Source organism: Trifolium pratense, linkage group LG5 (assembly GCF_020283565.1).
Source record: "Trifolium pratense cultivar HEN17-A07 linkage group LG5, ARS_RC_1.1, whole genome shotgun sequence".
In the NCBI taxonomy this organism is placed as follows: domain Eukaryota; kingdom Viridiplantae; phylum Streptophyta; class Magnoliopsida; order Fabales; family Fabaceae; genus Trifolium; species Trifolium pratense.
In genome coordinates this window covers 20,506,638-20,578,726 of record NC_060063.1, presented here as the reverse complement: position 1 = coordinate 20,578,726, position 72,089 = coordinate 20,506,638, and the positions used below count along the sequence as shown (strand labels likewise).

Genomic DNA, 72,089 nt, shown 5'->3' with positions numbered 1-72,089 from the left:
ACGAAACTGAATCTCCAGATGAAACATGACGGCTCATAGAGCAGGACCGATTGAACCCATCCCCGCCCCTGCGCCGATGAACCTTCTTCTATAAGGCCTTTAACACCTCACAGCGATCTTTGCTTGGCATTCTAGCCACTTTTTTAAGACTATGGAATGGATGACGCAGCACACCTCCTGCTTTCTTTCTCCTCGGATCCAGATCCACTTTCCGCTTAAGGCTCGGTCCGTTAAGAATCTGCTTTCTACTTTCCTTACTTGCTGAGAAGATCACTCCCGCATCCCCATAATTCTGATCCTGTAACCACTCCAAACTCCAAGGCCCAGATATAGTGGAACGCCTCGCCTCCGGGGGACAAGAACTAGTGCGCTTACTAAGAAGCGGCCGACAAATAGAAGAAGCCGTTGCATCCCCCGATGGGGGGACACATCTTTCCGACCAACTGGTTCTCCCACCACTTCCTGAGAGTCCATTCTTAAAACTGAATTGGTCCCAACTCCCGCCGAACCAGGATTAGCTTCAAGCTTATCTAGAAACTTTTCATCCTGCATGCCTTGAGGTTTATTATGATCCTCCACTTCAATCCCTTCCTTAAACTGATTAACTAACAAATCAACATTGCGATTAACCTCATGATCATCTAGACCCTCGCCACAAGAAGATTCTGCCTCACTCTCCTCTTCAAAGAGACAAGAATCCTCTCCCAAAGCATACCCCCACTCCTCCACAACCTTAATCTCTACTTGAATGCCATCTACCAAGACAGTCACACTTCTTTTGATTATGTCAAGTTCAGGTGTAGCGATCAAAACCCGTGCGAAGTCGAGACGATTCTTTTCAGCAGAACAACAATCAGTTCGAAGAAACCCTCCACAATCAAAAACACACAACTGAAAGAATTGCTCGTTCCAAGCATGAATGGGAACACCATACAAGCACACCCAAGCCCCTCTCCGATAGGGTGAAGTCTCATTTTCCCACCTCGTCCAGCTCGAAAAAACAAGTTTGAAAAAATCCTTAGCACTGTCGAACGTGGCATTAGTGTCAGTATTCTCTATATTACGAACAAAAACCTTATCAGCGCCCATTGGTATGAGAACCAAATCATTAAAGCCTGCATCCCTTATCCTGTTCTGCAGCACAGGAATCGCCTCACCATTGACAACTGAAGCCACTACACCATTAAGGGCCCACTTAGAATCATCGGGTTTTGAATGATAACTTCGCAGGAAGACTTGACGCTCCTTAACTGCATTATCTGGCTGCTCGTTTGGGGTCCTCGTCACCATCTTTGTTGAGTCAGCCTTTTTAAGTAACTCCTCCTTCCTAGCCCCTAACTTGATAACTATGTCCCCCACCTGCACTCCTTCCGGGGCTTCACTACCTTTCTTTTCCGCCCTTAAATCTAAAACTTCAGCACAGTTGGAATTTTGTCTCGGCATCTTGAAGCTGTCAACGCTTCCTATGGGTGCTACCTGCCTCATCGAACTTTGTCTCCCTGCTTTCGACGGCTGCACTTTGACACCTGTTTCCATTCCATCCTTTTGCCTCTCCGGGTTCCTTCCCAATTCAAAAGCATTACGGTCAAACATGGCTACGCTAGCTTTAACACGGAAGTAACCAAACCAGACATTGTTAAGGGCCTTCATCAATTTTGTCACATTCTTAACATTGAAAAATTTGACAAATCCATAGGGTTGACCGTATCTATTTTTTTTTTTTTGCGACGAACACATCCTCCAGCACACCACAAACTTCGAAACCCTTTCTCAGATAAAAATTCGACATTTGTGCTGGAAAATTTGTAAAATAAAAAGAAACGTACCGTTTAAGGGCAGACCCCGAAGCACCTCCCACACCATTGTTATTCTCAACATTCATAACATCACCTTTCCTCTGATGTGAGGCCTCTTTCACAACACCTTCACCGTCAACTCTCTCTTCCTTATCCATTCCATTAACAGTAGCAGTTGCAGGTCTTGATTCCTTCAACGCCACGTCCTTCCTCCTCCTCCCACCGCCATCACCTTCACCGCCAACCCTGTTATTCACTTGCTTCGCTAATCCTTGTACCGTTCCCTTTTCGATTGCCACATCGCGTCCTTCCTTCTCCTCCCAGCCGTTCTTACTCCGGTCTGTACCTGCAAACGAAACGCCGTCCTTCTCCATATCCTTTGAACGCCCACGCCGATCAATCATCTCAAGCCGCCGCCGTGCTCCTTTTGAAGCGGATCGAGAACGATGATGGGTTGATGATGATCGCGTATGTTTCCTTTTGCCTGATCGATGGATTGTGTTCATCCCTCTGTTGTAAAGCGATCTACTTCTTCCTGAACGGTTGCGATCGTCCACTTGGTGATTGGGATCAAGACATCTATCGAGAGAGCAATCCTGTCCAGGCTTTGATTGCATTTTGTTTTGAAATCCTCTGTTCTGTCTCACTCTGTCCAGCCCCTCTTCGTCGTGTCGTAGCGCTTTCCAACGTCGCCGTCTTACCTCGGTCCATTCTCCGCTATTTGCTGAAGACCCACCCCTTTTCTGCCTTGCTTTCGGTAAAGGCGGTGACCGGAACGGCCGCTCTAGGCTTGCCCTAGATGCAGCGTTGCTCCTTCTCTCTCTACCCCTCTCTCTCTCATAATTTTATTTCTAGTATTTGCACACAGGAATGTAAATTTGTTGCCTGTTCAACTTCTTTATTTTTAGGACGACATTGTAAAAAAAAAAAAAAAAAAAAAGACATGTCTTGGTCTCTATAAATTTTGAGTACGATGAAGCAACGTGTCATGATGTGGAATGACAAGCAAAACGTGTCAAGCCATTGTAAAGGATTCTTTGTTTGACATGGCATAACAATACACATTTTGTTGCACTTCTATGTTGCAACAAAATATAAAATAAATAAAAAATTGTAATTCATTGCTACATCCATATATCGATTCGTAACAGTTGGTTAAGAGTGGTTTCATACACATAACATTTCTGAATTTGGATTGTGGAAGCCAAAGGTTTTCTTGTTAAATATAGGTCGGTTTTGTCTTGTTTTTATTCGTTGATCTACTTTTTATGTGTTGATTGATTCTTTAATCGTGTTTTGTGTAACACAAGTTATAATGTTCTATTTATAACATAGATAATATGCATATTCCTTTGTAAATTTATGTAATGTGAAATTTTATTTTTATGATTGTTATCCTAGTAATAAACAACATGCTAGAAAACGTAGACACATCTCACACATGTGAATCCTTAATATTAATAAAGTCACTTTAGAGATTCAAGCACAAAAGTGTGTGTGATAAATGAGTTTGGATGAAAAATGGGCAAGTTGATCAATTTTGGATAATCCTATTTTGCATTTTCAAAGATTGATTGAATCTATTATAGGTTGTTTTGGTACTATCTATTAATCACGGACACAAACACTGATACTAGATATGGTGCAAACACTGGTAGCTGACATGTTGACATCATGTAATAATTTGAGAAAATGAATCATTTGTATGCAATTCAATGTGACATGCATGTTGTACCGTGTTAAGAAGTCTTACATCAGTTGTGAGATAGCCGGTAGAGACAATTCTCAACTTACAAACCGGTTTTGTAGGTTGAGTTAGGCCAAACTTTCCGGTCTAAAAAATCCACCTTTAATCAAAAGTGTCTCAGGTTTATAGAGTTTGGTATACTAAAACGGGATACTCTATTAAATGTTGCTATGAACTCAAGCTTAATTTATTGTTGCATTTTTCATGTTTTGCTGATCATGAATCACAACAATAGGAGAAGCTTTCATAAATATTCAATTTACCTGCGAAAATTTTGTAGTACTTGAAGATAAAGATGCTTGAGGTGAGGAATGGCATCAAATCATTTCTCAAACTCTGAAGGAATATATAACATTTTTCATCAACCTGCTCTCATCATTGCCGGATGTTCGGTGTTTGTAGCTCTTGTGCTCTCCATTTTTCTCATTTTTCAACATCTTCGATCGTATACCAATCCTTCGGTACATTTTTTTTCCTCTCTCGTAGCTATGTTGTTTTATATATTTTTTTTGTTTGCTTTTTGTATGACATGAATTGTAGGTAAGTTCTATGAAGCTTGGTCATATATAGTGTTTTAAAATGTATTTACTAGCAATATCGACTCTTAAATGATCATAATGTGAAATGCATTTAGTTAGTTAAAGCCTGCGAAACACAAACACCTACATGTTGACAACAACAATAATTTAAGAAAATGAAGTGATTGAATGTAACTATATGTGTCAGTGCCATATTGATGTCGGTCACTGATGTGTCCCGACACACCTTTAATCTGAAGTGTCGTTGCTACATAGATTAAAACTCATGCATGTCTGAAAAAAGAGAGAAAGTAACAAATTATGTGTGCTTTTGCTTATTCTAGTTGCAACATTTTATTTTGAAAATGAGTTTTACAATTTAGATTGGTTCACATTCAGGAACAAAAATGGATTGTTGCTATCATTTCTATGGTCCCAGTCTATGCTACCGAGTCTGTAAGATTCTAATACTCTTGAGAAACATATTTCTGATTTCATTTTAGCAGAATGTTAGGCTCATCTTTAACTTTTCAGAACTGTTTTTGAATTGGTTTATTTGAGCTTTTATATTGACATAAGCACTTGTGATACTGTTTGAAAGAGCTTATGGAAACAACTTATCACATGTCCATAAGCTGTTTTCAGCTTGTTTCAGTAAGCTGTTCAGGACAGCTTATGGAAAGAGCTTATATCTTATATGAAAACAGGGACTGTGTGTCTAAAGCTATGAGACAACGAGATTGCAGGCTATTCATCGATGATAACTCGGCTTTTATATATTCTTCTCTATCATTTCAGATAATTTCTTTGTGGAATCCAAACTTATCTTTAGCATGTGACATTTTAAGAAACTACTATGAAGCCTTTGCTCTATATTCTTTTGGCAGATATCTCATCGCATGTCTTGGTAAGTTGCCTACTGTTAATTCAATAGCATAGGAATATAGCTAATGTGATGCTAAATGTCGGAACTTCGAAAATATTTTGCATAGTTCTTTTCTTTAAATGAAAACTGTTAGGTGGTGAAGGAAAGGTTGTAGAACTACTTGAAGATGAATCTGAAGAAAACATCAAAAAGCCCTTATTGCACGACTCCGATGAGAATAATGGCACAGAACAAAGATCATTTTGCAACTTCTTTTGGCATCCATGCAGGCTTGGAAAAGATCTTCTTGCTATCGAAAAATTTGGTCTTGTCCAATATGTAGGTGATAAAATTTTCCTTAGCAAGGGTCCATTAATGCTTTAAAGTGACTATAAATAAGCGTAATTTCACTTAGATACAGTGCAGATGATCCTAAAGACTGTTTGTGCATTCTTAGCAATGATACTGGAACTTTTTGGTGTTTATGGTGACGGGGAATTCAAATGGTATTACGGGTATGTTTCTTATACAAAACTAGATTAGTGTAATTTCGATACACTGTCAATCAATCACAATCAACCGTAATGCAAATTTTAAAATAGTTATAATTAGAGCTAAACGGTTTCGGGGCTGGAACCACTTGATGCCAGAAGTGACCCCCAAACCAGATTAGGCAGTCTAGTGGGCCGGATACTGGTGGTGAAAACCAAAAAAAAAAAAGTTAAACATTTTCAATGATCCGAAGCTTATAGTGTAAAAAATCTTTATACTGACACATCTCATAAGGTTTATCGTAGCGTCTTGCATTATTTTGCAGGTATCCATATATGGCTGTAGTATTGAACTTCAGCCAGATGTGGGCATTATATTGCCTTGTGCAGTTCTATAATGTTACTCATGAGAGACTTCAACCGATAAAGCCACTTGCAAAGTTCGTCAGCTTCAAGGCTATAGTATTTGCTACTTGGTGGCAAGGTCTCGGTATTGCGCTATTGTGTACGTTTAGAGTGCTACCAAATGACGGAAAATTACAAACCGGACTGCAGGACTTCTTAATCTGTATAGAGGTGGTTCCCTCTTTGTCAGAACTGCACACAATCTTTCGATTCTTTTTCGTGCAAAGACTAATTAGAACTTGTGTTCATGATGATGCAGATGGCCATTGCAGCTGTTGCTCATGTATTTGTATTTTCCGCAAAACCGTATCATTTTCTTCCCGCTTCTCCTGGAAAAGTCAAGAAGGAAACTATAGAAGCGAAATTGGATATAGATGAAGGGGGAGAGCATAAACCAGCTGTGCTTAAAGAGACGACGACTCAAGTGGAGGCTCCAAGAACAAGTGTCAAAGAGAGCGTCCAGGATATAGTTGTTGGCGGTGGACAACGAGTAAGTTACTTGCATAACAAATAAACATAAGTTGTATTAATCGTCATTTTTAAGACTTAGTCCCATCGTATTCATTGGTTTAATTTAATTTTCTTGTATATATCATCACTCAACAACGAACAGGTTGTCAAGGATGTTGTACTGACGATAAATCAAGCAATAGGGCCGGTTGAAAAGGGAGTGACTAAAATTCAGCAGACTTTACATCACAAAAAAGTGGTTTCATCAGATGAAGAGGAAGAAGAAACAGATATGGAAATTGAGACTAATGTCACAAAATCTCAGTGAACAAAGGGAATGATATGGCAATAGTGTAATTATATGGATTAAAGAGAAACTGAGTTTTCCTTTGTTTTTCAGATTAAAGATTACAGACTATATGTGAAATGTTGTAGCCGTTTTACATTGGAAATTTCATGCAAATGCTGATGCAGCTTCATATAACAATTTTCATCCAATATGACTAGTGCTAGAATAGATTGTATTTATATAATTTCTCATATACTAACCAAAATGAATCAATGATAAAATGATTAAGAGGTCCTTTAAATATTTTGTAGTTTTAAACAATAAGCATCCTTATTTTTTTGTTGAGAATAATGCTTAAATTTTTTTTTGAAGATTTTATATTTAAATATATTTAAAATAGATATTATTAGGATTTAAGATTTATATTTCTAAATTTTAAAAATATCTTTAGAATATTTAAGATTAGTTCTTTATTTTAATTAAAAGATATGACGTAGAATTTTGTTTGTTTTATTTGTAGTTATATATGTAGTCATAAATTATTTCTAAACCGGAATCTTAGGATACCACCACTAATAGAAGGACAAGGACAGGAGATTTGAACACCAGCCAGCCATAGCTATGATGAATATATGCGAGTAGTATTCTCTATATAACAATATATTTCACGGGAGTTTCTCATATAAAAATATATTCCACTAAATTCCACAATATAAAATACAAAAATATAAAATAAGCAAAGATCATTGCAAAAAGAAAATGATGTTTCTTTTTTACTTCCTATTGAAAATTTAATATGCTGGCCTAAAACTCTTGGAAAATCTAATACATTTCCATGATTCTGGAGATAAGAAAAAAACTGAACTATAAAATGAAACAGATGAATTAAGGATATACATTTTCATGATTTCATCCTCAAAAACAATTATTTCTATTGATACAACAAATTTTTTATATTTCATGTGTCATCTCCAGAACAGCATATATCTGAACAACAGCTGAGGCAACTGTAACATCCTAAACCAATACAAAGCTGAGAAAATACAGTTGCACATTGGTTGTTTATTTTGATACAGCATTTTATGCAACACATGCAACAGCAAAGGTTGAGGCACCTGCTACAACAATCTGAGGCAGCCTTAGCAAACATTTCAGCACTATCAGGCAATGTTTCTACAGCTCCTGGTGGAATGTTCTCAACAGTTGCAGCCAAGTTGCCAAATCCTATACCTGTTTTTGGAAGCAAAAGCAGTCTCTCTCCTTGGACATCTTCACCTTTTTTCTTTTTTGATACCTTTTTGCAATGATTTTCAAAGAATGATCAGAAAAGTTTGTTATGAGTACAAGTTTATATGTTATATCACAATATATACTATGAAGCACGGACACAGATAGTGGCGGAGCCATGATTATTAGAGTCTGGGCAAAATTTCACATGTGATATAATATATAAATAGTCCAACAAAAAATCTCAGTTTTGCCATAAACTAACCCCTAAAAATCTCAGTTTTACCAAAAACTAACCCCTAAATATACCAATAATTTTGGCCATAGCCCAGGCAACTGCCCAGGCTTGCTGGGCCTTAGAAACTCCCCTGGACACAGACACATATATCGGGCATGACAAAAACACTGACACGTCAACATCGATAAAAATTTGAGAAAATGATATAATTCAACATAATCATAAGTCCCAGTTTCGCACATTGACGTGTGTCCAACACCGGGACATGCCTACTCCAAGGAGTGTCTATGCTTCATAGATTATGAGGATTGAATTACCAATTGGCTAGTTTAGTGATAACCCTTTACATTGTATATTAAGGATTTAGGATTTATGGTGTATTTCATTACGTGTTTTTCGTATGATTCTTCACATAAAATTCACATTTTTTGGTTATAACAAACTTTTGAGAAAAATGTGGATTTGAGAAATCATTGATAGTTATGAGTATTTTATGTGAAAACCAACACAAAAAGCATCTAATGAAATGCACCTAAACTTTGTCCTAATAATTGATGTAAAAAACTTTTACAAATTTTTAAGTTATATTGCACCATGTGGATATTTATACAAGTATTTTAGAAAGTAATATTGCAACACAACGTGATGGTGAGACATGATTGGACTAGAGTGTAAAGTTATTTTACATTGTCAGTATATAGTTATTAAACTTTATACAACAATATTCTTTTATTACGAAAAAAAAGGAAACATGCATTGTTAGTGTAAATAAGTTGTACACTGACGTCAAATGAGAATTCAGTATTTTGCGGTTATAACGTAGGAATATCATGATTCATGAGTTCTCGCTTGATGTCTATATAAAATTATTTTGCAGTGACAATGCATCTCCATTAAACTCATATGGAATACATACCTTTTTTCCATCTGATTGCTTGGCTGATTGCTTGGCTTTCACTACACGGTCAATCTCAAGAACTGCCATACGTGTATACTCGGACAAAAAGCCGGTTTGTAAGCTCAATTTTGAAACCTGCCAATTAAAATGATGTGATACAAGAAAAAGTATTAAAATGATGTGAATACGTCGAGTGATGATGCAGAAAGTAATTACAAACCTTCTGTTCTATTTCTTTACTTGAAGTAAGCCATGCTTGAGCAGTAAGATACTCTATTTGTTCTCTTGCAAAAACCTGTTAAGGAAAAATGTGCGCAACAGAATTTCAATTTATATTCAATAATGAAAAACGATTAGATTCTCTCAAGAAATTGTCGGTATAAATAATTCTTTATAACAAAGAAACTTAAATTTTAAATATGCTATATAGTTTAGAACATTACCCTTTCTACAGGCATGTCCTTAGCACTTTGTAACTCCAAATTTATTTCGAAGTTACTGAAATCGGCCAAGATACCTTTTACTTTAAGAACTTCTGGAAAGTTTCCCTTGTATTTTCCAGATAAAGTCAATGGACCATCTGACGAAAGATCGGGAATATGTGAAGGGTACACCTATACAAACATTGAAAATAATGGCATCAGAGAGATACAGGATCAGGGAAAGCTAGATAAAAATGCAACACATACAACCGAAAAAAGTTTACCTCAAATTCATCAAGATCATCCAATACGTCTATTGTAATATTTGCAAGAACAAGAGACGAAGCTTTGCCAAAAAGTTTTCGCATTTGAGGCTCGACCAAATCTGGCAATAAATAAATAATTGAAATACATCATAGTCACATTGAAGATACACTTCTAGTCTTCAACAACTAACGATTTTAAAAGCGTGAAAAACATGCTAACTCGCAGACACACCTAATAGTAATGGTAAATCAGAATTTTTATCTACTTTTGTTTCAAATAGTTATGCATCTCTTGCAATTAAGAGACGAGAGGCGTTATTTTTTTGCAAGAGAGCTTTTGGATAAGCTTCATGAAACTTGTATGTAAAGTGTCAACTCAGTGTCATAGAACACGATCAGGTTTTCCGATTAGGATGCATAGATTATGCAACCAACCTCTTGTTATGCATATGTTTATTGACATTGATAATAAAAAATTCTCTAGAACCCAACAATGTCACTAAGCTTATAAAAAAAGAACGATAAACAATGAAAATGATATTTACTTTTTGAAGTTAAAATTCAGAACTTGCCTACATCTAATGCGGCAACATGTTGACCCTTACTAATCATAGCAAGCATCTTCAAGAAATATTGATTGCAGAATGAACCTGAGATTGAATGAAGTTTTATGATTAGTATAAGAATAATAAAATTTCAACTCGAAAATAATGTGATACAAAATTAGAATTTTGATTTAGTCTATATATATGATACCTATGCCAAAAGTATAAATTCGGGGGAACATTGATTCTCCTGTGATCCTATTCTTTATCATATCACAAGTTTGTCTCTCATCTTCAACAGTTCCATCTGTAACTAGGAAAATAATTGGAACTGAACTTCGGGCATTCGATAGCATCTCTATTGCCTGAAAAGAAACAGCAAGATAAATATATATTACATCTACTGATAGAACCAGCAATTCTAAGGTAAACTTCAAGCTCTTACAATGGTGGAAACAGAAAATAGAATGCATAAACCAGAGTTCTATGAAACATAACATTTTGGTTCTATATGCATCAAGTTGAGTCTACATTGATTTGTTAGTTCAGTTCTTGACATTTCGGTTCAGTAAGCAACCAATTCTATGTAGAGGAGTGCTAGCAACACACTCTTTAACAAACACACTCTAACACACTTTCTTCTATTGGTTAAAATTTATATAGGTCCCATAAAAATTATATGGGTCCATATTTTTTTATGGGACCCATGTGAATTTCAACCAATAAAAGAGAGTGTGTTAGAGTGTGTTTGTTAAAGAGTGTGTTGCTAGCATTATTCTTCTATGTAAATTAAATGGACGATGAAGATTAAAACCAAGAATCCAGTGTTGTCAATTGAAGATCACGGAAAATAGTCAAATTCTGCTATGCTACAGTGCTATAGGAAAATAATCCCTCGAGCCTTGTGGAAACCAAATGGGAGGCAAACTCTCCCTAAGAGTTTTAACACTACTGCATGCCCAAGTCATGGATCGAACCCAGGATCTTGGCTAAGCTAGAAGAGACTCGTGCCATCTCATCTATAGCGTCGTTATAATCTCTATTTGATGACACTTTATACTACATAGCATATTGCAGAACTATAGCAATTTATTCAAATTCCACTATTTGACAACACTGTATCAACCAGAAACTAAATAATGGACGCAAGAGAAAAAAAGGAAAAAGTGTATGAACATCAAAGTTACCATGTTCAATGGACGCAAAAGATTTGTATCACCTCCAGCAACAAAGTTTATGTTGATCCATTCAATGGCCCTATCAACAGCATCCGTCGAAGCCATTTCCATTGAAGTTGAAAACTGATATATCTCTCCATTAAATGCTATGATACTAAATGAATCACCAGGATCAAGCTTATAGAGAGCAGCTGATAATGCTTTCTTTATGTCTTCGATTAACTTTCCTCGCATGCTTCCACTTATGTCAATAACGAACACAATGTCTTTTCTGAATACCTAGACAAATTAAATAAACTTCACAACAAATACTTGTGAAAAAAATTAAAAGTATCTTGCAATAACTGCATAAACAAATTTATTTTGTCGCACTTTATCTCAATTGAAAAGCTCCTCCGGCAATGAGAACAAAAGTTTAGAGACTTTACCAACCTTCGTATTCTGAAGATTTCCAGAAGAAAGGTACATGCAAAACGTCTCTCTCTGGTCAACATCATCCACAGATGCAGATTCCAAGAAAAAACCACCATTTATTTGACTTGAAGATACCTGTATTTATTAACATAATATGCCAATAAGCGCAGATTTCAACTGAAGCTGCAAATAACAACGATATTAAAATCGACCATCGAGTCTTACAGCATATGAGAAATTAATATCAAATTTTGACCACGAGAGAACATCAGTTTCATTCGAGAAACTTTTGCTTCCAGCATTGCGCTTTACTTCCTGTGAAGTTACGAAATAGAACCACGTTATCACACATGTGGTTAATTTGTCATACATAAAATTTCAACTGCAATCTAACAAAAATTTAAACAAATATTAACCTTCATTGGATGACTTGATGTCTTGCATGTAACCTCACTACCGGTAGCAGCATTCACGTTTATCAGTATCTTTTCTTTTTTAGACATTCTTTTCCCAGCAGGGTTGACGAAATCGGGAAAGTTAAATGGCACATTTAAGGAGAACACATCATTGCCGCATATTATCTTTTGAGACCAATTAAGTTTAATTGATAAATTTGAACCTCCATCTATCTGTTACAAACAAAAATCAGAAGATAACATAACCAACCAAATGGGTCTCGATATCCATAACCTTCAAATATACGAGGAACCGACACACGTACTAAGACATGGACACCAGAAACGACACTGCCTGTCTGACACTTAAACATCAATAATAGTTCAAGTGTCAAACTGTCAAAGTGATAAAATGTAACCACATATGTTGTGTTGTATCAGACACCAGATACTTTTTTAATCTGAAGTGTCGGTACTACATAGTTCAAAATACATAAACTATATATTACCTGTGGTATAGTCAAAGTAAACATATTCGGCTTGAGAAAGCCTCCTTCTTGAGTCGGCACATTCTCCTTGCCACCAGTTTTGTATTCCATATCAACCAGTTGAGTAGAATATGATTTCCTATGAACACTGACCTCCACACCTAGAATTGAACCCTGTTAGCCAAATGGTATCAGAACACAAAATCTGATACACCTTTAAAACATTACTATTCAAATGTAACTAGTTTTCAAAACAATTATTCATAGCTAATTTCACAATGAATGTCAAAGAATTTACTATTTCTTATGTGTATTTTTATTTTTGACAACAAGACATTATCTATAAACCTGTATTTTATTTAACCAAACGAATTGGCTCAAGTGGTTAATGAGCTACCCATAAAGAAAAATTGTTTTGGAGAATTGGCCAAATTTCGGATTACCAAAACCTCATTCCCCGATAACCAAAGAGTTAACACAAAAAAAAAAATATTATTTAACCAAGTGAATTAGCTCAAGTGTTAATGAGCTCCTAAAGGACAAATCGTTCCATAGAACCAACCCAACTCCGAATTACCAAGTGCAGATTTAATGACTTTAGCGTCGTCAACGTTGCAGATCCGGATGCATGACTATTCCGGACATTTGAATTTTGTCATATCAACTGTAGCCTTTGTCAAAGACATTAGGCCGTTTTATGCTATTACCTTGGATGTTGTGAGCTTGTTCGCAGATTCATCCTTATTAGTTTTTAGCGAAATTGAATATGTAATGATTTTGATTAATGTATTTTCTATGAATTTTAACGAATGAATGAACGAACATCGTTGTTTTTGAGTAAAGAAAAAAAGGACGAATCGTTCCATAGAACCAAGAACCTCATTCCTTGGAACGAGAGAGTTAATAAATAAAATAAATTATTTGGGTCGGTGGATAGAATTTCACCCCTTAAGGTGAATAAATGGAGAATCACAAGTTCAAAATTCGGCCCTGTATTTTGCAATATCATACCAATTGAGCTATACTCATTTCTTTTTTGGGTATTAATCCTCTAGTTCTAGGAAAGGAGGACTTGCTAATTCAGAGTTTGGCCGCAAAAATTATTCCCACCAGAAATCAAATTCATTTTCCTCAACGATTAGTTATATAGATCATTAACCACGAGCTTAAAAAGGTAAAAAAATATTTTTTTTAAAAAAAGTGTATTTTGTTAAATTTTACATTAATATCATATTAATCTAGACGAATAAATAAGTAAAATATTTCTAATTTCCGTTTCTGCAAAAATAAATAAAACGAAAATAACATTGAGAAAAAGACACAAACCTGAGAACCCATAGGAACAGCAACAACACAATCACAAGACCTACTCCCAGAAACACAATGAAGCCTCCAAGAACCAACAACCTCAACAAAAGCACTATCCAAATAACAATCAACCTTACAATCAACAACATTAATCATTTGTAACGGAATAAGCGCAGGAGGATCACACCTTCCATGGACGTGCGGTTGATAGCTAGGTATATCAGGATTATCAACAATAGAAGGATCATGAATAACCGCATAAACCATAGGTGATGTTGGTAAAAAACCAGTATTCGATTTCACCATTGTTGTTGGTGGTTTTGGTGGTGAAACTGCTCTGTCATTTCCGAAATATATTCTTTTTGATAATTTGATTCCTTCTTCAACCGCTTTTGAAAATTCTTCAGCCATTGTTGACGGAAGGAGATGCAAATTGGGAATGGTGGTTCCTTCTTTGTTTCTCCTTAGGCCACCATTGGCATTGGCAATGAGGTTTGGATTTTCATTTTTTTTCTTTCTTGTTGAAATTTGTTTAGTTTTTGGTTTTTTTGTGGAGTTGATAAAAATAGATTGTTTTTAAACAGAATTAGGAAAGGGAAGTTGGTGAGGTGGCACATTGGAAATGGATTCAGCGTGTCCTTTGTCATGTGACTCCCATTGAACTTTTGTTTCGCCTTTGTTTGTTCCATAAAATGATTGTAGCCATGTAGGTAAGTTTGTCTTGTGGAATTGGACGTGTTTTTTCTTGAGTAGACAAGTCTTGTGGAATTCTCCGTCTAAGAACACCTACAACTGAGGTCTCCTAAGTTCTACACAGCCTGGCGAGGGAAGGAGGCAACAACATGGATCCTCCACCGTACATTACAAATCGGATGGTCCATATGCAATACAGCGCGCGTCAAAATGCACATCAGTAAATAAGTTCATTTTGTTTTTATTGGTAACTTTTTAATGGTCATCCATCTAAAGTGTCATTTAGAGCCTCTTTGTTTCGCATTTAAAAAAATAGATTTTTCTTTGAATTTTTTAAAATAGATTTTTTAAATGGCTTAAATGCAATTTTACTCCTTATATTTTAAAAAATGCAGAATTTTACCCCCTCCTATTTTAAAATGCGGAATTTTACCCCCCCTATTTTATAATTTGTTGGATTTTGCCCCCACCAAAATTCTGCACAAAATCTGTTTCTGAGCCTCAAGTTCAAAGCTTCTCACATAACTCAATTTGGATCAATAATTCACAAAACTGATACCGAAACGACCGTAATCGATTTAGCTTTCCACAGAATCAAACCCCACTAAATTTGGAGTTACAGAGAGAAATTAATTATCGTTTTAGTGCAGCAGGTTTTGTGCAAAATTTTGGTGGGGGGCAAAATCCAACAAATTATAAAATAGGGGGGTAAAATTCCGCATTTTTCAAAATAGGGGGTAAAACTGCATTTAAGCCTTTTCTAAAACTGTTTTTTAAAATATTACAAGTTTTTTTATATTCGTTTTTTCTAAATTGAAACACTAATTTTGACATCATATAACATAAACACACATTATTGAAAACCAAAACATAGTCAAAATCACAATTTTTTCAAAAAGTTGTATTTCAAAAATGATTTTTATGAAAATCTATTTGAAATAGCTTCAAAATTAAATGATTTTTCGAAATTTTGATATCCAAAAAAATTTCAATAAAATTATCAAATACCTAAAATAACATTTTAAGAATAATTATTCAAACCAAATTTTCATTTGAAGCTTTTGTAAAAAATTTCTTTGTAAATTTTTTTACACAAAATTATTTAACACTATAAGAATCTATTTTAGAAAAATCTATAACAAACAAACCCTTAAAGTGGTGACCACTGTAACAACCCAAATTTATTATTCACTATTTAAGTGTTTAATTATTTGGTGATGTGGTTTTTAAGTAAGATAGTAACTTTAAGTTATTTATCGAGAGTTTTAGTTAACGCGCGAGTTAGTGAGAGTTAACGCGAGTTGGGCCAAGTTAGTGGGCTTGAGGCCCAATGGGCCTTGTGTGTGTGTGGAGCGCCCATATGGGCATAGTGAGGGAAGAGAGAATTCATTATTCTCTTTTGTTCTTGTGTTCTTGAGAGAAGAGGAGAGCTTGTAGAGCTAGGGCAAGGGGAGAGCTAGAGGTTCAAGATCAATCTTCGAGTTTTTCTTCGAATCCAGGTAAGAGAGTAGATTTCATATTCGTGGGTGACTCGAGGAAGGGGAGAATGTCGATTTCTCCTCACCCGAACTTCCTCCACCCCATTTTCGTTTTAGCTTAGGACGGATTTTCTTGATGGAAATCGTTCCTAAGATGCTTAATATGTTTAACATGATTTTAACATGATTAATGAACGAAAATAATGGTTAAAAACGAGTTTATGAAAGATTAAACTCAAGAACTTTGTGTTCTTGAGAGTTTTGATGAAAAAGTGTTCAATCTTTACTTTTTCGATGTTTATGATGTAGATCTGAGAAATGAACTGTCCTTTTGTGTTCATCCATGTTTGTTATGCTTGAATACAAACTCTTTTGGGATTTATAACATGAAAAATGGGATTTTTGGGTGATTTGGTGTAGAAAACGCAAGTTTTGAACTGTCCTGACAGGAGACACTCGCTAGGCCTTCGCTCAGCGAACGTGTGGCGAACAGCTCGCCACAGCTCGCTGCAGCTCGCCATGAGCAGGTGATCCCCTGGTGAGGTTCGCTTAGGCTCGCTAAGCCTTCGCTCAGCAAATAGTTCGCTGAAGCTCGCCAATGCTCGCCATGAGCAGGTGACTTCTGTTGAGGCAAAATCCACTTTTGATGTTTTAAAGATTACAAACATCTTTAATTATATTTTAAATGATTCTGATCATTTTGTTATCTAACAAGTGCTTTTGAGTGGCATAAGATTAAATAGATTCTAACAAACCACTTGCAAAGTAAAAATCCTGCAAAGCTGTTTCAAGACCATTCTAAGAACATTCTTAGCAGACAGACTGCAGTTTTGACAAATAAGCACGTTTTGGAATAAGTGCTTTCTGGTTTTTCAAGTCAACTAAGAACAAAACAAATAAGCACTTTACAATGGATTTATGGACCAAATCACTACAGGAGATAATCTCTTTTGGGATCAACAACATGTGATGGAATTTAAGTATATGCTTTCCTAGTCACATATCATGAAGAAAACCATGAGCTTGATCAATTGTGGTATTGGCCAACCAATAAATACATCTGATATAATATCATGGACCAATCACAAAGGAACAACCAGATTTTAACTATGAGTTGTATTGTACTTATGCAAAGTACACAAATGGAACATTCTTCCATGGCTTGTCATAGAAGTACAATTTTGTCTCATATGCTATTGTACTATTCCAGCTGGTTTTATTCTCTTGCTAAGGCTACTACTGATCAGTCCTTAGAGCTATCTAACAGCTGCACACCACAAGGAAGGAAGGATGAAGGTTCATCTTATTTGCTGGTGCAGTCAAGACTGTTTCAAGACCAATGCAAGACTGATCCTGCACACAGTTTTTCAAAACCATCTCCAACTGTCATGAGTCCTTTTCTGAGCATCCAAACGGCTATATCTGATACATGACAGTGGAAAGATGTAAGAAACAACTCATATACACTTGGCAACAGCTCATACTTATTTGGATCTTATGGATCAAAGCCAAAAGGAAATCAAGACTGTTCCAAGACTGAACAGAGAATCTGCACATTATGCAGAAGTTGTCTGCTGCATATAGAGCACTGAGTAACAGCTCTATTTTACTCTCTAACTGATATACTTGAAGGCCAAGCTTCAATCTCAAGCAAGCATCTATAAAAGGCAATCAAGTCCAAGGGAAAGAGCAAGAGTTTTCAAGCAATTCAAGTGATATAAATCCCATTCAATCTCTTTAGCTCAAAGTCCTTTTTAAGTCACTCTTTTGTATCATAATCTGAGTTCCAATCTCTTTAGAGTGCTTTCATCTAAGCTTCTCTTTTATAGTGAGTCTGAAATCAAGCTTAGAAACAAATCATCTATATTGTAATTGCTCAAGTCAATACGTGACTATTGATTGAGTGTTGATTGGTCAAGTTGACTAGGAAAGTTCAAAGCTCTAGGAGCTTTGGTAAGTTGTTGATCTTAGGTCAAGATCAAGGTGAATTTGTAAGTATTGGATCTGTAACTTTTAAGTGATTCTAGTGGACAAACTCACAGGAGGTGGGGACTGGACGTAACCCAAAGATTAGGGGTGAACCAGGATAACTCTTTGTGTTTATCTTCTTTCCCTTAAACTTTTATTTTCTGCAACTATTTTTACACAGCACAGATCATTCTTAGAACGATCTCACTGAGCACAAATAATTTTATCACTAACTATTTATTTTGTGACTTGAGTTTAAATTTTAAAAGGGTCACAATTCAAACCCCCCCTTTCTTGTGAAAAACTTTGCTACTTCAATTGGCATCAGAGCTCTGCCTCTAAAGGTTGAGCATCTAACAAGTGCTTAGAGGAAAAGATTCAGGAAGGAAGTATGTCAAAACCTGCAAAGTTTATTTCAGAAGGTGGATCATCAACTAGGCCACCACTATTTGAAGGAAATGACTACTACTACTGGAAAGATAAAATGGAGCTATTCCTAAGATCACAAGATAACTACATGTGGTCAGTGATTGAAAATGGAGAATACACACCATTGGCAAAAGATTCTACCACTCCAAAGCCTCAAGCTGAATGGACAACCACTGAAGCAGACAGAGTACTTTTAAATACTAAAGCTCAATTATTTATTAAAAGTGCTTTGTGCAGGGAAGAATATGACAGGATCATGCAATGCAAAAATGCTAAAGAAATGTGGGATACTCTCAAAACTCATCATGAAGGAACCAGTCGTGTCAAAGAAACAAGAATTGATATTGGTGTAAGAAAGTTTGAGTTATTTGAGATGAAGGAAGATGAATCCATTGATCAGATGTATGGAAGATTCACTATCATCATAAATGAACTCAACTCTCTTGGAAAAACATACACCACACATGAAAGAGTAAGAAAGATACTAAGATGTCTACCTAAAGAATGGAGGCATATAGTAACAGCCATCACAGAGTCAAAAACTCTCTCTGAAGTTAAAATGGAGGACTTAATTGGTTCTCTTAAAGCTCATGAAGCAATACTTCAAGAGGATAAATCTCCAAAGAAAAAGATGATTGCTCTGGACTCTCAAACAAAAGAGTGTCTTCAGCAGAAAGAAATTCTTTTCAGCAAAGACTTGCTTGATGAAGATAATGAAGAAGAATTTGCTCTACTCTCAAGGAGAATTCAAAGACTCATGATGAGAAGAAATCAAATGAGAAGAACATTTCCAAATAAAAGAAGTAGTGCAAAATCTGAAGTTGACATGAGCAAAATTCAATGCTATGAATGCAATCAATTTGGACACTACAAAAGTGATTGTCCAAAACTCAAAAAACCTTTTGCAAAGAAATCAATGATGGCAACCTGGGATGAATTAGATGAACTCCCAGAAGAAGAAGAGGAACAAGAAGCAAATGTATGCCTTATGACAAGATCAGAAACACACGAGGTAAATGCTGAAACTTGTTCTTCTTGTCAAAAAACTGAACATTTGTTTGATAACTTATTTTATGATAGCTTAACTCTAAATAAAAAATATGATCAGCTTCAGGAAGAAGTAACCAAAATTTCCAAAGAAAAGGATGAATATAAAACTGAAAATGAGACATTAAAAGAAATAATCAAAAACATGGAAATTGCTCATAATAGAAAATTAGAAGAACTTAGAGAAAATCATAAGGAACAAATCAAACCTAACATACAAATAGAAAATAGAAAACTAAAGGAAAATATTTCAAAGCTTGAAAATGACATAAACAAATTTGTAAAGTCTACTAAAACCTTTGAAAATATTCTAGGATCCCAAAAATGCAGTTCTAGCAAAACAGGCCTAGGTTTTGAAAATTACAACAATCAAAAATTATACAAGAAACTTTTTGTTCCAAATAAACCCATATACAAATGCTCTTACTGTCATAAGGAAGGACATCTTGAACCTTTTTGTTATAAAAAATCTAGACAACAAAATTATCATAGGAAATACTTTTCAGAACGATCTCAGAACATTCTTAAAAAACAGACTAGAAACTCTTCTTATCAACTTAAGAAGAGTCATTATAACACTAACCATCAAGGACCCAGAAAGATATGGGTACCTAAAAGCATGCTAAAAACAAATGCAGGAATGTCTTCTCACAGTCAAGAAGAAGCCATGGTACTTGGACAGTGGCTGCTCCAGACATATGACTGGAGATAGACAAAGCTTTCTTTCCTTTGAAAAGAAAGAAGGAGGATCAGTTACTTTTGGTAATAATGAGACAGCTACTATCAAAGGTAAAGGTACAATTGGTAAGATAAACTCTGCTAAAATTGAAAATGTCCATTATGTAGAAGGTCTTAAACATAACTTAATAAGCATTAGTCAATTATGTGACAATGGTTTTGAGGTTATATTTAAACCTGATACATGTGAAATCAAACACTCATCTTCTGACAAAATTCTTTTCAATGGATCAAGAAAGAAAAATGTTTATATCATATACTTAGATGAACTCCCTGATGAATCATGTTTTGTGTCTCTTGAAAGAGACAAGTGGATTTGGCACAAAAGGGCAGGACATATAAGTATGAAAACCATTTCAAAACTTTCTAAACTTGATCTAGTAAGAGGATTACCAAAGATAAGCTTTGATAATGATAAGTTATGTGAATCATGTGCAAGAGGAAAACAGGTAAAAAGTAGTTTTAAAATAAAGGAATTTATTTCAACCAAAAGACCTCTTGAACTACTTCACATAGACTTGTTTGGACCAGTCAGAACCACAAGCCTTGGAGGTAAGAATTATGGTTTTGTTATTGTAGATGATTATTCCAGATTTACTTGGGTGTTGTTTTTAAAACAAAAAGATGACTCTTTTGAAGCTTTCAAAAACTTTTGCTTAAAAGTTCAAAATGAAAAAGAAACAAAAATTATCTCCATTAGAAGTGATCATGGAGGTGAATTTGAAAACTCTCTGTTTGAAACCTTTTTTAATGAAAATGGTATTTCTCATAATTTTTCTTGTCCTAGAACTCCTCAACAAAATGGAGTTGTAGAGAGAAAAAATAGAACTCTACAAGAAATGGCAAGAACTATGATAAATGAATCAAATGTGGAAAAGTATTTTTGGGCTGAAGCCATAAACACTGCTTGCTATATCTTGAACAGAGTAACTATTAGAAAAGTTTTAAAGAAAACACCTTATGAAATCTGGAAGGATAAAAAACCTAACATATCATATTTTCATATTTTTGGCTGCTACTGCTACATTCTTAATATTAGAGATAATCTGGGTAAGTTTGACTCAAAATCAGACAAAGGAATATTCTTAGGATATTCTTTAACTTCAAAAGCATATAGAATTTATAACCTAAGAACTCAAGCTATGGAAGAAAGCATGCATGTAAAGTTTGATGAGTTTGAGGAACAAACAACCATAACTGCTGATGAGGAAGAGGAAACTACAAATCAGAAAAGGAAAACTAATGAAATAGAAGAATCCCCACAAGCTCCTCCAAGGACATGGAAAATGGTCAATTATCATCCACAAGAACAAATCATTGGAAGTACAGCAGATGGTGTAAGAACAAGAAGAGCTACTCAGAATAAAGAAAACAATCTAGCTATGATTTCTCAAATAGAACCAAAATCCATAGATGAAGCAATTATAGATGAATCATGGATTGAAGCTATGAAGGAAGAACTTCTGCAATTTGAAAGAAATGAAGTTTGGAAGCTAGTACCTAAACCTCAAGAAAATTCAATCATTGGTACTAAATGGGTCTTTAGGAATAAACTTGATGAAGAAGGAAAAGTTATAAGGAACAAGGCAAGACTTGTGGCTCAAGGATATAATCAACAAGAAGGCATTGATTATGATGAAACATTTGCACCAGTGGCCAGGTTAGAGGCAATTAGAATACTACTTGCATATGCATCTCATAAATGTTTAAAACTTTTTCAAATGGATGTCAAAAGTGCTTTTCTAAATGGATTTTTAAATGAAGAAGTCTATGTTCATCAACCACCTGGTTTTATTGATCAACATAGACCAGATCATGTTTTTAAGCTAACTAAAGCTCTTTATGGGCTTAAGCAAGCTCCAAGAGCATGGTATGAAAGATTAAGCACTTTCCTTTTAAACAATGGTTTTTCTAGAGGAAAAATAGATACCACACTTTTTAGAAAGGAAAACCAAAATGATCTTTTAGTAGTTCAAGTTTATGTTGATGATATCATCTTTGGAGCTACAAATGAAACAATGTGTGAAGAATTCTCAACCCTCATGCAAAGTGAATTTGAGATGAGTATGATGGGAGAACTTAGATTCTTTTTGGGTCTTCAAATCAAACAACTTGAAGAAGGAATCTTTATAAGTCAAGAAAAATATGTCAAAGATCTCCTCAAAAAGTTTAAGATGAATGAGGCTAAAATTATGCCTACACCAATGCATCCATCAACAAGTCTAGACAAAGATGAAAAAGGAAAGGATGTATCTGAAAAGGAATATAGAGGAATGATTGGATCACTCCTTTATTTAACTGCAAGTAGACCAGACATTGTCTTCTCAGTAGGGTTATGTGCAAGGTTTCAATCATCTCCAAAAGAATCACATCTCACTGCTGTCAAAAGAATTTTTAGATACTTGGTGGGAACACCAGATACTGGTCTATGGTACAAAAAGGGTTCACATTTTGATCTTATAGCATATTGTGATGCTGACTATGCTGGGGATAAATTGGAAAGAAAAAGCACAAGTGGAGCATGTCAATTTCTTGGAGAAGCACTTGTAAGTTGGTGTTGCAGAAAACAAAATACCATAGCACTTTCAACAACTGAAGCAGAATATGTGTCTGCTGCAAATTGTTGCTCTCAAGTGATTTGGATCAAAAACCAACTTGAAGACTTCTCATTAAGGTACACAAATATTAAAATTTTATGTGATAATACTAGTGCTATCAATTTATCAAAAAACCCTATTCAGCATTCAAGATCAAAACATATTGAAATTAAACACCATTTCATTAGAGATCATGTTAATAAAAAGGAAGTTGAATTAACCTTTGTTGATACTGAAAACCAGTTAGCTGACATTTTTACTAAACCATTGGTTGAAGAACGTTTCAATTTCATTAAAGAAAAATTAAAAATTACGAAATGTCCTATCTGAAGAACAGTCTTAGAACGTTCTTTGTTTTAGGTCTAAAAACACTTGCTCACCTTTAATTAAAATTTTTTTTAAGTATGTGAAGGTAATAAATTTATGAAAACCGGTAGTACTCCCTACACTTTTTAAATTACTGTATTAATTAATAGACAAGTACAATTAGTGTAAGAACTAGTTAGGTTTTCTTAGAGTCCCAAGACAAATAGTGTACTCAAGTACACCTACTCCACTCTTAGCATTCTCAAGACAGTTTCTCTTATCTTCTCTCCTTAAAATCACTTTGTAACCGTTACTTCTTCACTCATCCATCTCCTTCAAAAATTTCGCAATGGCTAGAACCAAGAACACCGGTCGTGTCCCTGCTCCCATTCCTCCTCCAACCACTGAAACTGAATCACCATCACAACCGCCTGTTCCACCTCCTTCTCCCATCTCTGAAACCATCTCTGAACGATTCACAACCGCTCCTAACTCTGATACGGAAATTAACCAACAAAATCCAACAAATTCCTCAGTGGAATTAGGAAATGCTGAGAAGATTATTGCTGAAACAATCATGAAACTGTCTCAGGAAGATGTGTCAAAATCAATTTCTCAATCCTCTAACCCTCTTCCAAAACCTCTCATTGTTTACACAAAATCCAAATCCAAATCAACCAAAATCCCTCAAGTAAGAAGATCAGCTAGATTGTTATCTAGTGGTGGAACTAAGAAACCTGTCATAGACAACACCATTTATGAAGTAAATGATAGTGACTCTGAAGAATTGGAAACCACCTCTCTCACTCGTCACACCAAACCCTTATCCCAAATTATTGAACCGTCCAAATCAACTCAAACCACCAAATCTGCTCCTGTCAAAACAAGAACTCCAAGCAAAGCTTTCCTTGATCATTTGGAAAAGTATGTTGCTGAAAAAGGAAAAACTTCAAGCTCTGAAGAAGAAGAAGCTGAAAAAAACTCAGATGATAATGGAGAAAAAGGGAAATCTCCAGAAATTGAAGAACCAACTTTGACTCAACTGCTGCCCAAGAACATGGTAATTCCTCTCATTCACTACTCTGAAAGAGAAGACTTTGATTTATTCTGGAATGGGAAACCTGTTCCTAGCTGTAGGTATTATGACTTTGCAAACCTAGCTAGTGGGGGTATTGATGTGATGAAGCTTACTGAATCACAGGGTTGGACTCACCTGTTTAGAATGAGAGAAACTGTATACCCTAGAGTAGTTCAAGCCTTCTATTTCAATGCCAAAGTTGATCCTGAGAATGATCAAATTAAGTCAACCCTCAGAAATGTTGAGATCATTCTAACCCCTGAGATTTTAGGAAATTATCTCAATTTACCCACGGATGGAGCCAAGTTGAATGGAGATACTTGGTACTCTGCAGCTCAAGTTAACAAGAAGGATTTAATCCAAGAAATGTTTGTTGCTGAAGGAGCAAAACTACCTCAACCCCCTGCCTCCTACCTCAAAACTGAATACAAAGTGTTGTTCAATATGGTTCAAAACCACATCTTTCCAAGGATAGGAACTAGAGAGAAAGTTTATGATGGGGATTTAATGGTTATGCATCATCTGGGAACTGGGAAAAAGCTGAATTTACCCTATGTCATCATCCATAACATGATTGAAGCTGCATCTTCTGGTTCTAAGAAAATTACCCTACCTTATGGAATGCATCTGACCAAGGTGTTTAGAGAATGCAATGTAGAGCTGAGAAAGGAAAAGAGTTTTAACAACTCTAAAGTTTTTGATCTGAAAAACTTATCTCATATGAAGAAAGCTGCTGATGCACCTACTGTAGGAGAGAAGAGGAAAAGAGAAGTTTTTGAAGCTGACAGACTTTTATCTGCAACTGGTACTGCAGAACAGTCTGAGAACGTTCTCAACATTGCTCCACCAGAAAATTCTAGCTTGGAACCTACTCCAACAATCTCTGTTCCATTTGTTAATCTTGATGTCTCACTTGGTTTTGATTCCAGCTTTGGATTAAACCTCCAACCCACTCTTTCTCAAAATGCTGCACATGTCCTTGAAGGATTGTCCACAAATCCAAGGTTTACCAACAAAGCCCTATTTTCTCCACCATTTTATGATTCTCAATCCAGCTCTGAATTTCTTAAGAGTTTGCTCAAAATTCCAAGTCCTGAACCCTCACAACTTCCAATTCCATTGTACTCTGCTGATGGTTCCTTACCTTCCTTTCCACCTCTGTTTGGTTCATTGAAATCCTTCTGCTCTTCTGGTCAAAACATTGAAGATGCTGCTCCACTTAATCCTGCTGCTGCTGGTCCTAGCACCAGACCTAAGAGAACCAAAATGGAGAAGGATGTTTCCAAAACCAAGAGAGAAACCACCAAGATTTTGGAAGCTATGATGCAGCAGAACAATCTGCTTATGCATATCATGCTTGAACAACAAAACTATCGCACCTGGCTCTGTGACCATGTTTGTCCTCTTCTCAATATTCCTCATCCTCCAGCTCATCCTCCTCCACACATTCCTGAGTTTCCTCAGCCAGAAAATGATCCATCATCTGATGCTTCCAGCCCTACTGTGTCTCCTTAAAAACCTTTGCAGTCCCTCCACTTTTTGTGATGACAAAAGGGGGAGAAAAAGAAGAAGAAGCTTGTTTCAAGAATGCTAGGATTTTAAGATTTCTGCTGCTTATGTATTGTGTTTGCTTTGTGTACTGTGTTTAAAATTTAAAACTTTTGATGACTAGATACTGTAGGAAGTTTTAATCTTAGGATAGAACTTCTAGCATTATGTAATCTAAGTCTTAAGCATCTGTCTTTAAATGTCCTGAATCATCTTTTGATCTTAATCTTGTTAAACACATGGTTTGTAATGCTTACTTGAAGTATGAATGATTAAGAATATGTTATGATTCAGACTTCTTTTATCTTGCTCAATTTTATCTTGATAATTTGAAATTGAATGCATAAATTGAGGGGGAGTTTTTTGATAAAAATACTAGTACATTTATCATTTGATTAAATCAGAAATCATTTTTAAAATCTAAATTAAAGAAGTTTGTCATCATCAAAAAGGGGGAGATTGTTGAGGCAAAATCCACTTTTGATGTTTTAAAGATTACAAACATCTTTAATTATATTTTAAATGATTCTGATCATTTTGTTATCTAACAAGTGCTTTTGAGTGGCATAAGATTAAATAGATTCTAACAAACCACTTGCAAAGTAAAAATCCTGCAAAGCTGTTTCAAGACCATTCTAAGAACATTCTTAGCAGACAGACTGCAGTTTTGACAAATAAGCACGTTTTGGAATAAGTGCTTTCTGGTTTTTCAAGTCAACTAAGAACAAAACAAATAAGCACTTTACAATGGATTTATGGACCAAATCACTACAGGAGATAATCTCTTTTGGGATCAACAACATGTGATGGAATTTAAGTATATGCTTTCCTAGTCACATATCATGAAGAAAACCATGAGCTTGATCAATTGTGGTATTGGCCAACCAATAAATACATCTGATATAATATCATGGACCAATCACAAAGGAACAACCAGATTTTAACTATGAGTTGTATTGTACTTATGCAAAGTACACAAATGGAACATTCTTCCATGGCTTGTCATAGAAGTACAATTTTGTCTCATATGCTATTGTACTATTCCAGCTGGTTTTATTCTCTTGCTAAGGCTACTACTGATCAGTCCTTAGAGCTATCTAACAGCTGCACACCACAAGGAAGGAAGGATGAAGGTTCATCTTATTTGCTGGTGCAGTCAAGACTGTTTCAAGACCAATGCAAGACTGATCCTGCACACAGTTTTTCAAAACCATCTCCAACTGTCATGAGTCCTTTTCTGAGCATCCAAACGGCTATATCTGATACATGACAGTGGAAAGATGTAAGAAACAACTCATATACACTTGGCAACAGCTCATACTTATTTGGATCTTATGGATCAAAGCCAAAAGGAAATCAAGACTGTTCCAAGACTGAACAGAGAATCTGCACATTATGCAGAAGTTGTCTGCTGCATATAGAGCACTGAGTAACAGCTCTATTTTACTCTCTAACTGATATACTTGAAGGCCAAGCTTCAATCTCAAGCAAGCATCTATAAAAGGCAATCAAGTCCAAGGGAAAGAGCAAGAGTTTTCAAGCAATTCAAGTGATATAAATCCCATTCAATCTCTTTAGCTCAAAGTCCTTTTTAAGTCACTCTTTTGTATCATAATCTGAGTTCCAATCTCTTTAGAGTGCTTTCATCTAAGCTTCTCTTTTATAGTGAGTCTGAAATCAAGCTTAGAAACAAATCATCTATATTGTAATTGCTCAAGTCAATACGTGACTATTGATTGAGTGTTGATTGGTCAAGTTGACTAGGAAAGTTCAAAGCTCTAGGAGCTTTGGTAAGTTGTTGATCTTAGGTCAAGATCAAGGTGAATTTGTAAGTATTGGATCTGTAACTTTTAAGTGATTCTAGTGGACAAACTCACAGGAGGTGGGGACTGGACGTAACCCAAAGATTAGGGGTGAACCAGGATAACTCTTTGTGTTTATCTTCTTTCCCTTAAACTTTTATTTTCTGCAACTATTTTTACACAGCACAGATCATTCTTAGAACGATCTCACTGAGCACAAATAATTTTATCACTAACTATTTATTTTGTGACTTGAGTTTAAATTTTAAAAGGGTCACAATTCAAACCCCCCCTTTCTTGTGAAAAACTTTGCTACTTCAACTTCCTGGTGAGGTTCGCCATGTCTCGCTGAGCCTTCGATCAGCGAAGGCCTCTGTGACAGCAATTTTTGTTAATTGTTTTAAGTGCATTTGGGCACTTGTAACATGGATTTAAGGTATCCTAACATGCAATTAAGTGTTTGTAACCATGATTGATTGTTTGTTGATGAATAATGAATTGTTGTTGATTGTGTTGATGATGTTTATTTAAATGTCAAAGAAGTATATTAAGGTGTTAATCAACTTAATAAAGAAGGATATTAGGATTATGTTATTCTAATAAAGAAGTATATCGAATTATGTTATTCGATAAAGACAGATATTAAGGTATTGATTATCTTAATAAAGACGGACGTTGGATAGTGTTCCACGTTATTGTTGATGGGCTATATGCCAAAATTGTTGATGGATATATTCATGAGTTTTGAGTGCATGCATCATGAATATTTAGGGATATTGGCTTGTCCAATAAAGAAGGATATCGAACTATATTTGTTTGATAAAGACGGATATCGGAGGTGAGATACTCTGATAAAGACGATGGTACCACATGCATTAGAGGTGTCTAGAGGACATAACATGAATGTGAAGTGATGACGAATCGTCACACTCTCTAATCCAGGCCTATTTTAGCAACATTAGATGCATTTTAGTAGGTTTTTAGCAATAAATATAAGAGAAATCTAACCATAAGCTTGATTACTTGTTTTGCAAGAAAACAGAAAAAATTGCAGGAAATGGAGGATTTTCACTACGCTGGGGGCGTAGCCCATCACGCGCCGCGTGATGGAGATCACAGGGAGCTTTGATTTTTACTCTGATCACGCGCGGCGTGATACCTGACCACGCGCGGCGTGAAGCCTTGTTCAAAAAGAAGATTGCTCTCTGACTTGATCACGCGCCGCGTGATACCGTTATCACGCGCGGCGTAGTTGATGGAGCTGCAACCACGCGCGGCGTGATACATCTGGCGCGCGGCGTGGTTGCGTTCAGTATATATGGTTTCTGCATAATTCTGTTTTGGGGTGGGAAAATTCTGCAAATTTGATCTACATTCTGGGTTTGGAAACTTCAAGATTGGGATTCAAGACTCCAGAGGATAGCTCCAAGCACATCGATAGCATGGATTCACAAGCCATGACGTTGAAGCTAGGACGCGAACGAAGGGAGATGAGGAGCTAAGCTTCTTTGGAGGTAGGATCTAGGATAGTCTAGGATGTAGATGAATCAGTTGTAATCTGCTATATGTGTAAGAATCTACTCTGTTCATAGTGTTGATTTAATGCAATTCGATGCTTAATGCTTTATAATCCTTCATTAGTGTTGTAATGATTTCAAGTTAAGTCACGTGCGAGAGTATTGATTTAATTTCTGAACTGAATTGCATTGAGCGCTCGAGTGTTTCCGGTCGAGAGATTGAGACATAGAGTGTAGCGAACGATTGACGCGCGTTAATATCATTCGTTGTAGGTAGCTTCCGCCCGAGAGATCGGGGGAGTATCGACAACGAATAGAGTGGATTTTGACAAGAGATTGCGATTCACTAATTTGTCGATCTAGTTGTGAACACTTGAGTAGATTCCTATGATATAGTAGGTTGCATGTGGTTTAGCTATAGACTAGGTGATTCCGATGATTCTACCTCGCTTTTCCATTATATCAAAGCACGTTTTCTAACAATTCATCACTCAACATACCCCCAATTTATGTGTATTTCTTGCATAATGTTTATGAGCACTATTCGACTAGTTTAATCACACAATCCCTGTGGATCGATATTTTTATTACTACGTGGTAATTCGTTCACTTGCGAAAATTATCCATCAAGTTTTTGGCGCCGTTGCCGGGGATTGTGATTGATTCGACAAGGCGATAGTGTTCATATTTTCTGTGTTTTCTTTATTTTTCTGTTTGATATTTTTTCTACCGGAGCGTTCTACTTGTGTGTTTCCTTGTGCATGCGGAGGACAGGTCCCGTTGAGCTACAGTTCGATCCCGAAATTGAAAAGACAGCTCGCGCAATTCGGAAGGCAACAAGGGAAGCTCAAGCTTTGCTAGGTGGCACACCGGACTGTCAAGGACAGATCTCAGCCACAATGGAAGAAGAACAGGTTCCACCGGTCCACGTTCCACCGGTTCCTCAACCACAAAGACGTACTCTCGGTGATTATGGGAGAAGAGACAACGACGCGTTGGCAAATCAAGGGTTTCAGCCGGCGAATCCTGTCTCATTTGACATCAAGAACACGGTCCTCTCCGCCCTAAAAGAGAATCCTTATTCAGGATCGGAATCTCAATGCCCGAACTTACACTTGTCTCACTTCTATGAAGCCTGCGACTATACCGATCCACCGGGGGTGAGCGAATCGGACAAAAGACTGAGGTTATTCAAGCATTCTCTCACCGGCCGTGCTAAAGATTGGTTGGACACGATACCCGCCGGAACGATTGAGACTTGGAGACAGCTGGAGCGGAAGTTCTTAGATCGTTACTTTCCCATTCACAAGTTTCTAGAAAGAAGGGCTGAAATTAGCAACTTCGAGCAAGCGGATGGGGAGACGTTGTATGATGCTTGGGAGAGGTTCAAAGTTTGTCTTAAAAGGTGTCCGAATCACGGTTTCGATGGCCACAATCAGATGCAAATGTTTACCCAAGGTTTGAGGGCTCAAACGCGAATGATACTTGACGCATCAGCCGGTGGTTCGTTGAAGAACCGTGACGAAACTGAAGCAAGAGAATTGGTGGAAAGCATGGCTCAAAACGAGTATAGAGCTACTAACGATAGAGGAGCCAAAAAGAAAGGCGGAGTGTTGGAATTGGATACTCAAACAGCACTATTGGCACAACAAAAGCTCATGACTAGCCAAATGGAAGCAATGATGAAGCTGCTGTCCAATCCACAAGTTCAAACTTCTCCAATAGATAAAATTGACAATGTGCGCTGTGATTTTTGTTTGCAGGACCACCCAAATGGCGGATGCTTCCCGGAGGGTTCAGAGGAGGCTCGCTACTTAGCCAATTTCCGGAAGCCGTACAACAACAATAACAACGGTTCCGGGTGGGGGAACGGTATGCAAGGTCAAGGTGCACCGCAACAGCAGCAAAGGCCTCCATCAAGGATGGAAGAAACTCTAAATCAGTTCATGCTCATGACCCAAAGCAACTTTGAAGCGATGAAATCGAGTCAAGCAACCTCTAACAAGAATCATGAAGCTTCTATAAAGAATCTTGAATTGCAAATGGGTCAGCTGTCAAGACAGTTTTCTATGTTGCAAAACCAAGGAGGTTTCGGTGGAAACACTCATGATAATCCTAAAAATGAAACTTGCAATGGAATCACTTTGAGGAGTAGAGAGATACCGGAAAGGCCAGCTGTGGAGAAGCCTTTGAAAAAGAAGGTCATTGAGGAAGAGATTGAAAATGAACAAGAGGTTGTAGTCGAAAATGAGAAACTTGAGGGAGAAGTGAAAAGTAAAATTATGTCTAAGGAAATGGAGATTAGTGAGGATGAGGAAGAAGAAGTTGGAAAACAGAGGGAGATAAAAGAAAAAGAGAGCAAGAAGGTTGAGAAAGGTAAGGGAGTTGATGAATCGCCATATGCTAGGATGCCTTTTCCTAGGAGAAAGAAAGTTAAGAATCTTGAGCGAGAGAAGGAGTTCAAGAAGTTCATGAAGGTGTTGAACAAGCTTGAGATGGCTATACCGTTGGTTGAGGCATTGGAACAAATGCCAAGTTATGCAAAGTTTTTGAAGGAGCTGCTTACAAAGAAAAGAAAACCATTAGATGATGAAATGGTAAGTATGACGGAAGAGTGCAGCGCCCTCATTCAACGGAAGCTACCTCAGAAAAAGAAAGATCCGGGGAGCTTTACAATTCCTTGTTCCATTGGGGATCTTACTATTGGAAAGGCTTTGTGTGACTTGGGTGCAAGTGTAAATTTGATGCCGTTATCAATGATGAAGAAGATACCGGGAGCCGTAGCAAAGCCGACAAAGATGAGTCTCTCTTTGGCGGATAGATCCATCGTGTATCCGGAAGGTATCTTACATGATGTTCTGGTTCGAGTCGGCGGATTTGTGTTCCCAGCTGACTTTGTTGTCTTAGACATGGAAGAAGATAAGAATTGGGAACCCCTGCTGTTAGGAAGACCATTCTTAGCTACCGGACGCGCCCTTATCGATGTGGAGTTGGGAGAACTAATGCTCCGAACTGACGGGGAACAAATCCTTTTTAATGTGTTTGAAGCCATGAAACAACATGACGATGACACTCAATGTTTCAGAATTGAATTGGTTGACGAGGTCATTGAAGATATTTTTAAGGTTCAACATTCCTCTTCCACTCTTGAAAAAGTGTTAGTTAACTCCATGGAAAATTTGGAAGACGAATGGGAGCGAGAAATTGAGCTATGTCTTAGCAATTTGAATGCTAATCGGATAGATGAAAGTCCTAAGTTTGAAAACCTCCTTGAAGTGAATGATAAGGATAGAAGGGAAGAAGAAAGGAAAGCTCCCGAACTGAAGCAACTCCCTTCACATCTAAAGTATGTGTTCTTAAGTGATGATGCTTCGTTTCCAGCCATCATTAGCAGCAAACTCACTCATTTGGAAGAGGAAAAACTGTTGAGGGTTTTGAAGTCCAACAAAGCCGCAATGGGGTGGACTATCTCCGATCTAAAAGGAATAAGTCCCACTTTTTGCATGCATAAAATCAAGTTGGAAGCTGAGTTTAAACCAGTTGTGCAACCTCAACGAAGACTCAATCCTACCATGAAGGAAGTTGTGAAGAAAGAGGTGCTGAAACTCTTGGAGGCCGGCATGATATACCCTATTTCCGATAGTGCTTGGGTATCCCCGGTCCATGTGGTGCCGAAAAAGGGGGGGATGACTGTGGTGAAAAACGATAAGAATGAGTTTATTCCATCTCGGACTGTTACGGGATGGCGTATGTGCATTGACTATCGCCGACTCAACACCGCTACTAGGAAGGATCACTTTCCCTTGCCATTCATGGATCAGATGTTGGAACGGTTAGCGGGGCAGGAGTTTTACTGTTTCCTTGATGGTTACTCAGGTTATAATCAAATCACAGTCGATCCGGAAGATCAAGAGAAAACCGCATTTACTTGTCCCTTTGGGGTGTTCGCATATCGAAGAATGCCATTTGGATTATGTAATGCCCCAGCAACGTTTCAAAGATGTATGCTTGCCATCTTCTCCGATATGATGGAGGACACAATGGAGGTATTTATGGATGACTTTTCGGTTTTCGGTAAGTCCTTCGATTTTTGTCTTTCTAATTTGAATGATGTGCTGAAAAGATGTATAAGTACCAATTTGGTTTTAAATTGGGAAAAATGTCACTTCATGGTAAGAGAAGGGATTGTTCTCGGCCACAAAATCTCCTCAAAGGGGATTGAAGTAGACCAAGCCAAAATTGAGGTAATCAAAGAGCTACCTCCACCGTTAGATGTAAAGGGGGTAAGGAGTTTTCTCGGACATGCCGGGTTCTACCGGCGGTTCATTAAGGATTTTTCAAAAATTGCAAAACCCTTATCATCTTTACTAGTCAAGGATACGGTGTTTCTTTTTGATGAGGCTTGTGTGACTGCGTTTAATTGTCTTAAAGCTAAGTTGGTCACTGCTCCCGTGATCGTTGCGCCACAATGGGATCTCCCTTTTGAATTGATGTGCGATGCAAGTGATTACGCGGTTGGAGCGGTCCTAGGCCAACACTATAACAAACTTTTCCATGTGATATACTACTCTAGCAAGGTCCTTAATGAGAATCAAATTAACTACACCACAACGGAGAAGGAATTGCTAGCAGTGGTATTCGCTTTGGAAAAGTTTCGTTCCTATCTAATTGGGTCAAAAGTGATTGTTTTTACAGATCATTCAGCTTTGAAGTATTTGTTGACAAAGGGCGATTCCAAGCCGCGATTGTTGCGATGGATGTTGCTCTTACAGGAGTTTGATTTGGAAATTCGAGACAAGAAGGGGGTAGAGAATGTGGTGGCTGACCACCTCTCAAGGCTAAGCAATCCGGATGTTACTAATAAGGAAGAAGCTATTAAGTGTGAATTCCCGGATGAAAAATTACTTGCAATATCTGAGTTTCCATGGTTCGGTGACATTGCCAACCTCAAAGCTAGTGGATTCATTCCGGAAGAAATGACAGCACAACAGCAGAAGAAGCTCTTCGCGGACTCGCGACATTATTTCTGGGATGATCCATTTTTGTTCAAGATGAGCAATGATGGCATGATTCGTCGATGTGTGGCTGATAGTGAGATCCGAGGTATTATGTGGCATTGCCATAACTCACCTTGTGGAGGGCATCATAGTGGCCCAAGAACAGCCGCGAAGGTTTTACAATGTGGATTTTTTTTGGCCAACGATCTTTCAAGATTGTATGGAGTTTGTAAAGGCTTGTGATGCGTGTCAAAGATCGGGGAGTGTTTCTAAAAGAGATGAGATGCCGCAGCATGGCCTAACTGAAGTCGAACCATTTGATGTATGGGGGATCGATTTCATGGGACCATTTCCTTCGTCCCAATCTAATGTGCACATTTTGGTTTGTGTGGATTATGTTACAAAGTGGGTCGAAGCTACAGCCTGCCAAGCCAATGATTCAGCCACTGTGGTGCGGTTTATCAAAAAGAACATATTTACAAGGTTCGGGGTGCCAAGGATCTTAATCAGCGATGGGGGAAAGCACTTCATTAATCAGCATCTTGAAAATTTGTTGAGGAAGTATAATGTTAAGCACAAGGTTGCTACTCCTTATCATCGTCAAACTTCCGGACAAGTTGAAGTGTCCAATCGCCAGTTGAAACAGATTCTTGAGAAGACGGTTTCTTCATCAAGGAAGGATTGGTCACTCAAACTCGATGATGCGTTATGGGCATACCGTACTGCATTTAAAACCCACCTCGGTTTTTCCCCGTATCAGTTGGTTTATGGAAAAGCCTGTCATTTACCCGTAGAGCTGGAGCATAAAGCATACTGGGCTGTTAAGCAACTGAACATGGATGCCACACTCGCCGGTAGAGCTCGGTTGTTGAAGCTCAATGAGTTGGAAGAATGGCGCGAAAGGGCATATGAGAATGCGGTACTGTACAAGGCAAGGACTAAACGCTATCATGATGCGAAATTAGTTCCAAAAGAGTTTCACGAAGGACAGTTGGTGTTACTGTTTAACTCCCGTTTCAAGTTATTCCCCGGTAAACTCAAGTCCAAGTGGTCTGGTCCTTTTGTAGTTAAGGCAGTGTTTCCACATGGGGCTGTGGAAATCTTCAAATCAGGGGAGGAGAATCAGAGTTTTAAGGTGAATGGTCAAAGGTTGAAAGTTTATCGTGGTGGAGAGCTCGTTCGGCACAATGTGGCTCTTTTCTTCCAAGACCCTTAGGGGCATGGAACGTCAAGCATCGGGACGTTAAACAAGCGCTGGTTGGGAGGCAACCCAACGGTTTCTAATGATTAGTTGTTTTGTTTTGCAATATGTAGGTAGGTGCGCAGCATTCAGCAGCAAACAGAGCGAAAACAGAGGACTGTTGAAGTGAACTACGCTGGGGGCGTAGTGCAATCACGCGCGGCGTAGTGTAAGTTGAGGAAAAGGGTGCCACTGGAGTATCGATCACGCGCGGCGTGAAGACTTTCTACGCGCGGCGTGATGATGGAAATGGATAAGTTAGCTCTCTGACTAGTGATCACGCGCGGCATGGTATCTTTCACGCGCTGCGTGAACAAGGCAGAAAGGAAAGTGAGTTTATCGTGGTGGAGAGCTCGTTCGGCACAATGTGGCTCTTTTCTTCCAAGACCCTTAGGGGCATGGAACGTCAAGCATCGGGACGTTAAACAAGCGCTGGTTGGGAGGCAACCCAACGGTTTCTAATGATTAGTTGTTTTGTTTTGCAATATGTAGGTAGGTGCGTAGCATTCAGCAGCAAACAGAGCGAAAACAGAGGACTGTTGAAGTGAACTACGCTGGGGGCGTAGTGCAATCACGCGCGGCGTAGTGTAAGTTGAGGAAAAGGGTGCCACTGGAGTATCGATCACGCGCGGCGTGAAGACTTTCTACGCGCGGCGTGATGATGGAAATGGATAAGTTAGCTCTCTGACTAGTGATCACGCGCGGCATGGTATCTTTCACGCGCTGCGTGAACAAGGCAGAAAGGAAAGTGGTTTTGTTAAAGTGATCACGCGCGGCGTGAGTACCACTACGCGCGGCGTCGTCAAGTCAACCTGACCGTTTGAATTTGGTCAACATGACCGTTGGAGTTTGGGCAAAAGAGGAATTTGAAATAGATCACGCGCGGCGTGGAGTAAGTCACGCGCGGCGTCATCAGGTGACTCTGTTCTGATTATTTAAACTCTCAATTTCTAGCTAAAGACTCACCATTCATCAAGGTTCAGATTCATCTGCTTGGTTTTAGGCTTCAGATCTATCAATCTCACTGAAGTTCTTAATTGCGATGTGAAGCCTAAAATCAGTGCAAGTGAATTCAGTAAACCTTCATTTCATTCATTCAATCTCATGAGGGTTTTCGCAGGTATTAAGGTATACAGTCTGGTGTTTGGTTTTAGGCCTCAGATCCATCCATCTATCTCAGTATCTCAAAAAGGATGTGAGTCCTAAAATCAATGCATGTGACTACTATTAACCTTCCTTTTTCTTCAATCATAGATTATGCACTTTTGTTGGTAAGAAGTTTCAAAAACTGTGAAGTAAGGGCTTCTCTGCTCGCTAATCTCTGCTGCTGCTGCTACACTACTACTCTATCTCTACTTTTTACTTTCATCTATTTTACTTTCGTTGGTTTGTAATAATATTTGATGTTGCTTGGATTTGGCTGGATTGTATTATTTTAACCTCTGAATTTGAATTTTGTCTTGTTTTATCGTGGAATGGCGTTTACTTTTAGAGTTTGTTTCAATACTTTGGCATGTTCCTTCTAGTTACTTGAGTATCAATTGCATGATTTTCTCCGTGTGTGATATGTGAAACCTGCAGTACAATAGCTTGTTGCACTCATGTGATCAAGAGGCAAAGGAAGGGAACGGACACTTTTTGACCGGTTCTTTGATTCGACCCAACCGAGAGGTATTGAGCCAAACACTCCTTTTTCTTCTATGTGTGATATCCACTCATGTATTGTCTCTCGATTTTGCTTGTCGTCTTTTTATTTGATTGGTACTATTGTAGCACACACGAGGCATGTTCCTTGGTACCTTTGAGCCTTTCTATCCACCCTTACATATAATTATCCTTTGCTTACCCAATTTGAGCTGAAAAATAAAATTTTATTTTGCATAACCTTAAGAACATTTTGAAGAAAAAAAAGGAATGACTTTCTTGGAGGTTAGGCACCTAATTAGTGGTTGATGCGCATTGCTCACCACTAAGTTTGGGGTTGCTCTTTGGAATTAGCAACAAATAAAGTTTGGGGTGAGGGTACTAGAGAACTTATAAAAGTTTTGATTGAAAAATTTCAAAAATTGCAAGGCAAAGAAGAAGAGACAAAGAAGAAGAAACTAAAAAAAAAACAAACAAACACGATGAAAAAAAAAAAAAAATATGGAAAAGAAGTGATAGCCTTGAATTCAAAATAATTGCAAAACTTTGTTTGATGATTTGAAAAAGTTCTCTAGTCCACTATATTCCAAAAGGGGTTTGGTTTATGAAAATGTTCTTTGACTAATAGGGGGATCTAACTCCAAGTTTTTCTACTACTTATCCAAAATGTCACCATCCACCCTAGCCAAGCCACGTTATAACCCTAAAAGACCTCTAATGTGTGTGCACAAAGTGAACCGAATGGATTCTTAGACTACTTGCAAAATTATTGTTGACTTGCATTGATGTGTTGATTTGAGTGAATTACCAAAACTGAAGAGTGCATGTGAGTAGTGTGATGAAATCATAGAGCCTTGGTCGGAAAGTGTGAACTAATTGAAAATGTCTTGCGGGAACGATTGTGCAATTGAGCATTGTTTGCAGGTGGATCATTGATCATCAGGTGATTCTCACGTATGTATGATTCGAGTGAATTTAAGGAAAATGCCAAGGTCTTGACACAAAAGCTTGAGGTAAAAGTTGTTTCCTTGAGGACAAGGAAAGGTTTAAGTTTGGGGTTGTGATGACGAATCGTCACACTCTCTAATCCAGGCCTATTTTAGCAACATTAGATGCATTTTAGTACGTTTTTAGCAATAAATATAAGAGAAATCTAACCATAAGCTTGATTACTTGTTTTGCAAGAAAACAGGAAAAATTGCAGGAAATGGAGGATTTTCACTACGCTGGGGGCGTAGCCCATCACGCGCCGCGTGATGGAGATCACAGGGAGCTTTGATTTTTACTCTGATCACGCGCGGCGTGATACCTGACCACGCGCGGCGTGAAGCCTTGTTCAAAAAGAAGATTGCTCTCTGACTTGATCACGCGCCGCGTGATACCGTTATCACGCGCGGCGTAGTTGATGGAGCTGCAACCACGCGCGGCGTGATAGATCTGGCGCGCGGCGTGGTTGCGTTCAGTATATATGGTTTCTGCATAATTCTGTTTTGGGGTGGGAAAATTCTGCAAATTTGATCTACATTCTGGGTTTGGAAACTTCAAGATTGGGATTCAAGACTCTAGAGGATAGCTCCAAGCACATCGATAGCATGGATTCACAAGCCATGACGTTGAAGCTAGGACGCGAACGAAGGGAGATGAGGAGCTAAGCTTCTTTGGAGGTAGGATCTAGGATAGTCTAGGATGTAGATGAATCAGTTGTAATCTGCTATATGTGTAAGAATCTACTCTGTTCATAGTGTTGATTTAATGCAATTCGATGCTTAATGCTTTATAATCCTTCATTAGTGTTGTAATGATTTCAAGTTAAGTCACGTGCGAGAGTATTGATTTAATTTCTGAACTGAATTGCATTGAGCGCTCGAGTGTTTCCGGTCGAGAGATTGAGACATAGAGTGTAGCGAACGATTGACGCGCGTTAATATCATTCGTTGTAGGTAGCTTCCGCCCGAGAGATCGGGGGAGTATCGACAACGAATAGAGTGGATTTTGACAAGAGATTGCGATTCACTAATTTGTCGATCTAGTTGTGAACACTTGAGTAGATTCCTATGATATAGTAGGTTGCATGTGGTTTAGCTATAGACTAGGTGATTCCGATGATTCTACCTCGCTTTTCCATTATATCAAAGCACGTTTTCTAACAATTCATCACTCAACATACCCCCAATTTATGTGTATTTCTTGCATAATGTTTATGAGCACTATTCGACTAGTTTAATCACACAATCCTTGTGGATCGATATTTTTATTACTACGTGGTAATTCGTTCACTTGCGAAAATTATCCATCATGAAGCATTAGATTGCATTAGGGATTATGTGTGCATTTTATGATAAATGATGTTTGACACATACTTGGTAAATGTTGATTGTTAATCCGTATGTGAGGAGCAGAGTCCGTCATGACTATAAAATGAACAAACGCAGGGTCCGTCATGACCATAATCTGAACAATGTATTTGTTGATGTTTTGGTATTGTCCGAGACGACGTGAAACTATATGTTTAGTGTATTTTGTGGATGATTGATTATGTGATAATTGTTGACGTATAAGTGATGTTTGAATTATAATTTGTCTGGTAGATTATGATTGAATGATAGATGATGATGTATGTGTATAATGTATGATTATGCATGTTTTATGAAGAAGTGTTTTAGTACCATTTACTTACACTTATATATTTTGAGTATGTTGTCTAACTCTCTTTTATGTGTTATGTGATGGACCGTTGGGGGTCCAGATTCACAGGTTTTGTGGTTATCGATGTCAAGTCGTCGGTGAAGCTCTGCTCTGATTGTGACACGGGAAAGGGTTTTATATTGTATATAAAGTCTATTGCCTAGGTTGTTTTGTATAATCAATAAATTCATTATTTGATTCAAAGATTTGTATAAACACTGTTTTTACTAATTAATTACATTAGTATTATTTTGATTGAAGAGTGTAATGCTCGAACCATGACTTTTATGATAACAAACTTTGATTTTCCGCCGCGTATTTTGAAAAAGATTTTACTAAAGGTAGAAATATATAAATAATGGGTTTGGGTGTTACAACCACTTATCAATAACTTTAAGGAATACGAATTTTATAAAATCTACCGTTGATTGAAAGTTTATATCATATAGATCATCCATACAAATTTTTAAAAAAATTGAAAATCATTTGACGTGTTATTGAGATCCACCAAGATTAAAGGTATTCAATAAAAATTCATAAACTGTTGAATTTTGTAAAATTTGTATTCGTTATAGAATTATTGACAAGCGGTGCACCGTGCACCACCTGATCAAGTGTTTCATGTTAGAAAAAGTCTCATTGTTGATATAGATACTACAAATTAATTATTATAAGCCTTCCTTCAATCATGCGGTCTCATACCTGCATAGCCTTAGGATTATTCTCATTCTAATGTGATTTCGATTGCCATCTTTTGACTTGAAGCTGTCAGGATCAGCTCATTGTCTATACATGTCTTATGCACTAGCGATCACTCCTCGCCCTCGTTGGTCGTATATGTTGGAGTTATCATTTCATTTTGAAGGAATGTTACTTGGGAAAACATAATAGAATTCGTATATTTTAGTCATGACAATAGAATTTGTACTTGGACATCCTCTCAATCATCCAGTCTTATACTTGCAGTCCTGCACAGCCTTAAGATCTTTCTCATTCTGATGTAAATTCGGTTCATTCATGTGCCATCTTTTGATTGGAAGCTCCCAGGATCCGCTTATTGTCTATACATGCCTTGTGCACCGGCAATCAATCCTCACCCTTGTCAGTTGTATATGTTGGGAAAAACGTAATAGAATCCATATATTTTATCAATGACAATAGAATCTGTACTTGTTGTATCCTTTCAAACTCGCTACGACTTTAAGGGAGGAAATCTAAATTGATTGAATTTGAGTTTACATTTTATCCAATTTTAAAAGATGGAGATAATGAAGGCAATACTACTCATCTCGAACCCATCCAGTTTATATAAAGTTAATATTTTTACATTTTAATTTAAAAACTCTTAAATAATCTCTTAAATTACATTTATTTGTCCATTTTTATTTTAAATCTTAAACAAGACATTTCCTATTGTTTTTGTTTAAAAATATTATATCGTTGAAACAGTGAAGTTTTGGACTTTATATTTTTCTTTTGTTTTTCACCTGGATATAGGGCACATCCAGAATACCCAAATTAGATCAAACATAGGAAATTTTTTTTTCTACCCCAACATTTATACCTTTACCCCTACAAACAATTTTCTTTTCCAATTTTACCCTTTTATCATTTGACTTTACCCCTACAATTTTTTTTCCAATCTGTATTTTTTTTTTGTATTCAAAAAATCAAACCGGAACACTAAATGTTTTTGGAATGTTACAAGCCAATATGATTTAGGAACCGAAAAACTCTAAAATCAATTCTGAAAGAGTTTAACCGTGGCTAAACTACAAAATCTGAAAATTCCATCAGAACGCAAGTCATTCATCATCAAGTATTATCTCACAAATTAATCCTTCAATGACCCCATCCAATTGGTAGGTAACAATATCTCACAAACTTTAATTAGATCTCTACCTAATATTTTGGATCTTCAATTTGTTTGTTAATATAATTATTGTTGTAAATTCAATTTGAAGTTTAGGTGAAAAACTAGGGTCGATGGAGGAAGGTATCAAGCACTATTTCTCTTCCCAAATGCAGTCATTCCCATTCAATTTAGAACACTTCGTGTGCACCTTGTTTTGCCTCAAGTCAATACAAACCCATTATTGTTACCTCTTTTTGTCAGCATCTTTCTGCAAATTGACTTTCTTGAATTGAGATTTTGTGTCGGTGTCGTTGGGTGAATAAGGAAGTAGTTGTTATTGTGTAGTTTTAATGGAAATGAAAATGGGGGATTCAGATGTGGAGCAATAAATTGTTGAATCCACAAGAATGAGATCAATTTGTAGCAGTTCTCATAACTCTTGCCTGGATAATCGAAATTGAAATCTGGAATCCTTTCTCATTCTATTCCGGTAGTTAACATTCATTAACCTTCCAATATTCTTTTTTATTATGTTCTGGTGCATTGTTACATTCCAGTGTTCTATTCCAATATACGGTTCATCCAATGTTGACTACTCTAGTCCTCACCCTTGGTGAGTTTTCCACAATGATACTTGAGAAACCTTCTCAACTCCTGCACCTTACAACTGTGCCACTTGAGACTTTTACAACTAATATTCTCTAAGCCTCAACAGGCTCACGATCACCTATATGTCGCACTAGACACTATAGAAATTGAAGTTCACTCAACCTCACATTTACACGAGAGATGAGGGTGTTTACAAGGTTTTGAGGAGAAAAAATGTTTAGGTGACTTATCTCTTTGAAGAGATTTTTGACTTAAAAACTTTGAGAAATTTATATTTGCATGTTTGCTCTTTAGCTTGTAAGTTTATCTCTTGCTTTTCAATGTTGAGTAGTGCATTCTATTTATAGAAGTTCTCGGCCTCATGACCGTTGTAAGTTGGCAAATAACACTTAGAAACGTATCCTATGCTCAGAATCTCACTTTTGAAGATCTATGATGAACTTTTATGAACTTCAGAATGCTGCTGGGTTGAACATTAGAACTGTGGAACATGCACGCATGGAAGCAAACATTATATCCAATGCTGAAAAAATAGACTAACAATATTATGATTTTTCAATATAAATGTTTATGCTGCTTCTGCATATAAATGTTTATGCTGCAGACATACATTCCAAAAGGTATAAAATAGCTATATACATAAGAGATTGCATTTTTCAAGAGGTGGCAATCACGTTCTCTAATGCAGTCGGATAGTGAGAACAAAACATTAGTGCTCAGGTTAGATTTAGCTAGATGTATGACAAATATGAGGATTAATGGTGTTGCAAAATGTTAAACCAAAGAGCAAAAATTCCTAGCCATAAAACCAAAATTCCTAGCCCGGAAAACAAATATAAAAATAGACCAGAAACTTGCAGGTGAAAATAAAACATAAATTCATAGGTTTGTATATTTTTGGAAGTGTCAATTGACAAATGATTTAAATGACAAAATCTTGTAAACACTAAACTAAAAATTAGACCTTCCACAATCTCCTTTCATCACACAAATTCATGCAAGTTTGAGGATTTGCAAAGAAATCGAATACTTCATCTACAAAACATGAGTTAAGAATCCAAAGTTAGTTAATTCACATGTCAAAACAAAAAAAATCATATAACAAACACCATAATAAGAATCATAACTATAACCATTATCAACAATTTCAAAAAATTTGTATGTGGACAGAGAACAATTTCACCCATTGAATTTGTTAAAAATAATATAAAATCATTGATGTGACCCTATCCTAACAGTTTAAGCTTTTGGGATAATCGGTTATTTGATATGGTATCAGAGCCTCTATGACTAAGTGGACTGGGGTTTGATCCCCGCTCCCCTCACTTTCTAATTAAAAAGTGGAATTTAAGCAGATGGTAGGTGGGCCTATGCATTATCCACGCTTCAAGCCCAAGTGGGCTCTTGCATGAGGGGGCGTCTTAGAAATAATATAAAATCATTGATGTGACCCTATCCTAACAGCTTAAGCTTTTGGGATAATCGGTTATTTGATAGTATTGACTACTTGTGAAATGCTAACAAATCCTGAAGTCAAATAGTAAATACCTCGCAAGATCAATGAACTTTAGCTGCATAAAGCTTTCTTCTTGTTAGCGGTTAAGACAAACCCAAAATTCACTTTTTAGCAATGAGTTTTGGCTACATGGATGGTATTGGAATATATTTAGTTTCCTAGTTTGTTATTTCTAGGAGATTCTAAACATATCATTATTTTCTTTTATTTATCCTTGTAACTATTTCCTCCATAAATCAAGGAGATAGCTAGCTGTACTTTTATTATAAAAACCAACCTTGACCTGATGAATAAAATATAACAGCATTCACCCTATTTTTCTACATAGCATCAGAGCTCCCGATTGGGGGCCTCGCTTCCGCATAAACCCTAAACCGCCGTCATTGCGGTTTCTTGTCGGAGATCCAACAAGGAAAAACTGTGCATCAGAAAATACTGCGCACTTCATATCACGACACTGTTCATTTTGCGTCACTGTTCATTGGGTTACTGTTCATCCACGACTACTGTTCATCTGCGTGCTGTTCACAACGAAAGCCGTCGATTTAAAGCTTGTTTCTATTTTTTATTTAAAAAAAAGAAGAGGATGAACCGATCAAAGTTCAGAAGAGAGAAGGCACAACAAAGAATCATGGTTGGTCGTACATTCCAAGCCGGTAATTTTGACCGAGAGCAACAGTCTTCTTCAATTCAGCTTTCATTCACGACGGAACAACAAGACAGACCGTACAAAATTCTGGAATCTAACATTCTTTCTGGTTCTATTTCCCCAAAAGGTACTTCTTCCTTTCTTAGTGTCATTTCCAGTAGTGCTTGGATAATAGATTCAGGTGCAAGTGATCACATGACAGGTGATTCTACTCTGTTTTCTTCTTACGGTCCATGTGCAGGTAACCATAAAATAAAAATTGTAGATGGATCCTTTTCAGCCATTGCAGGTAAAGGTTTAGTTGTGTTGTCTCCAAATCTAACCCTTAAAGATGTTCTTCATGTCCCAAATCTATCTTGTAGTCTCATGTTTGTCAGTAAATTAGCCCAAGATTGAAACTGTCAAACTGATTTTTTTTCGTACTCATTGTGTCTTTCAGGATTTGAACTCGGGGAAGATGATTGGTAGTGCTAAGGAGAGTGGAGGACTCTACTACTTCGACATTGAACCCGAATCACAACTACCTTCCAAACCAATAAGTTCATGCTTTGAATCTTTTTTAGTTCTGAATAATAATAATGATGATGTTATGTTATGGCATTTACGATTAGGTCATCCTAGTTTTCCTTATTTAAAACACTTATTTCCTTAGTTATTTTGTAATAAGGATGTGTCTTTGTTTAAATGTGAAGCATGTGAATTTGCAAAACATCATCGTTCTCATTTTCCATTACAGCCCTACAAACCATCAAAACCTTTTTCTATTATTCACAGTGATGTTTGGGGCCCTAACCAAACGAGTACACTTTCTCATAAAAAATGGTTTATCACATTTATAGATGATCACTCAAGAGTTTGTTGGGTGTACTTGTTAAAGGGGAAATCTGACATTTGTCAGGCTGGAAAGGATTTTGTTAAAATGGTGCAAAATCAATTTCAAACAAATATTCAAGTCTTTAGAAGTGATAACGGCAAAGAATATTTTAACACAATGTTGAGTGATTTTTTTTTCGTGAAAATGGAATTGTGCATCAAAGTTCATGTCCTAACACTCCCCGACAAAATGGAGTTGCAGAAAGAAAAAATAGACACTTGTTGGAGGTGGCTAGAGCTTTACTTTTCGCAAGTAAAGTACCAAATTATTTGTGGGGTGAAGCAATTTTAAACTGCTGCATACTTAATTAACAGAGTGCCCTCCAAAGTTCTTAATTTTCAAACTTCAATTCATATTTTCAAAGAATGTTTTCCTGATGATCGTGTTTCAAACGATTTGACTTTAAAAATCTTTGGTTGCACTGCATTTTGTTCATGGGGTGCCCCTAATATGGTCCTGAAATTTAAGGGTCCACTGGTCGTCCTTTCTATTTGACTACCTATATCCGGTTACTTTTTTTGGTTTGTTTTGATTTTTTGGTTAATTTGGATCAATATATATCTTTCACCATTAGATTTAACTAGCATGTATGCTGTTAAGGTATACTTTATATACATCTGGTTACTTTTCTTTCTCCCAGTCCTCTCCTTCATCGACACATCCTCATCCTCCATTGCTTTGGCTAAGCTTACTTACAAGGACATTTTTGAGTTTCTACTAATCCTGCTATAGGTTAATTATTAACTAATACTATGATTCATGAACACTAAAATGGGTACCCTTTCTGCTGCACTATTAAGTTTGCAATTTTCGCTGAAAAAGACATGATTTTTTAAGTGATGGGTGGTGACCTAAAACGTGACAACGCCAATAAACCCTTTTTGCGAGGTTGCCTTTGAAGATGGGTGGCTCAAGAGGTTAAGACTGTTAGATTTAGAGTTGCCATGGGAGCTGATAGAGGAATCCATGTGGAGGCTCTATTCCCCCTTTGTGGCCAAGATTTTGAAGAAATTTGTGAAAATTGAAAAACGTAGTCTTTTGATCCTTGACAAACAGATATTATACTTTTTTCTTCGTTGAGGAAGGAAGGGTGTTTGTGGAAATTGAGGGATGTTTTGTTGGTGATGTTTCATAGTGAAGGTTTTGTGAATTAAATTGTTTCATTATTTGATTTTCATGGGGTTATTAGTTTATGGTGATGAGATGAGTTTGAAATATTGGTTATCTTGAAGACAAATCAGAGTACATTTTAATTTGTTTTGTAGAGGTTTTGTACAGGCATCAAAATGAACAAGAACTGTAATGATCCTTCCAAAGTTGGTAACCGTCTATAGAAAGGGTAACCGGCTATAGAAAGTAAAATGCAGAGGACCATCGGTGGACCTTTAAAATTGGGGACCATATTAGGGGCACCCTTGTTCATGAACATAAGAATATTAGCAAACTTGAACTGCGTGCTATAAAATGTGTTTTTGTTGGGTACTCTCCAACCCATAAGGCATATAAGACTTATACTGATCCTACTCAAAGTTCTAAGACTTATATTTCTGCACCAACAGAAAATGGCCATGATTCTTTATCTGATCCTACTCCTGTTATGAGTGGGGAACTTGGTGAATCCGAGCCTACATTTTCTCATGAAGAAAACAATGAGACTCTTGAAAACGATGATAATGATGATCTAATTGAAATGCCACAAAATAATGAGTCATATAAAGATAATAGGTTTGAAGCAGGAAACAAGACTAAGAAAAGAAAGGCTTTTGTGAGAAAGAATCACAAAGAAAGTGATGAGTCCACATCTCAACACTGTCATGAATCTAAACCGGGAATGATCAACTTCCTAAAACAAGAAAAGGTAAGTCTATCTCTGTTTCTGAGAGTCGTATTTTGTATCCTGATATCAATGATCTTGTGGCTGTTAGAAAACCTGTTAGATCTTGCACTAAATACCCATTGTCCAATTTTATATCATATCCAAATTTATTTTCATCTTTTTCTGCCTTCACCTCAAAATTGTCTAGTGTAGAGATTCCAAAAAATGTACAGGTTGCTCTAGAAATTCCAAAGTGGAGGGAAGCTGTACTTGAGGAGATGAAAGCTCTTGAAAAGAACAAAAGCTGGAGTGTTATGACACTTCCGGATGGCAAGAAGACGGTTGGATGCAAATGGGTGTTTACCGTGAAGTATAATTCAGATGGCTCAATTGAAACGTACAAGGCTCGGTTGGTGGCTAAGGGTTTTACTCAAACCTATGGTATAGACTACTCAGAGACTTTTGCTCCTGTTGCAAAATTGAACACTGTCAGAATTCTCTTGTCTCATGCTGCTAACTTAGATTGGCCCCTACATCAGTTTGATGTTAAGAATGTTTTTCTCAATGATGATTTAGAATAAGTATATATGGACATTCCTCCTGGCTTTGAAGACAAGTTTGGATCAAATGTATGCAAACTAAATAAGTCTTTGTATGGATTAAAGCAGTCTCCTAGAGCTTTGGTTTGAAAAGTTCACTCATTCCATGAAGAAACAAGGGTACATTCAAGGACAGGCTGACCACACCTTGTTCACAAAGTTCTCCAAAGATGGGAAAATTGTTGTCCTGATTGTTTATGTTGATGATATCGTCCTTACTGGAGATGATATAGTTGAAATGGCAAGAGTAAAAGAGAAATTAGCATTTGACTTTGAAATCAAGGACTTATGATCCATGAGATATTTTCTTGGCACGGAGGTTGCCCGGTCAAAAGATGGCATTGTAGTTTCCCAACAAAAATACATTCTAGATTTATTGAAAGAAACAGGAATGAGTGGATGTCGACCAGCAGATACTCCCATGGATCCTAATGCAAAACTTTGGAAAGAAGGTAGTGTTCCCGTTGATACCGGAAGATACCAGAGATTGGTTGGGAAGCTGATTTATTTGTCACACACCAGACCTGACATTGCTTTCTCGGTTAGTGTAGTAAGCCAGTTTATGCATTCTCCTTTTGAGGAACATCTTGAGGTAGTCTATAGGATACTCAGATATTTGAAGGCAAATCCCGGAAAGGGATTATTCTTTAAGAAGACTAGTGAAAGAAATGTTTCTATCTTTACCTATGCTGATTGGGCAGGTTCAGTCACTGATAGAAGAGCAACCTCTGGATATTTTACCTATGTTTGGGGTAATCTTGTGACATGGAGGAGCAAGAAACAAGGTGTTGTAGCAAGAAGTAGTGCAAAAGCCGAGTTTAGAGCTATGGATCAAGGTATTTGTGAAGGATTATGGATCCATAGAGTCCTAGAAGAGCTTAAGATGAAAATTGAGCTTCCATTAAAATTATACTCTGACAGTAAAGCTGCTATTAGCATAGCTCATAATCCAGTTCAACATGACAGAACCAAGCATATTGAGATTGATCAACATTTCATAAAAGAGAAGTTAGATGCTGGAATCATATGTCTACCTTTTGTAACTTCAACTCAACAAACTGCTAATATCTTAACCAAAAGTTTGGCAAGACCCACATTTGAGCTTTTGATAGACAAGTTGGGCATGGCAGATATTTATGCACCAACTTGAGGGGGGTGTTGGAATATATTTAGTTTCCTAGTTTGTTATTTCTAGGAGATTCTAAACATATCATTATTTCCTTTTATTTCTCCTTGTAACTATTTCCTCCATAAATCAAGGAGATAGCTAGCTGTACTTTTATTATAAAAACCAGCCTTGAGCTGATGAATAAAATATAACAGCATTCACCCTATTTTTCTACAGATGGTTTGCTCATTTTTGTAAGATTAAAGCATTTATAGATAAAAAGAAATACATGAGCCACTGTACCTGAGATCAAAGAAAACAATTACCTCTCTGTCCATTGTTCAACTTTACCTTTTCATCAAAACATAGTCAAAACGAAGAGTTAGTTCAATAATATAAATACACATAACTAAAATTCGCACGTGAAAATAAATAATAGTAAGATTGGAAGTGATGATCATGGTCAATTTATATAAAGATATCAACTTCTACAATAACACTTCAATTGTTCTTCGATATTTGCACGTGAAAATAAAACATAACACTCATGGTCACCACATTACTCCATCAATAAGACCAGCAATGTGAACTTTAATCGTGTAAAAACCACATCTCTGAAACCAAAAAATTCATTCTATAAAACCAAAAATGGGAAATCTGTGTGAACTTTGAAAATGGAATATTATCAGGAATAATGTAATAGTTTAGTACTGCTGAATGATTCCTAAACTGACAACACAGTAAATAAAGGAATAAAAACTGTATCTTACCCCAATTTCAATTTGAACCGCTGATGCTGAAGTGGAATGGAGGTAAGTGGGAAATGAACAAAACTGGAATGGGGATTGGAAAATCTCTCGTTTTGTACACCTACAGCTCTCTTAGTGTGATTTTGCTTTGTTAATATATAGGATGTTGAGCCTTCGGTGAGGAAGACCAATTCAGTTCAGATGGATCTTAGCCTAGTTCGGAACAGTTTTACTTTAACATTATTGCATTTGAAACGATTCAAATAAAGTAAAAATAAAATTAAAAAAAATTCCACTTGTTTCCAATTAGAACAAATCAGTAACAACTCATGGTTTTCAAGGGATGATCATCAGCAGAAAAAACATTAAGACATGGCATTTATATGCATGGATGCATGGTAATGAGTTACTTTTTCAAGAACTAATCGCATAAAGAAATTCTTACTAGTTACTATACAATCTACAATGACTGCATATGACTAATTAAGAAAAGTAAAAAAAAAAAATTCTATGGGAAAGGAAGTATTATAGCTATATTATGTCAAATTTGAAAGACAAGATTACCTGAACACCATCTTTGAATTGGAATCTGCTCAATCTCAAAGTTGAAGGACTCGAGCGTCATTGAAGGAAAATTCAAAACATGTACTTCAAGGTGGAATATTTATTTGTGTTAATACATTCAGGGTATGTAAGGGGTTTAAAGTTTAGGCACCTTCTCAATCATGATTCAGTTACTAAGAAATTTAAGAACATATAGTACAACAATAAAAAAACTTCAATTAATATAAGCTTATGGAAATTTCTCTTGCAAGTTGCAACTATATGATCGTATATAAATAAAATGAATTTCACATGAATGTATTTTCATTCTGGTATTGACTTTGTTGTGTGGTGAATATGGTCACCAGTAATCTAGACAAGAGCAACTCCCGTCTTTAAAATGATGAAACCGATTTCGATCTCTAACTATAATCTCTCTACGATACGCCACTGATATTAGCTTGGTAAACGCGTGACAATCCCCACAAACTCGAAGGTTTTTAATAATTCTTATAGCTAAACCTGAAGGAGATGCTATAAGAACAAATGCTATTGCAAGCCTTTCACTATGGTAAGAAAGTACCCCTTCCTTATCTTCGTCTTCCACATCAAACAAAACCTCTGCAGTTCTTGCATTGTGACCATATTCTTGTAGTTTTCTATTAATCTCAGCAATCTTCAAATATATTTCTTTTGAAAATGGATGAGTTTTGTCACCTGTAAGAAACTCATGCATTGCACCATTTATCTCCACTAAGCTAAAACCCGGTAACTTGTTAACACCATGATGTTTCATCAGCGTCCTCACTCTCTTAACATCGTTCCACCTACCAACAATAGCATACATATTCGACAAAAGCACATAGTTTCCACTAGTTTCTGGCTCCAATTCTATTAACTTTTTAAGAGCAACTTCTCCAACATCTACATTTCCATGAAGTCTTGCGGCACCAAGTAAAGACCTCCATAATACCGCATTTGGTTTCATCGCCATACCTTGTAACCGTTCCTCTGCTTCCTTTAACCGCCCAGCTCGACCCAGAAGATCAATCAAGCATCCGTAATGCTCGAGTTTCGGTTGCACACCATGAACCTCCTTCATCGACTCAAAAATCTCCAACCCTTCCTCCACTAATCCACCATGAGAGCATGCAAACATAGTAACCACAAAAGTTGCATCATCAGGAACTAAACCCTTAAACTTCATCTTTCGATAAAGTTCAAGAGCCTGATTCCCATAACCATGAATAGCAAAACCCCCAATCATCGCAGTATAACAAAATGCATCCCTATCATTTTCAGGCATTTTATCAAACAGTTGACATGCAAGATTCAAACATCCACATTTTGAATACATATAAACCAATGCAGTTCCAAGAAACCTATTAACGTTAATCTTATTCCTTAACACAAAACAATGAACCCAAAATCCTTGACTAAGAGCACCTAAATTAGAACATGCTCTAATCAATGCAACAAATGTAACTTCATTAGGTCTAATTTGAGCCACTTGCATATCATTAAACAAATACAATGCCTCAAATGAAAAATTAGCATCATCAAAACTATTTGAGTAACTATGATAATTCACATTATTTGCATAAGCACCCAAAATAATATTCCACGTGGCCAAATCAGGTTGATTAATTTGATCAAATATATATCTAGAAACACACAATTTCCCATATTTTGCATAGAAATTAAGCAATGAAGCTTGAACAAAATTATCAAAAGGTGGTAACAAAAATTTCAAAACATGTGTGTGAAGTAATGGACCATATTGAAACAATGATGGGTTAAAACAACAAGCCTTGAAAAGTGAAGGAAAAGTGAAACTATTAGGTTGAAGATTTTGATGTGTAAGAATTTTGTTATAAAGTGTGAATGCTAAATGGATATTATTTTCACTACTTTGATTAATCAATGATGAAATGAGTGTATTATAGAGAAAAATTGTTGGGTTTGGGATATAATTAAAGATAGTTAAAGCATAGGTTAAATCGAATTTTGAGGTTATGTTAATGAGGTGACTAAGACAATAGGTTTGAAATGAAAGAGAAGTTGTTATAATTTGGGCATGAATTTGTTTAAGGGAATTGAAGTTTTTGCATTTTTGTAATGATTGGATTATTGGGTGATTAAATATGTGGGTTTTGGGTTTCATGAAATCAACAAAGTGTAAGACTTAATCGATTCTAGAAGATTCTCAAACTCGGAAGACTTTGGCGATGGAGATGGAGAAACAAACCTTCTCTTCATTGTGGCATGACGGAAACTCAGATATACAGAGTCGGAGATGGTGAGCGAGTCTCAGAATCGGCGATGTAGCTAATATTCTTGCAGTGCAGGAACAGAAATTGTGGTTTCCCAAAAACTTGTTTTGGCAGTACTAGTTCAACCATCAATGGTGGTGATTCAAGATCGACTTGATAGCAAAGAGCAACATTCAATCCCGCAATTGTGATAGGAAGTAACTGAAATCATTTGATGGCAGAATAATTTCCAACTAGATTAGGCAGTCCAGTGAGCCAGATTATGGTGGCGGAAAAAAAAAACTAGCTCAACTACAAAAATTGATCCAGTGAACCGGATTCTGTTGGTGAAAAAACAAAAAATTCTAACTCAACTCCAAAAATGTCAAAATTTTTAGGCCGAACGTCATAACTAGGGTTCGAACCTCGATCATTTCACTTGTGTTGTGTGTGAGTTTATAATGACTTTGTATTGTTTGTCTAGCAACAAAAACAAAAAGGTTAAAAACCGGTTTAGTCAAATGTCTTGGTGTTGATTAAATAAGTTTTTAGTCTTATAAATGTATCAAAGTTTTTTTTAATCTCTATAAAAAATTTCAACAAGTTTTGGTCTTCTAAATATTTTACGTCACAATTTTTGGTCATATTTTTAAGGGTAAATAGCTTTTTACCCCCTGCAAAATATGACAGTTTTGTTTTACCCCTTACAAAAAAAAAAGTTGTGATTGCCCTCCTGTAAAATGAAAATTCCATCATTTACCCCCTGAATTGACAACTTGGACGCTGTCTGTGTTAATTTGCTTACATGGACGCTGGGATGGCTTTTACTTTTTTTTTATTAATTTATTTGGTTACCAAATAAATTTATTAATTTTTTAAAAATAGAAATACATTAAAAAAAAAACAAACAAACAACACGGGCAAGCACACACAGGAAGGCTCCTCCCTCCATTGTCTAGACATCATTACTGAACTCTACATTCAAATCCAAATTTCCAGCACCCCTCTCCTATAACTACTCGGTACTAAACACAGGTTTTTTTTTCTATTGGAAGATCCTTTCATGGAAGAGGGAAATAAAAGAGAATCTTTAACTTGTTCTTCGTGTTCGTCAGGGCCACCATGAATTTCCAGATTCCGACGAGATTCATCCACTCAAAAGGTGTTTTTCTCCCTTTCCAGAGATCCGTTTTACACAAGACAACCACCTTTGTGACATTCCATGAAGAGAAGAACAGGTTCAAGTTCCTATCCACTGTTGCCGCCGCACCTACGCCGCCTCCGATCATCTTCTCTAGCGAGATCTTCGCCGGAAAACTAATTGGAACCCAGAAGTTTTGATATAGAAGGTTTGGTGGATTTGTTGTTGTGTGATAAGATGATGAGTCATAGTCCATAATCACTTTGAAGAAGAATGATAATTCTTGTTCATGGTATGTGAATATATATATGACTTTGAGTCCTTCACTTTTTCTAGTTTTTCATCCGATTGAAATTGAATTGGATGCGTTTTTTGGATTTTGGGAGGAAGGTTTTATGCTTTTAAATTTTTTTAAAAAAAATAATTAGTGGAAGGATTTATCTATGTGTCACCAAATAAATTAATCAAAAAGAAAGTAAAAGCCAACTCAGCGTCCATTTAAGCAAATTAATACAGTCAGCGTCCAAGTTGTCAATCTAGGGGGGTAAATGATGGAATCTTCATTTTACAGGGGGTAATCACAACTTTTTTTTTTTTGCAGGGGTAAAACAAAACTGACATATTTTGCAGGGGGTAAAAAGTTATTTACCCTATTTTTAAATTAACTCTTATCTATATTTTATATTTTTGAATGAATTTTTATATTTATGTTTATAATTATTATAAGAATTTGTCTTACAAAAGCCTATAATATTTGGAGAACAAAATTTGCTATATTTTATGTTAGGGACTTGAATTAAATTTTTTAGTAAACAACTATTTTGTGCTTATATAATTTCTCCGGTTCGATAAATATATCAAATTTTGTTTTTAATCCTTATAAAAAAATTATTCAATAAATTTTGGAGCCCAAAATATTTTTTATCACAATTTTTTATTCCTACTTTTAAGTCAACTTTTTTTTTGACAAAACTTTTAAGTCAACTCTTATGAATCGATCATTAAAACTTTTGAATTTTTTCACACTCATCTTGTAAATACGTCATTAAACATTTCTTTTATTTGTAAGTTTTTAAATAAAATTGACAATCATGTTTTTTTCTCAAATAAAATTGAAATTTTTGGTCCTTAAAATTGACACTCCATGAGAATGGATATCAGTGAAGAGAAGAGTAGAAAAACATAATATAATGCATGTTTTTTCCTATTCTTCCACCTAAATACCACAAATTCAACATGTATCAAAGCCTTGTCATAAACATAATTTTGATGCAATCGAAAAATTAACTCATATATTACCTGACACATACGACTCACATGCCACTTTCCCTTATCTTTAGCCATCCTAGACTTTTCCAATAAACATTGCAAATTTTCAATTATTATGAATATTATCTTTATCAACCAGACATTAACAAACGTTGTATCCACTTTTAACATAATAAAAGTATTACTGTAAAAAAAAAACATAATAAAAGTATTGACGTAAAAACTGTTAGATAATAAAATATTGGGATTATGCTGTTGGGCTTATTAGGTTTATAGTCCACTAGATTTTGCTATATAATAATTCCTTGTAACTCTATTTTATTAAGTAATGTTATTCTATTTTTATGGAATCCTAGTAGCCTATTTTTATGGAACCCTAGTACTAGCCTCCTTTTATTCATTCTCTACTTTGTTTGTATGTTGTTATTCCGCTGCCGAGTTCCCAAAAGTTTGGGAACATGTATAAGGGAATGAATAAAGTTGTATATTGCATTACTTTTGAGAGTTTACAAGAGGTGTATATATACACAAGTATAGTAACCTAATTGGAGTAAATTAAGGAACAAATATCTCCAACAATTAAGGTGATTGACTCTATAGACTTTATACAAATCCTAAAATAATAATGATAATAATTAAATACTAATTATGCTTGATATCCCCCCGCAAGTTGGGCGACCTGGAAGAAAGATGCAACTTGGATAGTAGAAACTCGAACCGGGGGCGAAGCAGAGGCTTGGTGAGAATGTCAGCAAGCTGGTCGTTGGTAGAGACGAAGGAAACACGAAAACGGCCACGTTGAACGTTTTCACGGACAAAGTGATAAGCTAAGGCTATGTGCTTCATTCTGGAGTGGAAGACAGGATTAGCACTCAGATGTGTAGCACCAAGATTGTCGCAGTAGATGACAGGACCAGCTGTAGGAGTGTGACCAAGTTCAGTGAACAAAGAGAGTACCCAAAGGAGTTCACTGGCCGTGTCGGCCAAGGCTTTATATTCAGCTTCAGTGGATGATCGAGCAACCGAGCGTTGCTTGCGGGAACTCCAAGAGATGGGGGTGTCGCCAAGATAGAGCAGGTAACCAGTGGTAGAGATGTAATCATCTTTGTCACCCGCCCAGTCCGCATCTGAGTACGCATGAAAGTTCAGGGGAGCAGTCGCGGAGATGAAAATGCCTTTGTCGCAAGAGCCGGCCAGATAGCGAAGTAGGCGCTTGAGAGCCAACCAGTGCATGGTGCTCGGGTTCTGCATGAACTGAGCAAGTTTGTTGGTCGCGAAGGCAATGTCTGGTCGAGTAAGACTCAAGTATTGGAGACTTCCAACTAGTGCTCGGTATTCAGTCGGGGAGGGCAAGGGATCACCAGAGTTTTTGAGCAGCGGAGGAGTAGCAGTTATTGGAGTGGACGCTGGTTTAGCTTCTGTCATGCCCGACTTTTGAAGGAGATCAGTGATGTATTTCCGTTGTGAAAGAAACATGCCCGCAGCGGAAGGAATGACTTCAACACCCAGGAAATAATTGAGATAGCCAAGATCTTTCAATGAGAAACGGGCAGCAAGTGTAGCAATGAGACGAGACAATTCTGTCGAGGAGCTCCCCGTAACAATGATGTCGTCGACATAGACGAGCAAGTATAGTGTCGCGCGTGGTGTCCGCTGAATGAACAAAGAAGCATCGGCGGTGGAATTGACGAAGCCAATGGAGAGCAGGAATACACGAAGTTCCATATACCAAGCGCGAGGAGCTTGCTTTAACCCGTAGAGCGCCTTCTTTAGGCGACAGACATGATCAGGGAAGCTTTTGTTAACAAAGCCAGGTGGTTGAGCCATGTAGACCTCCTCGTTGAGCGTCCCTTGAAGAAAGGCATTGTTAACATCAAGCTGGCGGACGGACCATCCTTGTCGAACTGCCAAGGCGAGGATGATCCGAATTGTCACTGGTTTGACGACGGGGCTAAATGTTTCTGTGTAGTCACAACCAGGGCGTTGATGGAAACCCTTAGCGACCAATCGAGCCTTGTACCTGTCAATGGACCCATCTGGATTTCTCTTGATGCGAAAGACCCACTTACAACCAACCAAATTTTGAGCAGAGGAACGACCAACGAGTTCCCAGGTGTTGTTGCGATGTAGGGCATCAAATTCAGCCAACATGGCGGAACGCCAGTCCGGATCACGAAGGGCTTGGGTAATAGTACTAGGTTCCATCGGGGATGAGGGACGGACATGGAGGTTGAGTTTGTGGATGGGTTTGACGATGTTGTTTTTGGACCTGGTGATGATCCCACCGCCATGGAGTTCAGTGGTCGTTGTGAGGGGAGAGGTCGTTTGTGGTTGTGGGAGCAATGTTGGCTGTAAGGAGGAAGGGAGGTCATTACTGGTCGTTTCATTGCTCGTTGTATTTGAGGACGAGGATTGGGATGTGGTCGGGGAGGAAATGCCAGACGGGGAGGGAGGCTCAACAAGTGAGGTATCCGGGGATGTGGGATTGGTGCTCGCAGTAGGTGGAGCGATGGTCGGCAAGACGGGCAGTTGGAGTGGGCCAGTCTGTGAGGTCGTGGACGTGATCGGTTGGGCCACCAGTGAACGGAAGGGGAATTCAGTTTCGACGAACTTGACATGGCGAGAGGTGTAAATCCGTCCAGTTGAAGGATCGAGGCATAGATATGCATGTTGATCAGCTGAGTAACCTACAAAAACACACATAGTAGACTTTGGAGCAAGTTTATGGTTAGCATAAGGTTTAATCCAGGGAAAACACAAACATCCAAAACATTTTAATTTATGATAATCCGGACTAATGCGGATGAGTTTAGAGTAAGGTGATTGGTGCCCGAGGATTGGGGTAGGGAGACGGTTAATGAGGTAGGCTGCAGTGGTCATGGCGTGAGGCCAGTAGGTGAGGGGAAGGCCAGCGTGGTGAAGGAGGGAGAGACCGGTTTCGGCAATGTGCCGATTCCGCCGTTCAGAGATGCCATTGTGTTCGGGTGTATGAGGGGGAGTGGTGTGGTGACTTATGCCATGAGTACTTAGAAAGGAACGAAGACCAATGTATTCGCCACCATTGTCAGTGTATAGGACTTTTATTTTGTGTTGGTAGAAGTTTTCAACTAGTGTTTTAAATTTGGGAAAAATAGATTGCACATCAGATTTTAGTTTCATGGGATATAGCCATATATAGCGAGTATAATGATCAACAAACAAACAATAGTAACGAAGACCATCAATAGATAAAACAGGGGAAGTCCATACATCAGAAAAAATTATTTCTAATGGATAAGTAGATGTAAGAGTAGATTCATGAAAAGGAAGTTTATGACTTTTATTAATTTGGCATGAATTACAATCTGATTGCGGAAATTTATTTGAACCTAAAGAAAAATGATGTTGAATAAATTTAAAGATGGAAGTTGAAGGGTGTCCAAGCTTGTGATGCCATGAAGCAGAGGATTCCACTTGGACGGTGTGGGCGGAAGGTGAGGTCGTGGGCAACAGATAAAGTCCATTCACACATGAGCCTTTATGGGTTGTTTGGCGTGTCTGCAAGTCCATGACATAAAAAGAGTTTGGTAAGAAAACAACGGCAGAGTTAGTTTGTTTGGTGAGTTGAGAAACAGAAATGATTTGTTGTTTCATGGAGGGAACATAAAGAGCCTTAGACAAGGATAAATCATTAATTAAAAGTGTGCCAGAGTGAGAGATGTTTAAACCTGAACCATTCCCCATGAAGAGGGAGTCGGGGCCAGTGTATGGATGGTGAAGTGCCAGATTTGTAAGGTCGTTGGTCACATGATGTGTTGCTCCACTGTCGAGCAGAAAACCAGGCGAGGATGTGCCAGCAGTAGCGGTGTGGGCCTGGGCCTGGCCAGTGGTGCTCGGAGAAGAACGAGGAGGTGCGGGGACGCTGGGGTGTTGGGTCCGAAAGAGTTGGCAGTCAGCGAGGACGTGTCCCTTGGTGTTGCACCATTGACATCGACCAAGGAATGGTTTGCGATCACCTGGGCGTTGGTTGGTCGGTGCAGGTGCCTGACTTGGTCGAGGCTTGTTGTTGGTCGACCTTGCCTGAGCGTGCAGCGCAGTAACAGGAGCAGGTGATTGGCGTTGAGCAGCAGCAAGAGAGAGTTCCTGGATGAGGAGCTTTTCGAGGAGATCATCAAAGGTGATTGGAGTGTCCCTTGCGTTGACCCCATCAATGACTGCTCGGTAACCGTCATCAAGGCCGCGCAAGACATGGTCGGTCATGTCCTCGACGGAGACAGCAGATCCGAGAGAGGCGAGGAGATCAGCAGTTTGCTTCAGAGAGTGCATGTAGGTCGTGATGGATTGAGTACCTTTCGAGGCCATCCGAAGACGTTCCTTGAGTTGTTTAAGGTGACTGCGGGAGGCTTTGGCATAGGTGTTCTTGAGAAGCTCCCAGAGGTCGTGCGAGGTCTTCGTCTGGGACACCAAGGAGGCCACCTCGTCGGAAAGAGTGGTGAGGATGGCACCATAGATGAGGCGATCCTGGCGACGCCATGTTTGAAAGGCAGGGTTTGATGATGTTACCGGAGGCGTTGCGGTGGTGGTGATCGTTGCTGTCGGCGCAGGGAACGATCCATCAGTGTATTTGAGTAGATCAAAACCATCAAGGAAGGCTTCTACCTGGAGTTTCCAATTGAGGTAATTGGTAGGGAGAAGCTTGGTGACACCGCTGAGGGTGATACACGCAAAGGGTTTGGAGGGTTCATAGGGGTTAGCTATGGAGCGAGAGCCATCGGAAGCCATGGGAGGCAAAGTGTTACGGCAAACGGAGAAAAAACGGCGTTTTCTGGTTTAACAGGGTAGGGCTGGAACGTTACCAACTGATACCATATAAGGGAATGAATAAAGTTGTATATTGCATTACTTTTGAGAGTTTACAAGAGGTGTATATATACACAAGTATAGTAACCTAATTGGAGTAAATTAAGGAACAAATATCTCCAACAATTAAGGTGATTGACTCTATAGACTTTATACAAATCCTAAAATAATAATGATAATAATTAAATACTAATTATGCTTGATAACATGTGTTTGATTTAGCTTTTGAAGTTCGGTTCTATGAAGAAAAAAAAAATTGTTAGGCTGAATCGTTGATATAGGTACATGAGGAAATCGATTGTTGTTCGGTTGCTAATGATGTTTTCTGACGGTGAATTTGATTTAGTTTTGGTGGGTGGCTTTGCGATTGAACTTTTAAGGTAATATATTTTTATTGGTTTGCTTGATGCGTTGCAATTCATGATAAGGCATTTGACTTCTGAGTGCATTGCTCTTCCTGTGTACTTTGGTATTTAGTTAGTTTTGTGGATTTGGTTCTGTTTGATTGGTTTGGTTTTGTTTGTTTGTTAAAAGTAAAATGACACCGTGTGGGTGTTTTGAGTTAGTAAAAAAAATAAAATTGTTGGTTTGGTTTCATTTAGTTTTGTTTGGTTCAGTTCCATTTGGTTTGGTTTCAGTTTGATTGGCTTGGTTTTGTTTGTTTGGTTTGGTGAGTCGAGTGTTCACAATTTGATTGTTTGGTGAGCGAATGGTCACAATTTGGTTTCTTCGGATTGATTGTCTTTCTATTTGTCTCTTTCTGATTGATTGATTTTCCCCCCTTTTTATTCTTCTTAGTTTGATTGGTATTCTCCTTCATTGGCTTCTTCTGTTTATTTGGTTCTCTATCTATTTGGTTCTTATTTTTTATTGTCTCTCTCTATTGTTTATTCTAATTGATTGCATTGCACTTCTCTCTGTCAATTCTCCTGTTTGATTGCTTCTCTCTGATGTTTTCTTATGTTTGATTGCTTCTCTCTCTGATGATTTATCTTCTGTTGGATTGCTCCTCTCTATTTGTTCTTCTATTTTGGTTGCTTCTCTTTCTATTTACTTATTCTTCTGTTTGGTGGTTTGGTTCTTCTTTATATTGGTTTGGATTAGTTTGTACTTTGTATGATTTGGTTCAGTTTGGATTGGAACAATTTGATTTGGTAAAGTTTAGATTTGTTGGATTGATTTAGATTTGGTTAGCTTGGATTGTATTGGATGATGAATTGGTTTGATTTGGTTTGTCTATCTCTGATGATCTATTTATCTGATGGTTTCTCTGGATGCTACTTCTCTCTCGGATGATTACTCACTTTGGTTGTTTCTCTTAATTGGTTAGTTATTAGTTGGGTTGATTTATTTTCTGGGTTAATTTGTAACAAGCTTAAAGTTTAGTAAGCTTTAGCTTGAGGAGCAGTGTTATAAGTTTATTTTATTTGTTAGATGTTTTTAGTATTTTGTTTGACAAACTCACAATGTTTCTTGTTGACTCATCATGAGTTTGAGGGTGGGTGTTAGATAATAAAATATTAGGTTTATGCTATTGGGCTCATTAGGTTTATAGTCCACTAGATTTTGTTCATTCTCTACTTTGTTTGTTTGAATTTAACAAAAACCATATGTTTGATTGGTACAATTTTGTTAGATTCAAAGATACAAACTAGAAGAATAACAAAGGAGGCAATTATTGTTACATAACATTAAAATTGCATTACTTAATAAAATAGAGTTATAAGAGATTATTATATAATGGGCCCAATAGCATAAGCCCAATATTTTATTATCTAAGACCCACCCTCAAACTCATGATGCGTATCAACAAGAAGCATTGGGAGTTTGTCAAACAAAATACTAAAAACATCTAACAAATAAAATAAACTTATAACACTACCCCTCAAGCTAAAACTTACTAAGCTTTAAGCTTGTTACAAATTAACCCAGAAAATAAACCAACTCAACTAATAACTAACCAATTGAGAGAAGCAACCAAAGTGAGTAATCATCCGAGAGAGAAGTAGCATCCAAAGAGAGAAACCATCAGATAGAAGCATTCAAACAGATCATGAGAGACAAACCAAATCAAACCAATTCATCATCCAATACAATTCAAGCTAACCAAATCCAAACCAATCCAACAAATCCAAATTTTGCCAAACCAAATTGTTCAAATTCAAACTGAGCCAAATCATACGAAGTACAAATTAATCCAAACCAACATAAAGAAGAACCAAACCACCAAACAGAAGAATCAGTAAATAGGAAAAGAAGCAACCAAAATAGAAGAACAGATAGAGAGAAGCAATCCAACAGAAGAGAAATCATCAGAGACAGAGAGAGAATCAATCAGACATAAGAAAAGAAAACAAAACATTAGAGAGAGAGAGAGAATAATCAAACCAAATAGAGAGGAACCAATCAAAAGAACCAATAGAGAGAAAAAGAGAAGCATTCACACAGAATAAGAATCAATATGGAGGGAGATGCAATCAGACATAAGAAAATCAACATAGAGAAGCAATCAGACAAAGACAATCAAATAGAAGAAACCAAATAGGGGATAAATGCAATGCAATCCATCATAACAAATAGAGGGAGAGGTGCAATCGATCAGAAGAAACAATAGATAGAAGAGACAATCAATCAGAAAGAGACCAATAGAAAGACAATCAATCAGAAGAAAGCAAATTGTGAGCACTCGACTCACCAAACAAAACCAAACCGCAGACCAAACGAGACACTATGGTATTTCACAAACAAATTGTGAGCATTGACTCAACAAACCAAACAAACAAAACCAAGTCAAATGAACCGGAACCAAACCAAATTGAATTGTACCAATCAAACCAAACGAAATCAAACCATGACATACTGAACTATACATAACTGAATTCCTCCAAATTCAAAACAAAATTGCCGAAATCATCACACCAATCCATGGATCTAAGGAATCAAAACTAACAAACAAATAGCTATAAGTGGGTTGTTAAATATACGAGCAAGAAAATCACAATGCCACTAAGACACTATCCAACTCAAAACACTACCAACAATTAAAACAATAAAAAAATAACAAATTAACAGACCCACCAAATTACCAAGAAGCACAGAAGGACTTGAAAGAAGCCGCACACAGCCGAGAGAGGAACAAAGAAATAGCTACAACCGAACCCACAAGATCAAATAGAACCAACTATAAAAAAACAAAACAAATATATTCCCAAACTATTGGGAACTCATAGCGGAAACGACAGAATTTTCAAGGTGGATCGAAACAAGCTCTAATACCATATTAGATTCAAAGAACAAACTAGAAGAATAACAAAGGAGGCAATTAGGGTTACATAACATTAAAATTGCATTACTTACTAAAATAGAGTTACAAGAGATTATTATATAGCAAAACCTAGTGGATTATAAACTTAATGGGCCCAATAACATAAGTCCAATATTTTATTATCTATCAAATTTAAGGATATTAGTAAAAGGCATATTAATTTACAGAAAACTGTTCATCCTATTATAGAGACTAGACATGGAGTAGATAGAGTCATTGATTTTATTTTACAAACATCCTAGGATACAACACATGCTTTCTTACGTCTACTTTTCATGTCGGTCTCCCAATTTGCTTAAATCCCCCAAATCTTTTTTATTATTTTCTAGTCTTCCTCTGTTAAAGTAGAAGAAAAAGTCAAATAAGTAGTTGCTTAGATCACAAGTCATTGACTTGTTATAACTGTTTTTACACAAACAGTTTTTTCTGTTTTGAGTTAGTTTGATTTCTGTTTTGATCCAATGGATAGGATTAGAGTAGCTACTAGTTTGTTAGATGATGATTATGCTTCATCATTGTATATATAGCACAACCACTTCATTGTAACTAATTGAGTTTTGTGAAATAAAAGATTTCTTCTTCTCTTGCTTATGGCTTGTTCAATGCCTAAGCCAAATTCATCTTTTCATTCAATGTTTAAGCTTCAGATCTTATGTTTAGATTCAACAATGGTGTTTGATCTTCACTTTTCACATCCTCCTCCATCAATTCCAGTTTCTTTCTCTTCTCCGCCTTCGTTTTGTTCATCACTCCACTTTGTGCACCTCCTTCACCAGCATTTCCTCCTGAGCTTGATCTATCCGAGCCTTGTCCGCCTTTTCTTGCTCCTGCACCACCCTTTCCGTTTCCCCGTTTTACCCAACCTCCACCCCATGGTCTCCATCTATGATCAATCCCAGCTTTTGTTTTGAATTCTTCTATTGCACCAACTACAAATCAATAAATATTTTTTTATTAAATATAAGTCCCGTTTGTTTCAGATTTTTGATAAAAAAATCATTTTTTTTCCTTTAAAATGAAAAACTATTTTCAATAGTTTTCTTCAAAATTTATTTCTTTTTAAATCATTTTCTAAAAAATAGATTTTACGATTGTAAACAAACGAAAAATAGCTCTAAATTTTCTTCAAAATCTCTACAAAAAAAACTTTATATTTTTTTCAGAAAAAATAATTTTCTTAAACTTAAATAAACAGGCCCATAATAATTAAAGAAGAAAAACAATTGTGCTTTGAATAATTTATATATTTACGTTGTATTTCATCTTTGGATGGCTCAATTGTTACGATAGAGATAAAAATTAGTGAACAGAGAAAGAATATGAAGATAAACGCCTTGGTTTTCATGCTTGATCAACTAAAAGTATATTGTTGTGAAATATGAATTCAATCGGCAACTATTTATATTGATCATCGAACTTGATATATAAAAAAAAATGAATAAAAAGAGGTTGGTTAGATAGTATATACTCCATCCGTCCCATAATATAAGCAAAAAAAATTATTTTTTTTTATCCCAAATTATAAGCAAAAGTAACTTACTTTTATCATTTTCAATATTTACTTTTACTTATTCTCATAAAATTTAATACAAACCGCATTTAATTTACTCTTTCTTCTTTTTCCCATAATCAATAACCAATAAAAATTCATTTTACTTTTCTTAATATTAAATGTGAAATTTTTTTTTTGGCTTATAATATGGGATGGAGGGAGGAGTACAATAGAATAAAAAAGTTAATGTATATTATTTGGATGATTAATTGTGAGAATAATAGGTCATCAACACCTATTGAGCCAGGTAAGAATGTTTTTTCTCTCAAAGGTAAGAATGTTTTTCACACAATAACAACTAACAATTAATTCCTTAAAAAAAAAACTAACAATTAATTATGATGTTTTATAATTCTTTATATTGATTGTTGAGATTCAGTTGAATAAATCTATTTTTCAAGGCCACTGAATGTGAGAGTTTTGGATTACTATGAAACAGATTGAAACAAGAAGGTGGGAGAATGATAAGAAAAGTAATAATTTACACTGTATTTTTCAAGGTCACTGAATGTGGTAGTTTTGGATTACTATGAATTTTTTATTTTTTATTTTGCTAAAAAATCAATAGTTGATTTAATTACTTTTCATAGATAAGATCTAAAGATATATAGTTTGTTGAGATTCAGATGAATAAATCTATTTTTCAAGGTCACTGAATGTGAGAATTTTTGGATTACTATCAAACAGATTGACAAGAAGGTGAGAAAATGATGGGAAAAATGATAATAGGTGAGAGAATGATGAGAAAAGTAATAATAATTAATTCACACTGTATTTTTCAAGCTCACTGAATATGAGAGTTTTGGATTACTACAAAACAGATTGAAACAAGAAGGTGAGAGAACGATGGGAAAATACTATTTTAATTGACACTGTATTTTTCAAGGTCACTGAATGTAGCAATTTTGGATTACTATAAAATAGGTTGAAACAAGAAGGTGAGAGAACGATGAGAAAAATAATCGTAATTTATACTTTATTTCTCAAGGTCACTGAATCTGGGAGTTTTAGATCTATGTAAGTAGTTTTTTTTTTGTTAAAATAACCAGTAGTTGATTTAATTACTTTTCATGGATAAGATCTAAAGATATATAGTTTATTGCGATTCAATTGAATAAATCTATTTTTCAAGGTCATTGAATGAGAGAGTTTTGGATTACTATGAAAGTAGTTTTTTTTTTTTTTTGTGGGCTAAAAAAACCAGTCATAGATTTAATTACTTTTCATGGATGTGTTTGATCTGCTAAAAAACAGGGGACTGGACAATTTTTGTTGACTCTTACTTATAAAGTCTTGTCTGGGCCAACTCACATCCGATGTGAGGGTCCGGTTAAGGTGCATAAGCCCAAGCTTATGCACCATGCAAAATTGCTATGCGCGCCCCCCATATTGCTACGCGCGCCCCCCAACTGCTACGCGCCCCCCCATTTTCTAGCCCCCAATTTCTAGCGCCCCCCCCATATTGCTACGCGCGCCCCCCAATTGCTACGCGCCCCCCATTTTCTAGCCCCCCAATTTCTAGCGCACCCCCCCAGTTTTTTTTTTTTTTTAGATTTCTAGCGCACCCCTCAGATTTTTTTTATCACGCTTTTAATTTTGATTGATTGAATTTTATTTTATTTTATTGATTAGGGATAAATTTCAGAGTATTATGTATGGTTAATTATTTTAGTAGTTAGTTTTAAACTAAAATCATGCCAAACCATCATCGTTGTAACCGCTGCAAGCTCTTCAATCTTCTTCGCTCTCGCTATCTTCGTTTTCCAATCGGAATCTTACAAATCGATTCTCTTGAATCGAACGAAAACGAGAACGAATTGCAATTTCTGAGATGAATCGGAATCGGAATCGGAGTTTTGCAATTTCTGAGATGAATTGGAATCGGAGTTCGTGAGAGAAGGTGTGAGTTCGTGAGAGAAGGTGAAGAAGATGAACAGTGATCGCGGATGAACAGTGATCACGTTTTCACTATTTCGCGTAAGAGAAGATGAATAGTGAATTTTCGTTACAATTATTCTGGAAACCATTGTGCTGGTTAAATGGTTTCAGAGAGTTAAAAAGTGAAACCATTTGTATTATAAAATGGTTTTATGTGTTTATTGAAATCAATATTGTGTTTTTATGGTTTTAAAAATCCTGAAAACCATTATGCTGATTAAATGGTTTTAGAGAGTTAAAAAGTGAAACCATTTGTATTATAAAATGGTTTTATGTGTTTATTGAAATCAATATTGTGTTTTTATGGTTTTAAAAATCCTGGAAACCATTATGCTGGTTAAATGGTTTCAGAGAGTTAAAAAGTGAAACCATTTGTATTATAAAATGGTTTTATGTGTTTATTGAAATCAATATTGTGTTTTTAATATTGAATTTATTGTATTATTGAAATAATATTCCTTCATTATTATTACTATTACTGAACCAAATTAACATCTCAAGATTCTCTAACCAATAATCACTCAACAATTATAAAAAAAAAAAAATTAATCACTCTACTTTGTCTCCATTCAGCAAAAACACATCACAAAAAGAAAAACCAAGCTACCCAATTCGAGTCTAATTCATACGTTCTTCATTGCCGTTCAAATTCGATTCTGAGACAAAAAAAAAAGCCTAGAAATCTAAAAAAAAAAAAACCTGGGGGTGCGCTAGAAATTGGGGGGCTAGAAAATTGGGGGGGGGGGGGGCGCGTAGCAATTGGGGGGCGCGCGTAGCAATTGAGCTTTCAGGCTTAGTAGGCTAAAAATAAAAACAAAACGTGTGCATCAGCAGAAAGGGGGTGGGGATAGCGAGCCTTTGGGGGGCTGGGGGGCGCGCGCGAGAAATTTCTGGGGGGCGCGCGAGTAATTCTGGACTTATGCACCATGCATAAACATCCGCTTATGCATATTAACTTTTGCCCCGATGTGAGACTTCTTAACACACTCCCTTAGACCCAACACTATTGGCTTGGTGCGTGTATATAAATAGTAGGTGACTTGATAGCGGGTGGTCCAACGGATCTTAGAGAAACTCTAATACCATCTTAAAATTGGGTATTTAGGCCTACCTCAATCCTACAAAAACCGACTTATAAGACGATGATTGCCTCTTACTTATAAATTTATTCCATACCAACTTACATCTGATGTAGGACTTCTTAACGATCATCAACAACCAAGATTGTCAAACTCTCAAGTTAACATTTAAACACTTATGAGTTTACAATTTTTTGTTAGTGAATGAGTTAAATGACATGTAAATTCTCTTTTTTTTTTTGGTGATATGTAAATTCTCTTTTTATAAAGATATGATACGATAAATGCTAGGACTATGAATTTCATCACATTAATATATTTTCAAATGCAATATTTTCTTTTACTATGGAAATTAATATTAAAAGCAATGTCAATGCGGGGTAAATACTATGGCAAATGTTTCCTCTCGAAGTAATTAACAAGGACAACTTGCATAAGCATAAAATAAAGAGGAGTGCTATGTATCACGAGAATTTATATCACGACTGCCTCCCGAATTTAGAGTCCAGATCAGCTCCATTTTCTTATGCTCCACTTTGCTCCAGTTTCTTATAGATGTTTGCCATGTGTCAATGAATGTTTTTAATGGTCCAGATTTAATCTTAAAAAATTAACAACAACATTTTCCTTCTCCTTCAATGACCTTTCTCTCTTCGACGGCGATTACAGGCTTGCTGTTTTCCACTTTCTCCCATCTTTTTATCAAGTTACAGATGCTATTTCATCTTCTTCTTGTTCTTTTATTTTGTATTTTGTTGATCCACCATTTCTTTTTCTGGTTTTTGTTTTCCCAGTTAAAATTACAACCTTTAATTGCATAAGCTTGTCATCCCTAAAATCGAAATTATAATATTAAAGCATAAAATTAATTACAAACATACAATATTCATTTTCAGTGGCAATTAAAAATGCAAATTCAAAATATTTGGGAAAAAATTCAGATCTCTTTACCAAGATTATTGATAGAAAACGATTTGGAAAAAAAATGCAAATCCAAAAGATTTGGGTCAAAATTTCAGATCTAAAATAGTAATTGTGTGAGAAAGATGAAGATCAAGGATATAGACACAGTGGTGGTGGTGGAGCTTTGGCACTGCGATTATGCAAAGAGTGAAGGGGGAGCGTAGTAAACACAAAATGTTAATCTACATTTCAGCTTTTAATCTCAGCCATTGGAACTTTTAATTGCCATATGTCACTCATCGGTAGGAAAATTGGAGCAAAATGGAGCATAAGAAAATGGAACTGATCTGGACTCCGAATTTAGTTTAACCAATTAAAACTCTCCATGGCCAGAAAAAACTCTCCATGGCTTGAAAACATGTGTTCGTGATGAATTCGGGAGTTATTCTTCCGTACATATATTATTTTCCTAAAATAAATACCTATACTATCCCAATCACATGCTACTTGGTCAAATCATATAGTTCGGAACATTGACGCCTTCACTTCTCAATCCTTCGGTTGATGATCTAAGATTTTAGTATCATGGTTTCATAGAATTACTCATCTTAATTTTCAAAAAAAAAAAATGATGATCTAAGATTTTAGTATCATAGTTTCATAGAATTACTCATCTTAATTTTCAAAAAAAAAAATGATGATCTAAGATTTTAGTATCATGGTTTCATAGAATTACTCATCTTAATTTTCCAAATCGAGTCACCTTCCAACGACTAAGTTTATAACTATGATTCCACATTAGGTCTCCAATTTTCCAAATCAAATTGTTACTATCGTTGTAACATCCCAATTTTTTTAAGCATAAAAATTGGGATATTTTGTTTTTCTTTTCAAAACAACAAAAACTATGAAATAAGATATTGGCGACCGTTTTAAATTAAATTAGGGTGAATTTTTTTGAAACAACGACCAAAATCCAATGTGTTTTATGTTGTGGACCGACCAAAGGCTCATAAAGTCAACAATCTATTTGCACATAAGTCCAACATTTCTTCCATCATCATCACTAGGTGTATCGTTCTCATAGAGTCATCCACATCGTATATGTGGCACGCCCATAGGTACACCGTACTCTTTTGATACACTGCCTAAAGAGGATATTCCTTCTCATTCCACTCAAATAGAGGGACCCATCAAAACGATTATTCCATTATTCCCCTGCATATTGGCTGGTGCACTCATCCTCAAGGTACACACATTTCACCAATTTCATACACTTTCAACTTGAGCAGTTGGTGACTTGAACATTGAAGTGCTAACATTTTTGCAGGTACCCTTTTCCTGTGAAATTCAATTCATAACAGTAACGACCCAAATTTATTATTCACTATTTAAGTGTTTAATTATTTGGTGACGTGGTTTTTAAGTAAGATAGTAACTTTAAGTTATTTATCGAGTACTTTAGTTATTAAGCGAGTAGTGAGAGTTAACGTGTTATTGGGCCAAGCCAATTGGGCTTGAGGCCCAATGGGCCTTGTGTGTGTGTGGCGCCCATATGGCCATGAGAGGGAGAAGAGAAATTCATTTCTCATGTTCTTGTGTTCTTGAGAGAAGAGAGGAGAGCTTGAGGAGCTAGGGCAAGAAGAAGAGCTAGGGATTCGAGATCTTCATCGTGTTTTCTTCGAATCCAGGTAAGAGAGTAGATTTCATATTCGTGGGTGACTCGAGGAAGGGGAGAATGTCGATTTCTCCTCACCCGAACTTCCTCCACCCCATTTTCGTTTTAGCTTAGAACGGATTTTCTTGATGGAAATCGTTCCTAAGGTTCTTAATATGTTTAACATGCTTTTAACATGATTAATGAACGGATTTAATGGTTAAAAACGAGTTTATGAAAGATTAAACTCAAGCACTTTGTGTTCTTGAGTGTTTTGAGTAAAAAGTGATAAATCTTTACTTTTTCGAAGTAAAAATGGTAGATCGGTGAAATGAACCGTCCTTTTGTGTTTAGATATGCTTGTTGCACTTGAATATAAACTTATTTGGGGTTTATAACATGAAAAATGGGATTTTTGGGTGAATTGGTGTGGAAAACGTAGGTTTTGAACTGTCCTGACAGGAGGCGCTCGCTAGGCCCTCGCTCAGCGAACGTGTGGCGAACAGCTCGCCACAGCTCGCTACAGCTCGCCATGAGCTGGTGACCCACTGGTGTGGTTCGCCATGTCTCGCTGAGCCTTCGCTCAGCGAAGGCCTCTGTGACAACAGCTTTTTGATAAATGTTTTGAGTGCAATTAGGCACTTGTAACATGGATTTAAGGTATCCTAACATGCAATTAAGTGTTTGTAACCATGATTGATTGCTTGTTGATGAATAATGATGTGTTGATGAATTGTTGTTGATTGTGTTGATGATGTTTGTTTAAATATCAAAGAAGTATATTAAGATGTTAATCAACTTAATAAAGAAGGATATTAGAATTATGTTATTCTAATAAAGACGTATATTAAGGTATAGTGTTATCTTAATAAAGACGAAATGTTGGATAGTGTTCCACATTTATAAATGACGAGCTTAATGCTAAATGTGATTGTTGATGTGAGAATATTCATGAATTATATACATGCATTCATGAATTGTTGTTGTATATTGGATATTCCAATAAAGACGGATATCGGATTATATTTATCCGATAAAGACGAATATTAGAGGTGAGATACTCTAATAAAAACGATGGTACCACATGCATTAGAGGTGTCTAGAGGACATAGCATGAATGTGAAGCATTAGATTGCATTAGGGATTATGTGTGCATTTTATGATAAATGATGTTTGACACATACTTGGTAAATGTTGATTGTTAACCCGTATGTGAGGAGCAGAGTCCGTCATGACTATAAAATGAACAACGCAGGGTCCGTCATGACCATAATCTGAACAATGTATTTGTTGATGTTTTGGTATTGTCCGAGACGACGTGAAACTAGATGTTTGGTGTATTTTGTGGATGATTGATATTTGGTTATAACCTTTCGTAGCTTATAATTGAATGATAGATGATGATGTATGTGTATAATGTATGATTATGCATGTTTTTATGAAGAAGTGTTTAAGTACCATTTACTTACACTTGTATATTTTGAGTATGTTATCTAACTCTCTTTTATGTGTTATGTGCTGGACCGTTGGGGGTCCAGATTCACAGGTTTTGTGGTTATCGATGTCAAGTCGTCGGTGAAGCTCCGCTCTGATTGTGACACAGGGAAAAAGGTTGTATTTAGACTATAGAGTCTTTATAACTTTTGATATTTATTTGTAAAAACTATATCTTTCGATAAAGAAGATTATTTTGTATAAACATTATTTTTACTAATTAATTACATTAGTATTATTTTGATTGAAGATTGTAATGCTCGAACCATGACTTTTATAATAACAAACTTTGATTTTCCGCCGCGTATTTTGAAAAAGATTTAATAAAGGTAGAATTACTTAAAATAATGGGTTCGGGTGTTACAATAACCATCACCATCAACATCACCAAAACCTCTAGAGGATCCATCTAGTTATGCATGTTCAGAGTAGTGGCGCCGTCAGTTTGAAGATTTTCCCAATAAATCTTCCTGAATTCACTATCTCTATCCATCCATTATCAATCCAACAAGTTTCGATGGCTAGATCTAAACATCTCGAACAACACCCAATTGTAACAGCCCAAATTTTCAACAAACAAATTACTTAAAAACAATTACTTTCTTTAAACAGTAT

The 72,089-nt window shown here is 36.7% G+C and overlaps 5 protein-coding genes across 6 annotated transcripts; 2 read left to right on the top strand and 3 right to left on the bottom strand.

Moving 5' to 3' along the window:
- Positions 1-3,854: 3,854 nt before the first annotated feature.
- On the top strand, positions 3,855-6,600 carry LOC123886221 (protein LAZ1 homolog 2). The gene is made up of 8 exons (XM_045935555.1): positions 3,855-4,004; positions 4,461-4,517; positions 4,860-4,968; positions 5,081-5,265; positions 5,353-5,441; positions 5,744-5,993; positions 6,082-6,312; positions 6,436-6,600. The coding sequence occupies exons 1-8, from the start codon at positions 3,855-3,857 to the stop codon at positions 6,598-6,600; spliced, it is 1,236 nt and encodes a 411-aa protein (XP_045791511.1).
- A 605-nt stretch (positions 6,601-7,205) lies between these two features.
- LOC123883940 (inter-alpha-trypsin inhibitor heavy chain H3-like) lies at positions 7,206-14,698 on the bottom strand. The gene is made up of 13 exons (XM_045932914.1): positions 13,959-14,698; positions 12,654-12,806; positions 12,166-12,378; positions 11,975-12,064; positions 11,768-11,884; positions 11,345-11,614; positions 10,369-10,522; positions 10,185-10,262; positions 9,631-9,731; positions 9,368-9,538; positions 9,145-9,219; positions 8,943-9,059; positions 7,206-7,855 (listed from the first exon to the last, which is right to left on the bottom strand). Exons 1-13 carry the CDS (start codon positions 14,349-14,351, stop codon positions 7,520-7,522), a joined length of 2,268 nt encoding a protein of 755 aa, XP_045788870.1. The 5' UTR covers positions 14,352-14,698; the 3' UTR covers positions 7,206-7,519.
- A 3,709-nt stretch (positions 14,699-18,407) lies between these two features.
- On the top strand, positions 18,408-20,267 carry LOC123886220. The gene has a single exon (XM_045935553.1). The coding sequence runs from the start codon at positions 18,471-18,473 to the stop codon at positions 20,265-20,267; it is 1,797 nt and encodes a 598-aa protein (XP_045791509.1). The 5' UTR covers positions 18,408-18,470.
- A 29,975-nt stretch (positions 20,268-50,242) lies between these two features.
- On the bottom strand, positions 50,243-52,480 carry LOC123883939 (pentatricopeptide repeat-containing protein At5g43790). Of its 2 annotated transcripts, XM_045932913.1 has the most exons (2): positions 52,274-52,480; positions 50,243-51,314 (listed from the first exon to the last, which is right to left on the bottom strand). In XM_045932913.1, exons 1-2 carry the CDS (start codon positions 52,282-52,284, stop codon positions 50,387-50,389), a joined length of 939 nt encoding a protein of 312 aa, XP_045788869.1. In that variant the 5' UTR covers positions 52,285-52,480; the 3' UTR covers positions 50,243-50,386. The 2 variants fall into 2 exon arrangements, with proteins under 2 accessions (XP_045788869.1, XP_045788868.1); XM_045932912.1 differs by lacking the exon at positions 52,274-52,480 and having other exon boundaries at positions 50,243-52,189.
- A 10,456-nt stretch (positions 52,481-62,936) lies between these two features.
- LOC123886218 lies at positions 62,937-64,196 on the bottom strand. Its single transcript, XM_045935552.1, has 3 exons — positions 64,049-64,196; positions 63,548-63,780; positions 62,937-63,185 (listed from the first exon to the last, which is right to left on the bottom strand). The coding sequence occupies exons 1-3, from the start codon at positions 64,194-64,196 to the stop codon at positions 63,177-63,179; spliced, it is 390 nt and encodes a 129-aa protein (XP_045791508.1). The 3' UTR covers positions 62,937-63,176.
- Between the last annotated feature and the right edge of the window lie 7,893 nt (positions 64,197-72,089).

Coding starts and splice junctions, on each gene's coding strand:
- LOC123886221 (XM_045935555.1), top strand. CDS start 3,855: ATGGCATCAAATCATTTCTCAAACTCTGAAGGAATATATAACATTTTT. Junction 4,005..4,460: donor GATCGTATACCAATCCTTCG/GTACATTTTTTT, acceptor GTTCACATTCAG/GAACAAAAATGGATTGTTGC. Junction 6,313..6,435: donor TTGTTGGCGGTGGACAACGA/GTAAGTTACTTG, acceptor AACAACGAACAG/GTTGTCAAGGATGTTGTACT.
- LOC123883940 (XM_045932914.1), bottom strand. CDS start 14,351: ATGGCTGAAGAATTTTCAAAAGCGGTTGAAGAAGGAATCAAATTATCA. Junction 11,615..11,767: donor GAAATCTTCAGAATACGAAG/GTTGGTAAAGTC, acceptor TAATTTGTCTAG/GTATTCAGAAAAGACATTGT. Junction 9,060..9,144: donor GTAAAGAAATAGAACAGAAG/GTTTGTAATTAC, acceptor TTTAATTGGCAG/GTTTCAAAATTGAGCTTACA.
- LOC123886220 (XM_045935553.1), top strand. CDS start 18,471: ATGTCAAAACCTGCAAAGTTTATTTCAGAAGGTGGATCATCAACTAGG.
- LOC123883939 (XM_045932912.1), bottom strand. CDS start 52,189: ATGAAACCCAAAACCCACATATTTAATCACCCAATAATCCAATCATTA.
- LOC123886218 (XM_045935552.1), bottom strand. CDS start 64,196: ATGAAAACCAAGGCGTTTATCTTCATATTCTTTCTCTGTTCACTAATT. Junction 63,781..64,048: donor TTCTTCTTTAATTATTATGG/GCCTGTTTATTT, acceptor ATTGATTTGTAG/TTGGTGCAATAGAAGAATTC.